This window comes from Macaca mulatta, chromosome 1 (assembly GCF_049350105.2).
Source record: "Macaca mulatta isolate MMU2019108-1 chromosome 1, T2T-MMU8v2.0, whole genome shotgun sequence".
Taxonomy (NCBI): domain Eukaryota; kingdom Metazoa; phylum Chordata; class Mammalia; order Primates; family Cercopithecidae; genus Macaca; species Macaca mulatta.
Genome location: NC_133406.1, coordinates 220,334,619 through 220,405,756, shown reverse-complemented (window position 1 = coordinate 220,405,756; position 71,138 = coordinate 220,334,619). Strand labels below are relative to the sequence as shown.

At 47.2% G+C, this 71,138-nt stretch overlaps 1 protein-coding gene, 1 long non-coding RNA gene and 1 pseudogene across 3 annotated transcripts; 2 read left to right on the top strand and 1 right to left on the bottom strand.

Annotated features, from left to right (window-relative positions):
• The first annotated feature begins 20,815 nt into the window (after nt 1–20,815).
• On the top strand, nt 20,816–21,736 carry LOC100424798 (eukaryotic translation initiation factor 4E type 3-like; annotated as a pseudogene).
• A 10,806-nt stretch (nt 21,737–32,542) lies between these two features.
• CDA (cytidine deaminase) lies at nt 32,543–62,148 on the top strand. Of its 2 annotated transcripts, none has more exons than XM_001096632.5 (4): nt 32,543–32,889; nt 48,623–48,734; nt 55,866–55,923; nt 61,696–62,148. In XM_001096632.5, the coding sequence occupies exons 1-4, from the start codon at nt 32,736–32,738 to the stop codon at nt 61,810–61,812; spliced, it is 441 nt and encodes a 146-aa protein (XP_001096632.2). In that variant the 5' UTR covers nt 32,543–32,735; the 3' UTR covers nt 61,813–62,148. The 2 variants fall into 2 exon arrangements, with proteins under 2 accessions (XP_001096632.2, XP_028694378.2); XM_028838545.2 differs by lacking the exon at nt 61,696–62,148 and adding an exon at nt 61,530–61,619.
• LOC144335705 (uncharacterized) lies at nt 32,679–40,285 on the bottom strand. Its single transcript, XR_013406807.1, has 2 exons — nt 40,173–40,285; nt 32,679–34,024 (listed from the first exon to the last, which is right to left on the bottom strand). It is a non-coding gene; the product is annotated as an uncharacterized LOC144335705 (long non-coding RNA).
• Nucleotides 62,149–71,138: the final 8,990 nt, after the last annotated feature.

Sequence of the window (71,138 nt, the reverse complement as noted above, 5' to 3'; positions counted from 1 at the left end):
GCAGAGGTTGTAGCGAGCTGAGATCATGCCCCTGCACTCCAGCCTGAGCGACAGAGTGAGACTCCATCTCAAAAATAAAAAATGAATAACCTTCCCTTATCCCCTCTCCACTCCCCATTCCTCATTCCCCACACCTGTAGCACACACACACTCCTAGGTTACTCCTCTTACAGCCTGGAGTTTATCCTCCTCCACTTTTCCCCATATTCGTGAATATGTTGCCCAGGCTGGAGTGCAATGGTGTGATCTCGGCTCACTGCAACCTCCGCCTCCCAGGTTCAAGCGATTCTCCTGCCTCAGCCTCCCAAGTAGCTGGGATTACAGGCACCCACCACCACACCCACCTAATTTATTTTGTATTTTTAGTAGAGATGGGGTTTCACCATGTTGGCCAGGGTGGTCTCAAATTCCTGACCTCAGGTGATCCACCCACCTCAGCCTCCCAAAGTGCTGGGAGTACAGGCGTGAGCCACCGCGCCCAGCTCATTCTTCTTTGACTAGCTAGCTGCACAATGTATTAGACTATTCCCTGTTAATGTATGTTTTGATTGCCTCCTGTTCACAAAAATGTCTACTATGTGACTATTGCATGCACGCTTCCTGCAAGAAGGAGCAGAACATATCAAGCTGAAAATAAATGGGATCAAGAAGAGTTTACATGAATTCCTGGTGCCCCGTGTCTCAGCCAGAAGAGCCCTTAGAACCTGTGATCCAATCCCCTGGTTTACAGATAAGAAAAGGGACTTGTCCAAAGTCATATAACTCGCTACTGAAAAAGCTGCGGCCAGAATTTAAGCTAGCTGACTCCTTGACGAATGTCCTGTTCCCTTTACAAAAACTGTTAAAATAAAAGTAGAAATTGATCCAAGAAAGGTTTTTTGTGGCCGGGCGCGGTGGCTCAAGCCTGTAATCCCAGCACTTTGGGAGGCTGAGACAGGCGGATCACAAGGTCAGGAGATCGAGACCATCCTGGCTAACACGGTGAAACCCCGTCTCTACTAAAAAATACAAAAAACTAGCCGGGTGAGGTGGCGGGCGCCTGTAGTCCCAGCTACTCAGGAGGCTGAGGCAGGAGAATGGCGTAAACCCGGGAGGCGGAGCTTGCAGTGAGCTGAGATCCGGCCACTGCACTCCAGCCTGGGCGACAGAGCCAGACTCAGTCTCAAAAAAAAAAAAAAAAAAAAAAAAAAGAAAGGTTTTTTGTTTGTTTGTTTGTTTGTTTTGAGACAGGGTTACTCTGTCACACAGAGTGTCACTGTGTTACTCTGTCACACAGACTCAAGTATCATGGTGTGATCATAATTCGCTGTGGCCTTGACCTCCTAAGCTCAGGTGATCCTCCCACCTCAGCCTCCCAGAGAAAGGTTTATTTAATCTCACAGATGCCCAGACCTTAGGGGCCAAGTTAGGAAGTGGGTTGTACTCAAACCTCAAGGGAGTTAACGGCAAAAGAATAAGGCCTCACTTGAAGTTCTTCCTCCCACCGCCCTCACCCAGCATTTTTCTCCCAACACTCCAAGCTTATTTCTGCCTCAGAGCCTTAGCACTTGCCATTCCTCCACCAGGACTACTCAGCCTTCAACTTCTGTATGGCTGCCTCTTTCCCACGCACGGATCTCAGCTCTAATGTCACTCCTCGGGGAGGCCCTCCTTGTTTCCAGCCTCTGCTTCCACTTGAAGCAGTCCTGACGCATCCGGCCCCTTCTGTCCCCTTCCTGTGCTTATTGTCTTCACCGCACTGTCACCATCTGAAATGATCTTGATCATGTCTTTGCTTCCTTGTTCATCAGCAGACTCCCCCATTGGAATAGAAGGCCTGTGAGTTACACATCCAGGCTTGGGAGGACAGTGCCTGGCACGCAGTAGGTGCTTAGTCAAGATTTGAAATAATGGAGCCTGGGTGTCCTGACTGCTGGTCCAGGGGTGCCTGCTCCCTCCATGCCTATTAGTGTCTTTGCTACATCAGGCCTGCAGAGGCGGGTGGGCCCAGCTCCTGGTGAGAGCTCCTTCTGTGGAGGTTGGGGAAGAAGTAGGGCCCCTATAAGGATTCAAAAGCCTCAGGTGTGACAAGTCAGGGTAATGTTCTTTCTTTTCTTTTCTTTCATTTTTTCTTTTCTTTTTTTTTTTTTTTTTTTTTTTTTTCGAGATGGAGTCTCACTCTATTGCCCAGGCTGGAGTCAGTGGCGCAATCTCAATCTCAGCTCACCGCAACCTCCACCTCCCAGGAGGTTCAAGTGATTGTCCGGCCTCAGCCTCCCGAGTAGCTGAGATTACAGGCACGTGCCACCATGCCCAGCTAATTTTTGTATTTTTAGTAGAGAAGAGGTTTCACCATGTTGACCAGGCTGACCTTGAACTCCTGACCTCATGATCCCCCTGCCTCAACCTCTCAAAGTGCTGGGATTACAGGCATGAGACACCGTACCCGGCCCAGGACGATATTCTTTCTCCACCTGCCAAGCCGAGGCCAGAGTCTAGAGTCATGGCCCTAGGGTGTCTCTGAATCCTCTCCTAGACACTCTGGGGCCACCACCTCTGTCTGCTGCCTCCACCTTGGTCCCCAAACCCCATAGGTATGCTTCAAGCCGGAGTTGACAGTGGTCTCATGGCATCTCCTCTCCCTGCCTCAAGCCGCTTCTTCTTTCCTTGTCCCCCAGCTGCCCCTTCTTCTGCCCACAGGCATCCCTGGTGCTTGATCCAAGGAGGGGAGCAAGTGGGGATGGGGACCTAGAGGCCTTCTCCTCTGGGAATGTGATGTGCACCGCTGGCTTGGCGTTCTCCGTTACCAGTGCACAGGGCAGTCTTAGCCGAGCCCCTTCACCTCTCAGAACTTTGTCTCCTCTTGAAAATGAGGGACAGGGCTGGGTGCAATAGCTCACGCCTGTAATCCCAGAACTTTGGGAGGCTGAGGTAGGAGAATCACTTGGCCCCAGGAGTTCACGACCAACCTGGGCAACATAGTGAGACCTCATCTCTACCAAAAATTTTAAAAAATTAGCCAGATGTGGTGGTGCATGCCTGTGTCCCAGCTACTCAGGAGGCTGAAGTGGGAGGTCAAGGCTATAGTGTGGTATGATTTCACCACTGCATTCCAGCCTGAGTGGCAGAACAACACCCTGTCTCAAAAAAAAAAAAAAAGAAAAAAGAAAAAGGAAATGTCCGTTGGATGACTCTAAAGCTTGGACACTCAAAAGTTGCTACCTGATAATTGCATTTATCCTTCAAAACTGGAAAAGAGGAACGAGGCTCCTTTCTGTGTCTTTTTTTTCTTTCTTTCTTTTTCTTTTTGTTTCTTTTGTTTTGTTTTGTTTTGAGACAGAGTCTTACTCTGTCTCCCAGGCTGAAGTGCAGTGGCACGATCTCGGCTCACTGCAACCTCTGCCTCCCGGGTTCAAGCGATTCTCATGCCTCAGTCTCCCGGGTAGTTGGGATTACAGGTCCACATCACAACACCTGGCTAATATTTTGTATTTTTAGTAGAGACAGGGTTTCACCATGTTGGCCAGGCTGGTCTCGAACTCTTGACCTCAGATGATCCACCCACCTCGGCCTCCCAAAGTGTTGGGATTACAGGCGTGAGCCACCGTGCCCAGCCTCCTTTCCGTGTCTTACATGAAAAGCAATCAGGTCCTGGGTGGAAAAGAGACTGGAAGAATAGGCTGCCCTGTGGAAGAGGATAGCATGTAAGTGACACGGCACCATGACCTCTTGTCCAGAGGAAGCTTCTCGGCACTAATGGAGTCTGGGGCCTCGTCCAGAAAGATCCGGCATCCTGGGGTGGGGAGTTCCACCCTCCACAGCTTTCCCAGCAGGCAGAGGAGAGACATCTATCTAGGACCTAATGTGCTCTGGAAATTGGACTGCAGGCCAGGGTTCCACATCCCTCATTCATTCAACTTTTTTTCATTATTGAAATTGTTTTTACTGATATGTAATAGATATACATATTTGAGTGGGTACATGTGATCATTTGATACATATAGTAAAGATCAAATTAGGGTAATTGGGATGTCCATTGCCTTAAATATTCACATATTCCTCATGATAGGAATGCTGTAATAATTCTCTTCCGGTATTTTGAAATGTACAATAGATTAATGTTAACTATAGTCACCCTACTAATCTATCAAACACTAGGTCTTATTTTTTCTATCTAACTGTGTATTTGTACCTACCAATCAAGCTCTCTTCATTCCTCCTACCCCCGTGTCCTTCTTGGCCTCTGGTAACCACCAATCTACTCTCCGTCTCCATGAGCTCTACTTTTTTTTCCTTTTTTCTTTTATTTATTTATTTACTTTTTTTTTTTTTTTTTTTTTTTTTTTTTTTGAGACAGAGTCTGCTCTGTCACCCAGGCTGGAGTGCAATGGCGCCATCTCAGCTCACTGCAACCTCCACCTTCCGGGCTCAAGTGATTCTCCTGTCTCAGCCTCCCAAGTAGCTGGGACGACAGGTACATGCCATCACACCTGGTTATTTTTGTATTTTTAGTAGAGATGGGGTTTCACCATGTTGGTCAGGCTGGTCTCAAACTCCTGACCTGAGGTGATCTGCCTGTCTCGGCCTCCCAAAGTGCTGGGATTACAGGCATGAGCCACCGCGCCCAGCCCAGATCTACTTCTTTTAACTCCCACATATGAGTGAGAATATGCAATATTTGTCTTTCAGTGCTTGGCTTATTTCACTTAACATAATGGCCTCCAGTTCCATCCACATTGCTGCAAATGATAGGATTTCATTCTTTTTATGGCTAAATAATATTCCACTGTGTATATAAACCACACTTTCTTTTTTCTTCTTCTTCTTCTTTTCTTTTTTCTTTTTTTTTTTTTTTTTTTTTGAGATGGAGTCTTGCTCTGGCACCCAGGCTGGTATATAGTGATGTGATCTCAGCTCACTGCAACCTCTGCCTCCCAGGTTCAAGTGAGTCTCCTTTTTCAGCCTCCCAGGTATCTAGGATTACAGGCGCCTGCCACCATACGTGACTAATTTTTGTATTTTTAGTAGAGATGGGGTTTCACCATGTTGGCCAGGCTGGTCTCGAACTCCTGAGCTCAAGAATATATCAAAAGCTCAAACAATTCGGTACCAAAAATAATAATAATAATAATTCTATTTAAAAATGGGCAAAAGATCTGAATAGACATTTCTCAAAAGAAGACCTACAAATGGCCAACAGATACATGAAAAGATGCTTAACATCACTGATCATAAGAAATGCAAATCAAAACTGCAATGAGATATCATCTCACCCTAGTTAAAATGGCTTTCATCAAAAAGGCTGAGAATAATGGATGCTGGCAAAGATGGAGAAAGGAGAAGGCTTGCTTGCACACTGTTGGAGGTAACGTAAATTAGTATAGCCACGATGGAAAAGAGAATAGAGATTTCTCAAAAACTAGAAATAGAACTACCATATGATCCAGTAATTCCACTATTGGGTATATATCCAAAAGAACAGGAAATCAGTATATCAAACATATATCTGCACTCCCATGTTTATTGTAGCACTATTCACAATAACCAAGATATGGAATTAACTTTTTTTTGATAAATATCCTATTGAGTGCCTACTACATGCCAGGCACCGTCCCAGTGTGGAGGAGAGAGTGGTGAATAAACCGCAGAAAACTCTTTGCCCTTGGGGAGACACATCCTGGTGAGGAGAGACCAACAATAAACAAGAGGTTTAATAAATGCATAAATCACACTAGAAATGACATGTGCTATTATGGTGAGGGGGGTGAGGAAAAGTAGAGAGGTGTAAGGAAAGTGAGTGCCTCTCCTCTCCCCTGGTCCCATGAAATGGAAAATTCCAAGATTATCAAATCTCTGGGCTAGGAACAGCAGTCATGGCAGAGACTAACTAGATGTTCACCAAACCCATCACCTCTTCTTCCAGAGCCAAAGCAACACATTTCCCAGGTTCCTTTGCAGCTAGCTGCAGCCGTGTGACTAAGTTCTAGCCAATGGGATGTGAGACTCTTTCAAACCTGGCCCATAAATACTTCCCACTCCCTCAGTTTCCCCACCCCCTGAGCAAGACTTGTTCCGTCTTTCCCCATCTTCTAGCTGAATAGAGGGGACACTGAGGACCTAGAGAAGGGCAGAGCCACAGGTAGAAGGGGACTGGGTCCCTGAAGATCACATAGAGAGGTGACCCCCTGGCCCCCACCCGTTAGACTTTATGTGGGGGCATGGCTCATCACTGGACCTGAAGACCGGGGGGGGGTTGCAATCCATTTTAGGCAGCAAAGAGAAGCCAGGGGCTCTTAGGGATTTCTTTAAAGATTTCTCCATGCCACAGGTCTATTTTTTTCCCCCGATTTTCTCCCACCTGCTACTCCAAATCCCTCATTAACCTATTTATTTGTTCATTCAGTAAATATTTACTGAGCACCTAGTATATCCCAGGCACTGTTCTAGGTAATGGGGATACAGCAGTGCCTAGAACTGCTAGGCAACAACCCCAGCCCTTAAGAAGCTAGTAAGCAAGAACAGACAATAAACAAAATGATAAGAAAAGATCAACACCCGTGGGTTTTTTGTTTGTTTGTTGTTTTGAGACACAGTCTCACTCAGTCACCCAGGATGGAGTGAGTGGTGCAATCTCAGCTCACTGCAACCTCCACCTCCCAAGTTCAAGTGATTCTTCTGCCTCAGCCTCTCGAGTAGCTGGGATTACAGGCACATGCCACCATGCCCGGCTAATTTTTGTATTTTTAGTAGAGATGGGGTTTTGACATGTTGGCAGGGCTGGTCTCGAACTCTTGACCTCAAGTGATCTGCCTGCCTTGGCCTCCCAAAGTGCTGGGATTACAGACATGAGCCACCTTGCCCGGCCAAGATCAACACCTGTGAAAAGAAGGGAAGGAAAAATAAGACTGTTGTTACAAACCCACTTTATAGATGAGAAATCTGCAGAACAAATGGGTTAGGTGACTTAAGCTAATATAATTTTGGCTAACTATAATAAAAGAAGTGCAGCTGAGAGCTCAAAGATGAACTTGATATCTTGCCATTTCACAAGGTGGTGTCTTGGTTCTTCCAGGTGAGGACTTAATTGCCTTTGGAAGGCAGTGGAGATACTGAGGCTACGAGCAAAGGATTTCTGTTCCCCTCTGCCTTTAGTAGCTCTGGGTCATAGAGCAGATTTCTTGCCCTTTCCGAAGCTCAGTTTCCTCACCGGTAAAACAGAGATAATAAAGTTCTAACCTCTGGCCAGGCGCAGTGGTTCACGCCTGTAATCCCAGTACTTTGGGAGGCTGAGGCAGGCAGATCATGAGGTCAGGAGATCGAGACCATCCTGGCTAACACAGTGAAAGCCGGTCTCTACTAAAAATACAAAAAATTAGCCAGGCATGGTGGCGGGCGCCTGTAGTCTTAGCTACTCAGGAGGCTGAGGCAGGAGAATAGTGTGAACCTGGGAGGCAGAGCTTGCAGTGAGCCAAGATCTTGCCACTGCACTCCAGCCTGGGCAACGGAGCGAGACTCCATCTCAAAATAAATAAATAAATAAATAAATAAATAAATAAATAAATAAATAAATAAAATAAAGTTCTAACCTCTGTGGTAGATTTCTTGGTAATGGCCCCAATAAACAAGTTTTCCCTTGTGTGGTCTCCTTTCACATTGACTCTGGGCTTGGCTGTGACTTCATTTGGTAATGGGACATCAACAAACACAACTCAAGCAACAGCTTGAAAAATGCCATAAGGCTTGCTATTGTGGAGCTCTGCTATCATGTGAAAGAAGCCCAGGCTGGCCTGCTGGAGACATGCGTCCCAGCTGACAGTCAGCAGCAGCCACTAGACACATGAGTGAGGCCATCTTAACCCCAGTTGTGCCGCTGGATGATTGCACATGAGCAACCCCAGAGAGACCAGTAAATGAACCACCCAGCTGAGCCCAATCCAAATTGCTGGCCTACAGAATTATGGGCCAAAAAAAATAGTTGTTCTTTTAAGCCACTAAGTTTTAAGGTGACTTGGTATGCAGTAACAGATAATTGATTGGACAACTTCAAGGAGCATTTCTGAGGATTGAATGAGGAAATGCACCGAAAGCATATAAAATCTTTTTTGGCACAAAACAATAGCCCCAAAATCTAGCTATTATTGTCACTATATCATTTACAGCCAAGTTTCTTCATTTTTAGAACTCTGTTTACCTCTGTAGTTACTCAAGTATAAAATGATAGATACTGGAGAATTCTGTGGGGTCACCCTAAATCTGTCTATAGTGGCTGTGAGTTTGGGAGGTTAACAGTTGCCTTGGATGGACATTAGTCTGACTACTCTTAAGTATGAAGAAGAAAAGAGTAGGGAGAAGAGAAGAATTTCATATAGTGAATCATCACTCCCACCAGGAGTCATTTAAGATCAAGGAACCAAGATTGGCACCTATAGTATGGGCTTTTTGGTCTCTTATGGAGCCCCAGAGATTGCCCTAAACTACACTTTGGGGGGTTTCCTCTCTCCTTTCTTTCTGTGTATGTTTTTTGAACCTCTATTGTGTGCCAGACACAGATCTAGCTGCCCAGACAAAGCAGGATATAAGATAGACATTCATCTATCATTACAAACAGACAGTAAGCCCATAATTAATGTTACCAGACAGCAATAAGTGCTTGAAGAAAATTGAGCCAGGTAATGGAACAGTGATGAATGATGGAGTATGCAGTCAAGGAGGGCCTCTTGAAGGTGGTATTATTTGAAGACCCCAAGGAAGAGACATCCAGGTAGTGAGAGCAGCTTGTGCAAAGATCCTATAATGAGACTCACCTTGATGTGTCTAAAAACTCCTTGGGACTAGATGTGGTTGGTGGACAGTGGGAAACTGGCAGGGGATGGGACCATGGAGGCGGGCAGGGCCAGGCTATGATGAAGGTTTGGGGTTCCAGTCTAGGCGTCAGAATACCTCTGGGATATTTATGTTTTGAAAAGTGCACTCAGGCCACTCTTTAAAGGATAGGATTGGGAGGAGGATGCCATAGTGGAAAAAGCAGTAGAAGAGGAAGCAGGAGAACCAGTCAGCAAGCCCCTGGGAGGGTCCAGGTGAAAAATGATGGCATCTTGGACCAGGGTTCTAACATTGAAGATGGTGACAAGTGGGCGGATTCAAAACAGGTTTGTTTTTTATTGTTGTTTATTTCAATAGTTTTGGGGAAACAGGTGATGTTTGGTTACATGAATAAGTTCTTTAGTGGTGATTTCTGAGATTTTGGTGCACCCATCATCCAAGCAGTGCACACTGTACCCAATGTGTAGTCTTTTATTCCTCACCCCCTCCCACCCTTCCCCCCAAGTCCCCATTGCATCATGCCTTTGTGTCCTCATAGCTTAGCTCCCACTTTGAAGTGAGAACATAAGATGTTTGGTTTTCCATTCTTTAGTTATTCACTTAGAATAATGGTCTCTGACTTCATCCAGGTTGCTGCAAATGCCATTATTTCATTCCTTTTTATGGCTGAGTAGTATTCCATAGTGTGTGATATATATATATATCACACATCAGATATATATATATCACATTTTCATATATATGTATATATATCACATTTTCATATATATATATATGTATATATATAACCCATTATCTTTATCCACTCGTTGACTGATGGGTCAAAACAGGTTTTGAAGGTAGAGCCAGGGCATGGAGATAGATCGAATGTGGGGGTGAGGGAAACAAGGCATTCAGGGGCACTTCTCGACTTCTAGCCCAAGTAACTTGGTGACTTTAACCTGAAGCATAGACTGGGGTGGGGTGGGAACAGGTTCAGGGTTGAGTGAGAAGAGAAACAGAAGTTGCTTTAGACCTTCCTGCATTGAGAGGCTAATTAGACATCCAAGTGCAGAGGTCAAGTGGACAGTTGGATCCATGCAAGAGCCTCCAAGAGCAAGGCACACAGGTATGGGAATGATTATTCTAAAATGGCATCTCAAGCTATAACTGTGGATTAGATCACCTCGGAGAGAAGGAGCAAATGTAGACAGAAGCCAAGAGACCTTAAGACTGAGCTATGAGATGCTGCCCTGTTTGGTAGATGAGCAGAAAAGAAGGTAGGCAAGGATGGAGAAGGCAGAGAAGTAGGAGGAAAACCAGGAGAACATGGCATCCTAGAAGCCCAGTAAAGAAAATATCAGGAGGCTGAGGCTGGAAGATACTTGAGCCCAGGAGTTTGAAGTAACTTTGAGCTATGATCTTGCCACTGCACTCCAGTCTGGGCAACAGAGCAAGACCCTATCAAAGAAAGAAAGGAAGAAAGCAAGGAGAGGAGGGGAAGGGAGGGAAGGGGAGGAGGAGAAGAGAAGGTAAGGGAAGAAAAGGGAAGGGAAGGGGAGGGGTGAGGGGAGGAGAGGGGAAGGAGGAAGGAAGGAAGAAAGAAAGAAAGGAAGGAAAGAAAGTGAAAAGACAACAAGAAACAAGGAGTTAACACATCAGATAATCTTCAAAGTTGCAAATGATGGTGTCAGATCTTAGCAACAGCCATCTCAGCATCTTGCTGGGGATCAAAGCCTTAGCAGGAGCACATTAAAGAAAGGAAAGGGGGCCGGGCGCGGTGGCTCACGCCTGTAATCCCAGCACTTTGGGAGGCTGAGACGGGCGGATCACAAGGTCAGGAGATCGAGACCATCCTGGCTAACACGGTGAAACCCCGTCTCTACTAAAAGTACAAAAAAAACTAGCCGGGCGAGGTGGCGGGCGCCTGTAGTCCCAGCTACTCGGGAGGCTGAGGTTGGAGAATGGCGTAAACCCAGGAGGCAGAGCTTGTAGTGAGCCGAGTTCGCGCCACTGCACCCCAGCGTGGGCGACAGAGCAAAGACTCCGTCTCAAAAAAAAAAAAAAAAAAAAAGAAAGGAAAGGAAACAGGAAACAGAGACAGAGAGAGGGGATTTCACTGTGAGCAGCTAAAAGAGGTGGAGGCTGGAGGGAGATTGAGGTCAAGGGAACCATCTTTAGTCGTTCTCTCGTCCCTGTTCCAGCACATGGTCTATTAAACACTAGAAAAGGCAGGCACCATGGGAGAAGCTGCAGGCACAGTGGGGCACGTGACTGTCACCTCCCCAGGCCGAAAGGCCTTCTTCATTCTTCCTACCTAAAGTGGAACCCCTGTGCTAGTCCCTGTAATCCCTAAGATGCTCTTCCCAGCATCCTCCTTCACGAGTCCTGGAACAAGACCACATACCTTTGACCATCTTATCTATAGGGTATTTTCTCATTCATAGTTATAGGGAAAGAGAGTTGACAGAACCTCTGAGCCATCGTTCAAGCTGCTCCCTCTTCTTGGCATGCTCTTCTCTGCTCAGCTCCTGCCAAACGACTCATCCTTCAAGATCCAGTTTACGTTTATGAAGTTGGAGAGGCCTCTCTGGGGAGACTGACTCTGAATTACTTGTTACCTCCTTCATTTGTAATTGAAGTCATGACTTGGCCTTAAAGGAAAAAACCCGAGTGCCCAAAGAACAACCTATGGGGGCCCTGACCCAACCTGGGTGGTCAGAGAAGGCCTCCTGAGGAGCTGACATTTGACGTGAGCCCTGAAGGAAAGTGTTTCAGGGAAGAGCCTCCCTGGCTCCAGGAACAGCAAGCACAAGGGCCTGAGGCAGCAAGGCTTTCAGCGGATCTGGAGAAGTGATCTGGATAGTGATGGTTTGGGAGCCACAGCTTGTGCAGGGACATTTGAAAGAAATGGGGTGTGGAACGTCGAGGGAAGAAGACTGGGGGAGGGAACAGGGGTCCGGATGAGAGAGCCCTGTCCCCGCAGTCTGCACGGTCTCAAAGCCAACACCCGGCAGCAAGCCTAGCTCCTTTCCGCAGCTCACACCCCCCATCCCTGAGCAGCCCCGGGGTCCAGTAGGGGGCGCACCCACCCTATCTGGGTGAATGTGGTTTACAAAGACCAATGGGGAGGAAGTGACCGGGGACCGCTCAGCTGGGCGGGAGTGGGTAGAAGAAGAGAAGAGGGACCAGGCCTTTCTCTCAGGGAGGCGAGGGCACAGCAGGCCTGCTGTGTACGGGTCTTGGTCCTATTCATTGGCACCCTCTGGACACTTTTCAATCTCCTCATTCTCCATTCCAGGGGAGATTCTCATCCATGGATGGGCTTCATTTCGGGCAGAACCTGGTCCGTGTAGGCACTCATTTTTGAATCCTTGCTGGCAGGAGGGGCCCCTAACAGATCGCTGTTCCTCACCCTGGGATGAGCCCCTACCCAGGGGTCCTCTTAAAGTTTGCCTCTCCCATTCACTGTTCTCCCCCCGGCAAGTCCCTGAGCATGGAGGCTGGGAAAGGAGGGCATGTCATGTCCTGGGCCCTACAAGGGCGTGGCCTGCCTGCCTGTCCCCACAGCTGGTGTGGCAAAGGGACTCTCTGCACACATCCCCAACCCATGCCCCACAACCTCACCCCACACGGAGTAGGAAGCCCCTGTCTTTAAAGGACAAGGGCTTGGCCTGGCACGGTGGCTCATGCCTGTAATCCCAGCACTTTGGGAGGCCGAGGTGGGGGAATCACCTGAGGTCAGGAGTTCGAGACCAGCCTGGCCAACACGGTGAAACCCCGTCTCTGTTAAAAATACAAAAATTAGTCGGGTGTGGTAGTGCACGACTGTAATCCCAGCTACTTGGGAGGCTGAGGCAGGAGAACTGCTTGAACCCAGGAGGCAGAGGTGGTAGTGAGACAAGATTGTGCCATTGCACTCCGGGTTGGGGGACAGAGTGAGACTCTGTCTCAAAAAATAATAATGATAATAATAAAGGATAAGGGTTTGCTACAGGAATGGCCCAGTTTCTTTCTTTCTTTTTTTTTTTTTTCTGAGACGGAGTCTCGCTCTGTCGCCCAGGCTGGAGTGCAGTGGCACCATGTCGGCTCACTGCAAGCTCCGCCTCCCAGGTTCGCCATTCTCCTGCCTCAGCCTCCCGAGTAGCTGGGACTACAGGCACCCAGGAGTGGCCCAGTTTCTACTGAGTTGCTCATGCTTAGGAGGAAAGTGCAGCTGCCTATTTTTGTCTTATGTTTTGGGGTCCCTAAAGGAGACCCCAAATGAAGATATATTTTCTGGTTGATATGGTTTGGCTGTGTCCCCACCCAAATCTTATCTTGAATTGTAGCTCCCATAATTCCCACGTGTTGTAGGAGGGACCCATTTGGAGATTATTGAATCATGGGGGTGGTTCTCCCCGTACTGTTCTCGTGGTAGTGAATACGTCTCCTGAGAGCTGATGGTTTTATAAGGGGAAACCCCTTTCACTGGGTTCTTATTCTCTCTCTTGCCTGTTGCCATGTAAACATGCCTTTCACCTTCTGCCATGATTGTGAGGTCTCCCCAGCCACGTGGAACTGTGAGTTCATTAAACCTCTTTTTCTTTATAAATTACCCAGTCTTGGGTATGTCTTTATCAGCAGCGTGCAAATGGACTAATACACTGTTGAACCTTCTGTGCTCTCCCTTATTGGTAGTTAGGGTCACAGAATCTAGAGTCAAATCTTGCCACTCTCTTGCTTTCTGAGGGAACATGTGCAAGAGATTTCACCTCTCAGAACCTTGGTTTCTTCATCTATGCGATGAGCAGCACACCTACCTTGCAAGGTGGCTGCAAGGTGGCAGATGTGTCATAGTGCCCAGCTCATGGGCACATGGTGGGCACCTGTATGAAACTCTGTTGTTCCCCCTCTCATAGCTTCCCAATTCAGGCAATCACTTGGGATGCTTTTCCCTGGGACTTGTCATAGCCTGGGACTCTCCCCAGCATCCTCCTCTGCAGGTTCCAGAACAAGACAACATACTTTTGACATTTTAAAGATTCCATCATTAATATCTGTGGGGAAATAGGGTGGGCAGTGCCTTGAGCCATTGTTCAAGCTGTTTCCTCTTCTTACCATGCCCTTCCCTACTCAACTCCTGGGGAACTAGTCATCCTTCAGGATCCAGCTGCAATTGCACCTCCTCTATGGGGCTTTTCCTGCTGCCCCCTCCCCAGGCAGACAGAATCCTCCTCCTCCTTCTCTCCTGTCTCCTCCTTGTAGCCATGGCCTATGAGGGGAGGGGCACTGAAGAGACAACTCCTGGCTCAAGTTGGTCTGAAGTGCACAGAGGGTAACCACAGGGGGTGCACCTTTGTCTTCTGCTTCCCTGTGGCCTCCTCCAGAGGCCGGACTTTACTCCCTCCAGGGACCCCTGGGAGGGAATAGGATCCCATTCCCAGACTCTCAAGGCTGGAGTTCATACCTTTAGACTCCATGAGCCATTTTAACAATAAATCTGCAAGTGCTTGATGATGCCCAGGGCAGGTCACACTGCAGAGAGTTCCAGAAGAAATTGTCAGTGACCCCCCCAACCCCCATTCTCCCTCCATTACCAGCTCTGCCCTACTCCTCTGTGCCTGAGAAGGAGAGGGACTAACTTAGAAGCTTTGAGTCTGGGGGATGTTTGAAGCAGTGGGGCTGGGCCCTGGGGCTAGGAAGAAGTGGATGGGACAGGAAGACATGGCCCAGCCAAGCAGGTACCCAAAATCCCACGGTTCATAATTATCATAATATCATCATCACCACCAACAACAATAATAGTAGCTAACCCTTATGCTAAGCACCCCACATGCTTGATCTCCTATAACCTTCACAACAACCCTGCAAAAGAGGTGCTGTGAGGTCACCCCCACTTTGCAGATGAGAAAAATGAGGCTCAGAGGGAAGGTAGGTAATGTCCAAGACCATGCAGTCGTGCAGCCAGTCCACTGGTCCCCATGTGCTTTTTTATGAGACAGAGTTTCACTTTTGTTCCCCAGGCTGAAGTGCAATGAAACAATCTCGGCTCACTGTAACCTCCGCCTCCTGTTTCCAAGCAATTCTCTTGCCTCAGCCTCCCAAGTAGCTGGGATTACAAGCATACGCTACCATGCCCAGCTAATTTTTTGTACTTAGTAGAGACGGGTTTTCACCATGTTGGTCCAGCTGGTCTTGAACTCCTGACCTCAGGTGATCCATCCACCTTGGCCTCCCAAAATGCTGGGATTATAGGTGTGAGCCACTGTGCCCGGCCCCACATGCTTTAACAATGAACACTTTTTTCATGACCGGGGGTGGTGGCTCATGCCTGTAATCCCAGTACTTTGGAAGGCCAAGGTCAGGAGTTCAAGACCAGCCAGGCCAATATGGCGAAACCCTGCCTCTACTAAAAATACAAAAATTAACCAGCGGTGATGCTGGGTGCCTATAATCCCAGATACTCAGGAGGCTGAGGCAAGGGAATTGCTTGAACCCGGAAGGTGGAGGCTGCAATGAGCCGAGACAGCAACACTGCAATCCAGCCTGGGTGACAGAGTGAGACTCCATCACAAAAAAAAAAATTAGGACTGTGGCTCCCAGCCTTTTTTAAAAACTTAGAATACTTGAACATATAAAGATGAATGTAAAGGGATAATAAAGAAATGTAAATAATAGCAAGGGAAAAGAAACTTGTGATATTACATTGAGTTTTACTCTTGTAAATAACGCAAAACATTACAGGAACAATAACTCAAAAGATGTTTGACTTATTGATAAAGGTTTGAACACTCTCCTTTGTAATGTGCAGTCATAACTTCTAAGCTAAAAGCCAAAGGTGAAAAAATATTCCCAAGAAAAACATTCCAAAGAAATAAAAAGTTCACTTACATTCCAAGTAGATATAGAATAAAACTATTCAAGAAGTATCTCTTGGCTGGACGTGGTGGCTCACACCTGTAATCCCAACACTTTGGGAGGCTGAGGCGGGCAGATCACCTGAGGTCAGGAGTTTGAGACCAGCCTGACCAACATAGAGAAATTCTGTCTCTACTAAAAATACAAAATTATTCGGGCCTGGTGGCACATGCCTGTAATCCCAGCTACTCGGGAGGCTGAGGCAGAAGAATCACTTGAGCCAAGGTGGCAGAGGTTGCGGTGACTTGAGATCATGCCACTGCACTCTAGACTGGGCTTGAAAGTCCATCCCCCCCGGAAAAAAAAAGAAAAAAAAAGAACACTTTTTTCAAATAAAATTAAAATTATGGGTAATCCCAATATATAAAACAGAAAAGAGCAATATGTTATTAATGCACATGTCTTTTTGGTTAAATTTTATAAACGTATTTATTCTAAAGTCAGTCATTGAGAATAATGAGGCTGAGTGCTTTTTTTTTTATTTGGAGGTCACAGAGGCTACTTCAATGTTATTGCCACTTCAAGCATCCATTTGATGCCTGTGTTTTGTATAAATGGCTGGTATCAAGGAAATCCTCATTCTCATAGAAAAGCATCTACTAAAGTTATTATTTGTGAACAGTTTGCTTGCTTTTTGAGGATATTCTCTATTTTTTCTGATTCAGAAATTTAAAAGAAGTTGTCTAAGTCTGTTTTGTATTGCTGTAACAAAATATCACAAACTGGATAATTTATAAAGAAAAGAGGCTGGCTCACACCTGTAGTCCTAGCACTTCGGGAGGCAGAAGCCAAAGGATGTCTTGAAGCCAGGAGTTTGAGACCAGCTTAGGTAACATAGATGCAGCCTATTAAAAAAAGAAAAAGAAAAATAACCAGGCGTAGTGGCACATGCTGTAATCCCAGCTACTCTGGAGGCTGAGGTGGAAGGATGACTCAAGCCCAGGCATTCGAGGCTGCAGTGAGCCCCGTGATTGCACCACTGCACTCCAGCCTGGATGGCAGAGCAAGACCCCATCTCTTAAAAAAAAAAAAAAAAAAAAGAAAAGAAGCAGCAGCAGCTTACCAGCTATCGTTATCAAAGGAGATAGCCTCAGTCTCATGTGAAGCTTCCATATATCATGTGAGTGAGTCTCATTGGCAAGAACTACATCTCTTCCAGACCCTAGCAGCAAGGGAGTCCAGAAAAGGCAGTTTTTAGTCATTTAGCCTCTGCAATAGAGGTCAGACCATAGGAGGGGTCAGAATGAAGGTCAGGTGCCAACGGATAGTATCTAGCCCATTAGTGCTAGAAACATACTTTAAAATGTAATGGCCAACACTTGCTTGGTGTTTAATTAAGCCTAGTAACCAGTGTATAATATGTAATATGTACTTGCTTGTATAGTTTTGAAAAACAGATTTTTTTTTTTTTTTTTTTTTTTTTTGAGACGGAAGCTTGGTCTGTCACCCAGGCTGGAATGCAGTGGTGCAGTTTCGGCTTACTGCAACCTCTGCCTCTCAGGTTCAAGCAATTCTCCTGTCTCAGCCTCCTGAGTAGCTGGGATTACAGGCGCACACTACCACACCCAACTAATTTTTGTATTTTTAGTAGAGACGGAGTTTCACCATGTTGGCCAGGCTGGTCTTGACCTCCTCACCTCAAATGATCTACCTGCCTCGACCTCCCAAAGTGCTGGGATTATAGGCGTGAGTCACTGCGCCCGGCCAGAAGCAGAAATTTGAGGTCCTGGATTCCAGACAAGAAAAGAGAGAGTGCTTCTCAATAGCATATTTAAAATAAGATAAAATGCACCAGGCTTGCTCCAGGATGTAAGGCTTGGAGCCTTGCTGTGGCTGTCCCCTCTGCTGGGAACACCTTTCCCTAGATATCTGCTCGGCTCACCCCCTCACCTGCTTCAAGTGTTTTCTTCTCAATGAGGCCCACACTGACTACTTGACTGAATACCATGATCTGCTCCTCTCCGCCAGCATTACCTGTCCCCCAACCCTGCCTACTTCTCCCTTTTTTCCATGGAACTTATCACCTCCTTACACACTCTATAACGTACGTATTTATTATGCTCATTTTATGACCTTTCTCCCCCGTTAGAAAGTAAGCTTGGCTGGGTGCGGTAGCTCAAGCCTGTAATCCCAGCACTTTGGGAGGCCGAGGCAGGTGGATCACTTGAGGTCAGGAGTTCAAGACCAGCCTGGCCAACATGGTGAAACCCCACCTCTACAAAAATACAAAAATTAGCCAGGTGTAGTGGCATGTGCCTGTAATCCCAGTTACTTGGGAGGCTGAGGCAGGAGAATAGCTTGAACCCAGGAGGTGGAGGCTGCAGTGAGCTAAGATCTCGCCACTACATTCCAGCCTGGGTGACAGAGTGAGACTCCTTCTCAAAAATAAAAAATAAAAAATAAAAGATGGTAAGCTTGATGGCAGGAATGTTTGCCTGCTTTGATCACTGATGCATCCTAAAAGCATACAACAGTGTTTGGCACAGAGTAGTTACTCAATAAATATGTGTTGAATTGTTGAATGTATACACAGAAAAGGCAGTAGAAATTTGATTCCAAGGTCTTTGGAAAAGTAACTGAACCAAGCCCCATTAAATAAGCATTGGCTTTCCAGTTTGCTAATATTCTTTCATGGTACCTATGGAGATATGTTGTTCTTCAGCACACTTTTATTTATTTATTTACTTATTTTTTGAGACAAGGTCTCACTCTGTCACCCAGGCTGGAGTGCAGTGGCACAATCAAGGCTCACTGCAGCCTCAGCCTCTCAGGTTCAAGCAATCCTCCTGCCTCAGCCTCCTGAGTAGCTGGGACTTCAGGTGCACACCACCACACCAGCTAGTTTTTAAATTTTTTGTAGAGACAGGATCTCCCTGTGTTGCCCAGGCCAGTCTTGAACTCTTGCACTCAAGTGATTCTCCTGCCTTGGCCTCCCAGAGTGCTAGGATTATAGGCATGAGCCACCATGCCTGACCAGCACAATTTTTTAAAGAGGTAAAAGTATGAGTTAGGAATGATACACTTCCAGTTCTTGACAATATCACAACCAGCAAGGTTGCTGCCTCCCTCCCTCCCCCACTCCTCAGCCCTTTCCCTGGCAGCACCACAGAAAACCTATTTGGTAGTAGAGTGGCAATGGCCAGAGGAAGTGAGAATATGCTAAGGTGCTGTCTTGTTGAAAAGGAAGTTACGTATGTCAATAAACTTCAGAAATTGACAGGGGAAATTAACATAAATACAAACAATAATTATGGCTAACCATTAAAGAAAGAAAAAGGAAAGGAATAATTTTCAAATGAGTAGAAGGAAAAGTGTCAATGTAATAAAAGGCAGAAAAAGAGGGAGTGAGGGAGAAACAAAAATAAAACATAGTGATTGGTCAGGGTTCCATTGCAGACAGCAGTGTCCACCCAGCAGGCCTAACCAGAATGGGCTGATGAGGGTGATCTGGTTGGTTTCAGACACGCTGGAAGGGTTGAGAGGCCAACTCTAGGCTGAACTTCCAGGAATATCCCCTGAATCTCACTGTAAAATGAGCCTAGCTGGAGAGCTTCTGCCACTGCTGCTGACTCAAGACCCTCGCTACCCATGTTGCGGTACAGGAGGCTCCAAGTCACAAAGCTGCTGACACCTGCTTAGCACCCTGAAGCCAGGAGTTGATCTGGAACTAGGGCCTCTGCTGCAGCCACCTCAGAAGAACCGAAATGCTTCCACCACGATGCAGCCAGAAGAGCTGTGTGGCCACTTCCTCCCAGTGCCTTCCCTTTCTGGTTTGTTTGCATTTTCCTGGCAGAAGCCAGGTGACCTGTGGAAATCCCAGCTGCATGAGAGTCTGGAAATGTCCTCTCTAACCGTCCCGGCTCTAAAGTTCAAGAAGTCATGATGGAAAGAAAGAAGTTTGGAGAGGGGCTGAGTGGGGTCGGTCTTCGGACCTTGCCGCAGTCCACTCACTCTTGGTCACTCAACTTCCATTTCCAACCTGCATTCCCTTCTTAAACTTCCATGAAACAACCACAACATGTTACCTCCCACAGTAATGCAAACGTACCTCAATCAAACAAGAAACACTCGTATTCTTTGCTCAGACAGGGACATCCAAAGCCCCAGCAGTTACTGCTTCCATCTCCCACTGCCGGGAACTTGGGTGATGTTCACTTCTTCTCTGGTTTAGTCACAATCCCATCTTGATATCCTATAATCTGTACATTAAATTGTAAACTTTACTACCAACAAATCACATTATTCAAAATGGTAGAGGAAGAAAGGGAATAATTATAAACGTCAATAAATATATGCATGACAGGCCAGGCAATGATGACTCATGCCTATAATCCCAGCAATTTGGGAGGCCAAGGCGGGTGGACCACTTGAGGCCAGGAGTTCAAGACCAGCCTGGCCAACATGGCAAAACCTCATCTCTACTAAAAATGCAAAAATTACCCGGGCATGGTGGCAAATCCCTGTAATCCCAGCTACTCAGGAGGCTGAGGCACAAGAATCGCTTGAATGCAGGAGGCAGAGGTTGCAGTGGGCCAAGATCACACCACTGCACTTCAGTCTGGGCAACAAAGCAAGACTCTGTCTCAAAAAATAAAAAAATTAAAAAAAATAAGTACATGCAATATAATATCACAAATATTTTAACTATTCTGATAGCTATTTCAATACAATTGTTTTGCTTTATAATTATGTGCATTTAAAACTGTTATTTTGGCTGGGTGCGGTGGCTCATGCCTGTAATCCCAGTACTTTGGGAGGCGAGGCAGGCAGATCACAAGGTCAGGAGTTCCAGAACAGCTTGACCAATATGGTGAAACACTGTCTCTACTAAAAATACAAAAATTAGCCGGGCATGGTGTCAGGCGCCTATAATCTCAGCTACTTGGGAGGCTGAGGCAGGAGAATCACTTGAACTCAGGAGGCAGAGGTTGCAGTGAGCCGAGATTACACCATTGTACTCCAGCCTGGGCAACAGAGTGAGATTCCGTGTTAAAAAAAAAAAAAAAAAAAAAAAAAAAAAGATGGCCGCCGCCCCCGAGCCGCCTCTGGGCCTGCAGTAGCTGTCAGCGCTGCACCCCAAACCGGGCGTGGTCCCGCTGCACTCGCCCTGGACCTTCTGGCTCGACAGATCCCTCCCTGGTGCCACAGCAGCTGAGTGCGCATGAAATCTGAAGAAAATCTACACAGTCCAGACAGTACAGATATTCTGGAGTGTGTACAATAATATCCCTCCTGTGACTAGCCTGCCTTTGAGATGCAGTTATCATTTAATGAGAGGAGAGAGGCGACCACTTTGGGAAGAGGAGAGTAATGCAAAGGGCGGCGTATGGACGATGAAAGTCCCCAAGGACAGCACGTCCACAGTTTGGAAAGTGTTGCCGTTAGCAACCATCGAGAAACAGTTCACAGACTGTGCTGCAGCAGATGACGAAGTAATAGGAGTTAGTGTCAGTGTTCGGGACCGAGAAGACGTCGTCCAACTCTGGAATGTAAATGCCTCTTAAGTGGGTGAAGCGACTGTTTTAGAAAAGATCTATGAACTTCTGCCCCACATAACTTTTTTTTTTCTTTTTTTTTTTTTTTTTTTTTGAGACGGAGTCTCGCTCTGTCGCCCAGGCTGGAGTGCAGTGGCCGGATCTCAGCTCACTGCAAGCTCCGCTTCCCGGGTTTACGCCATTCTCCTGCCTCAGCCTCCCGAGTAGCTGGGACTACAGGCTCCCGCCACCTCGCCCAGCTAGTTTTTTGTATTTTTTAGTAGAGACAGGGTTTCACTGTGTTAGCCATGATGGTCTCGATCTCCTGACCTCGTGATCCGCCCGTCTCGGCCTCCGAAAGTGCTGGGCCCACATAACTTTTAAAGCAGTATTTTATAAACCCCATGAAGAGCATTATGCTTTTGAAGGTGGACGTGGAAAACACTAATTGCACTCTGTAAAGAATTCTTTGTCCTTTGCTGATTGGTTTTGGAATAGGTCGTAAAAGGAGGGAGAGTGAAGAGAAGACTTGCAGAAGCCGATGCTGGTCAATTTAGAGTGGGTTTCTGTCCTTGCAGATGGGCAATTAGGACTCAAAGTGGCAGGTGGGGTTGAGGGAGATTGTGTGGGTTTCTACCGTCACATTACTTGCTTTTTTAAAAACAAAAAAACAAAAAATAAACAATTTTTTTTGGCTTTCTAAATTCTCTGTTCTTTTCACTCTGAATTTTTTTTGTGCCCTTTAAAATTCCTTATTCAGCCTAATTATTGTTTTCTACACTCCCCTTTCATTGAGGCATGAGAAATCGGTTTCCCTTTAAGTAGCTCTGCTGTACCTAGTTAATGAGAATATGCATAATCGTGACAATACTGCTTTTGAATACCACACTGTACAAGGAGGAATACTAGCTTGGAGAAACCTGTCTTCTGATTATTTGTTGTGACATATTCCTATATACTGTGAGCTGGGCATTGTTTTTTTCTGTCCCAGGGAAAAGAAAAACCATACTTAATCTGATTTTACACTGATTGCACTCAAATCTTTAATTTTCCTTTTTAAAACTTTTTTTTAGCGATAAAAGGAAAATAATAGTTGGATAAAAGGAAAATAATAGTTGGATTGCCTAACATGAAAACTATAATCACAATTCAATATCAGGATGTAAATCAAGCTCTAAGTCTTTGGACCCTTTGTAAAAACATTTCTAATCCGAATTTTAATTTGGCCTTTTCAACCAAAGGCTTAGAGTAGTAGCAAGGGATTTCTCCCAATAGGAAACCTGATGTTTCTGATTTAAAGAGAAGGTGATATTTTAATTGTTTGGATTAAGCTCCTTGCAAAGTTCGGGTGTGTTTATCCACTCAGGGCTTTCCCAGTCAACGCTAACACATTTTGTTAAATGATCGCTTTCCCTGCTCACGTTGTGTGTCATTTCTCATCATCAGCAGTCCTCCAGCCTGGGCAGCTGTCCCCACCCTTTTTCATGTAGGTGCAGGAAGTTACATCTCATTTCCAGGATGCATGTGAACATTTACAAAGTTGAACTTTGAGTGCATTCTGCTCATATTAGTTATTGGGATTGTTGATATACATTGTATTATGCTACCAAAGAAATATTGGTTTTATTAGAAGGAAATGGTCATCCTCTGGACCATGGAGACTTGCTCAGAATACGTCTATTTCCCTCTCCTGACTTTGCCAAGCCTTTTGCTGCTTTTGCCTGATAAAGGGCAGGGCCATTCAGAGACACTTCCCCTAGTTGGCTTGTTTTTGGAGTCACGGGAGCTAGTGTCTGCTCACACATTTTTCAAAAGGGCGGTGCACTCAGAACTTCACTGTACCTGGGATTTTTAATTCCTCTTGCAGTGTTGACCAGCAGAGAGACTCAAGGCTACTTTAAGCCTTCACTATGTGCTCGTAGATAAAAATCTCCATTCAAACATTTTAAAGGACTTTGAACATTATCTGTTTATAGACGTCGTGCCCTTCACTTGGTTAGTAACCACCTCAGCCAGAATCCTTATCGTCATAGGTTTTTTTTTTTTTTTTTTTGAGGCGGAGTCTTCACTTTGTCGCACAGGCTGGAGTGCAGTGGCACCATCTGGGCTCACTGCAAGCTCCGCCTCCCGGGTTCGCGCCATTCTCCTGCCTCAGCCTCCCGAGTAGCTGGGACTACAGGCGCCAGCAAACGCGCCCGGCTAATTTTTTGTATTTTAGTAGAGACGGGGTTTCACCGTGTTAGCCAGGATGGTCTCGATCTCCTGACCTCGTGATCCGCCCGCCTCAGCCTCCCAAAGTGCAGGGATTACAGGCGTGAGCCACCGCGCCCGGCCGTCATAGGTTTTTTAAAATGCTTTTTTTTCCCCCTAAACTTGAGTTTCCTTAGTGATTTCAAAATGAAGTATGAGAATATCAGATCCCATTAGCAAGAGCCTGGGACTTGTTTCTCCAAACATTGTGCTAACATTCAACTTGTTTTAAAATTATGACTCAAGAATTTTAAAAAATTATTCTGGACACGAAATAAAACTCTTTTTTATAACATAAATATTTTTCTGATAGATTAGAAAAAAGGATATCAGGCCGGGCGCGGTGGCTCAAGCCTGTAATCCCAGCACTTTGGGAGGCCGAGACGGGCGGATCACGAGGTCAGGAGATCGAGTCGAGACCATCCTGGCTAACACGGTGAAACCCCGTCTCTACTAAAATACAAAAAAAAAAAAAAATTAGCCGGGCGAGGTGGCGGGCGCCTGTACTCCCAGCTACTCGGGAGGCTGAGGCAGGAGAATGGCATGAACCCGGGGGGCGGGGCTTGCAGTGAGCTGAGATCTGGCTACTGCACTCCAGCCTGGGCGACAGAGCCAGACTCCGTCTCAAAAAAAAAAAAAAAAAAGAAAAAAAAGAAAAAAGGATATCATTGACTTCACTATAATTGTCATATATATTTCCATAAATAAATGGATTTTGAAGTATTTTTATTTGTTGAACTTTATTTAAAGCATGTGTGATGACATGTTCAACTTTTGCATGTATGTAGCCTTTGAAGTAAAAATAAAATAAATAGGAATGTTAAAAAAAATAAAATAAAAGACAAAAACAAACAAACAAAAAAACTGTTATTTTGGCTAGGTGCGATGGCTCACACCTGTAATTCCAACACTTTGGGAGGCCAAGGCGGGTGGATCACCTGAGGTCAGGAGTTTGAGACTAGCCTGGCCAACATAGTGAAACCCTGTCTCTACTAAAAATGCAAAAATTACCCGGGCGTGGTGGCGCGTGCCTATAATTCCAGCTACTCAGTAGGCTGAGGCAGGAGAATCACTTGAACCCGGGAGGCGGAGGTTACAGTGAGCAGAGATCGTGCCTCTGCACTACGGCCTGGGTGACAGAGTGAGACTCCATCTCAAAAAAGTGAAATAAAATGAAATAAAACCATTATTTTAAAAAGAGACTCATAGGGCCAGGTGCTGTGGCTCACTCCTCCCAAAGTGCTGTAATCCCAGCACTTTGAGAGGCCAAGGTGGACAGATCACAAGATCAGGAGGTCAAGAGCAGCCTGGCCAACGTGGTGAAATCCCGCTCTCTACTAAAAATACAAAAATTGGCCAGGCATGGTGTCACGCGCCTTTAGTCCCAGCTATTCAGAAGGCTGAGGCAGGAGAATCACATGAACCGGGGAGGCAGAGGTTGCAGTGAGCCAAGATCATGCCACTGCACTCCTTCCAGCCTGAGCAACAGAGCGAAAGTCTGTCTCAAAAAAAAACAAAAACAAAACAAAAAAAACACCGGGACTCTTAGGCCTCACCAGGTTGCCAACACAGTCTATAGTAAAATATATAGGTTAAGAACTCTTAAAGGGATTCCTAAACTATTAACATTAACATCAGAAAGAAAAGGATATAAGATTTTAGTAAAAAGCATGAGAAATAGAGAGGGACATTATATACAAATAAAAGAGACAATCAAGAAGATATAATGTTAACAAATACATATATATATATATGTACCTAACAATATAGCTTCAAAAGATATAAAGCAGCAACTGATAGGAATACATGGAAAATATATATAAATGAACAGTTGTAGTTGCAGATTTTAACAAACCTCTTCCAGAAACTGATAAATCAGTTAGATGGAAATAAGAGATAATCGTTTTTTGAAGAGCATGGTTAATAAGGTCTAAGGCCTCAAGGGATCCTCCCACCTCCCACCTCAGCCTCCCAAAAAGCTGAGATTACGGGTGTGAGTCGTTGCACCCAGCCAATAGTTTAGCTTTTTTTTCTTAAACGAAAACACCAGACTCAGATGGTTTTACAGAAAGATCATACCAAAATGTCAAGGAATGAACTATTCCAGCAAACTCCTCCAGAGGCAAGATAAGATCGTTTTCAAAGGAAATTGAAAAATCGATTCCAAAATTTATATAGAAGAGCAAAAGCCCAACGGGGAGATAAATCTCCAGAAATCAAGACTTATTGTTAAACTGTAATAATAAAGATAGGTATGGCATACGTGTAGGAATGAACAAATTCACCAGTGGAACAGAATGGAGAGTCCAAAATCATTCTCACTCAAATAGAATTTCAAATAGAAATTTGAAACTTAACACAGCTGGCATTGTAGATCTCTGGGGAAAGGAGGGAGTATTCAATTAATAGTGCTGAGATAATTGGATATCCATATGGAAAAAATTAAATTGGATCCCTGCCTTATACCGGAATTAATAAAAATTAATTCCAGATGAATGAAAGACTTAAAAGTGAAAAGTAAAACTTTAAAACTTTTGATAGCGGTGGCTCACGCCTCTAATCCCAGCACTTTGGGAGGCCGAGGTGGGTGGATCACCTGAAGTCAGGAGTTTGAGACCAGCTTGGCCAATATGGCAAAACCCTGTCTCTACCAAAAATGCAAAAAATCAGCCGGGCATGGTGGCACGTGCCTGTAGTCCCAGCTACTTGGGAGGCTGAGGCAGGAGAATCGCCTGAGCCGGAGAGGCAGAGGTTGAAGTGAGTTGAGACTGCACCACAGCACTCCAGCCTGGACAACAGAGTAAGTGAGACTTTGTCTCAAAAATAATAATAATAATAATAAATAAAACTTTTCAAAATATATCTGCATTCCAATCTTCCTATGGATACAGGTAAGAGTGTCTCTGTTGACCTAGGGCTGGAATCACTGAATCTCAAGGTAAGCGCATACCTAATTTTACTGAGCCCTGCTAAGTTACTCTCCAGAAGGTTGCACCAGTTGAAAATCCCAGCAGCAGTGCAGGAGGACTCAAGTCTCTCCTCATCTTTGCCAACCCTTATCATTATCCAACTTTTTTTTTTTTTTTTTTTGCCATTCTGATGAGTGTAAAGTGACATCTCACTGTCTTAATTTCATCTCTGTGAATACTTTAAAATGTTGTACAAATACTTCCCTTTCTGTAAATTGCCCATCCATATCTTTTGCCCATCTCCCTATAGAGTTCCTTGTCTTTTTCTTGTTGGTTTGTCATGTGTCCCTTACATAGTCACTATATTAATTATTCGCAATCATTTCAGCCATCGAAAAGAGTTTTTGTTTTTTTGTTTTGTTTTGTTTGGTTTGACGGAGTCTCAACTCTGTCACCCAGGTTAGAGTGCGGTGGCTCAGTCATGGCTCACTGCAACCTCAGCCTCCCTGGGCTCAAACCATCCTCTCACCTCAGCTTCCTGAGTAGCTGGGACTACTACTCAGTAGAGATGGGGTTTCGGCATGTTGCCCAGGCTGGTCTGGAACTCCTGGCCTCTAGTGATCCTCCCACCTCGGACTCCCAAAGTGCTGGGATTACAGGTGTAAGCCCCTGAGCCCAGCCGAAAAGATCTTTGTTTCCTGTTTTTTTCAACTTTCTACTGACTTTGTCCATGAAGTCCTTCATCGAATAAAACTCCTTAATTTTTATGTAGCCAAGTTTGAAGACTTGAAAGTTTGTAGAGAAGTTTTTTCCATCACCATCTCTTCTGTAAAATATCTGTTCAAGTCTTTTGCTTACTTTTCTATTGGGATGTTTGTCTTTTTCTTACTGGTTTTAAGAATTCTTGATATATTGCCAGGGGCAGTGGCTCATGCCTGTAATCCCAGCACTTTGGGAGGCCAAGGCGGGTGGATCACGAGGTCAGGAAATCAAGACCACCCTGGCTAACATGGTGAAACCCCGTCTCTACTAAAAATACAAAAAAATTAGCTGGGCATGGTGGCAGGCACCTGTAGTCCCAGCTACTCAGGAGGCTGAGGCAGGAGACTGGCAAGAATCCAGGAGGCGGAGCTTGCAGGAAGCGGAGATCACGCCACTGCATTTCAGCCTGGGCGACAAAGCAAGACTCTGTCTCAAAAACAAAAAAAAGATTTATTGATATATTATGGATCATAATCCTTCCAGGGAGTGTTAACTCCCTGGCATTTCTGGCCTACCCTATGCATGGGCTGAGCAGACTCATATGCCCAGGGAATGCTTAAGGTAAGAAGCCGTGGGTATGTTTAGGAACTATCCATTAAAGCTGGAGGTGACATCTGGGATGGCTAAGGAGGTGTGGGTGAGGCTCCGACAGTATTTGCTATACCCACATTGTCCAATATGAACAGCCACCCATCATTTAACACTCCTTTTGGGCTGGGTGCAATGGCTCACAACTGTAATCCCAGCACTTTGGGAGGCTGAGGCGGGGGGCGGATCACAAGGTTAGGAGATTGAGACCATCCTGGTAACATGGTGAAACCTTGTCTCTACTAAAAAAAAATACAAAAAATTAGTGAGGCGTGGTGGCACCCACCTGTAATCCCAACTGTTTGGGAGGCTGAGGCAGGAAAATTGCTTGAACCCAGGAGGCGGTGGTTGCAGTGAGCCAAGATGGTGCCACTGCACTCCGGCCTGGGTGACAGAGCAAGACTCCATCTCAAAAAATAAATAAATAAATAAATAGATAAAATAAAAAAGACTCCTTTTATCCTCTTGTTACCTGGGAAGCTTTCCCTAACCTACCTACCCCACCACTCCTTCCAAACAATAGTTTTTCTGTATTGCTATGAGACCCAGTACCTAATCTTGTTTTATAGTGTTTTATACCTGTCTATTGGCTTATCTGTCTCCTTCACTAGTGTGAGATCCTCAAGACAGGTACCAAGTCTCATCCACCTCTGATTCTCTAGTACCGAACACAGGGCCTGGCACACAGTATTTGCTATACCATGTGTTAACACTTTTTGAGCACTTACCACATGCCATTCGCCATGCTAAAATCTTTATGTATATTATCTCACTTGATTTTTACAAACATCCTAGGAAGTATTATGTTCCACTAGATGTCACAGGATTGACAGAAACAAAACTCAAACAAGTTTAAGATAGAAGTGAATTGCATTGGCTCAATTAAAGGAAAATCTAGAAGCATGCCTTCAGGCATGGCTGGATCCAGACAATCAGCAAGCAATTGGGGTTCTTTTCCTCCATCTCTCAGCTCTGTTTCTCTCCATCAGGCTTCATTCTGGAAGGAAGCTCTCTCTACCAAGAGGGGGAAGCTAGCTGCCAGCAACCGTTGCATCTTCCTAGCTTAGCAGCCACGATGGGAAAAACCAACATTCCCACCGACTCAGCAGAAAAGCGAAGTCTCTGATTGGCGTATCCTGTGTCAACTGCTTGTACCTGCTCACGGAGTGGAAGCACAATGATTGGCAGCCCACCAAGAGGTCTCACCTAAAAGAATCAAAATAAAACAAAAGAGATGGGAAGCCTTCCTGAGCAGGATAAAACTATGATCCACCAGAGATGGGTCCTTATGTTGTCCCATTGTATAAATGAGGAAAGAGGCACAGATCACTTGCCTGGGGATACCACTGGTGATATTTAAACGGATGGGTCTGATGCCAAGTCCTGCACCCCTTGTCGGTCCATTATACTGGCTCCTCCCATGAATTCTGGGATGGATGAGAGCCCAGGATTCTGAAGGCAGACAAACTCAGGTTTAAGATCTATTATTATTATTAGACAGGATCTTGCTCTGTCACCCAGGAATGAATGGCAATATCATAGTTCACTGTAGCCTGAAACTCCTGGGTTCAAGCCACCCTCCCACCTCAGCCTCATGAGTAGCTGAGACTAAAGGCATGTGCCACCATACCTGGCTAATTTTTTTTTTTTTTTTTGTAGAGATGGGGTCTTAGTATGTTTCACAGGGTGGTCTCAAACTCCTGGCCTCAAGCGATCCTCCTCCAGCCTCAGCCTCCCAAAGCACTGGGATTACAGGTGTGAGCCACCGCACCCAGCCTGAGATCCATTTTTGAGGCTGTGATCTCTATGAGTTCAAGTGTCCTCATCAGTCGAAGAAGGGCAATAATAGTATCTTTATCTTGTGGTGAGGATTAAATGAAATCATTCAAATAATGTATTTAGCATAGGGCCTGGCACATAAAAAGAGCTAAATTAATGTTTGCTCCTATTATCAATAACTGCTCATTGAATGAGTAAGTGAATGCATGGTACCTAGACTCTAACATGAAGACTCTGGTAGTTCATCTCACAGTGTGAAGGCCTGGGAGCAGGGTTTAGGGAGGACCTTGGACCCTTGAAAATCTCCACTACGACTCAAAACACTCTCCATGGATTTTCTATTCTTTGAGCTGGGCAATTAACTTTTCTTCATTTTTCTTTCTCTCTTTTTTTTTCTTTTGAGACAGGGTCTCATAACATAATGTTACTCAAGCTGGGGTACAGTGATGCAATCATAGCTCGCTGCAGCCTCAAACACCTAGGCTCAGGTGATCCTCCTGCCCCAGTTTCCTGAGTAGTTAGGATTACAGGTGCACACCAGCATGCCCAGCAGATTTCTTTTGTTGTTAAGATAGGGTCTTTCTATGTTGTCCAGGCTGGTCTCAAACTCCTGACCTCAAGTGATCCTCCCACCCTGGCATCCCAAAGCACTGGGATTACATGTGTGAGCCACTGCAACCAGCCAACTTTTCTTAATTTTACATAAAGTGAAAAGAAAAGCGTGTTAGAAAGTACTGTTCATATTATTGATCTGTGACTTAGCTCTAAGCAAATTTCCAAGCCCACTTTCTCCCTCCAACCGGATGACCACCCCAAGCCCCTTCCATTAGGAATTCTAGGCCAGGTGCAGTGGCTCATGCCTGTTATCCCAGGACTTTGGAAGGCTGAAGCGGGCAGATCACATGAGGCCAGGAGTTTGAGCCCAGCCTGGCCAACACAGCAAAACCCCATCTCTAGTAAAACTACAAAAAATTACCTGGGCATGGTGGCACACACCTGTAATCCCAGCTCCTTGGGAGGCTGAGGCACAAGAATTGCTTGAACCCAGGAGGCGGAGGTTGAAGTGAGCTGAGATCGTGCCACTGCACTCCAGCCTGGGCAACAGAGTGAGACTCTGTCTCAAAAAAGAAAAAGGAATTCTAGAGCCACCACTGGCACCCACGCTCCATACAGCTGGGTTTGGAATGAGCGCTGTCCTCACGTACGACCACGTGCAGGTAAAGAGCTTTGAAGGTGCCAAGGGCTATAATTAGCTCGGGAGGTCATCTAGGTTCTCCTAGCACTGTGGAGTCAAGGAGTCCTGAAGTCCAGTCCCAGGCCTGGGCAGGGCTGGGTGGGGTAAACTGAGACAGGGCAGGGGACAGAAACGGGACGACTTATTGAGGTCTCTGACAGGCCTGTCAGGCCAGCAGGGCACTACAATTCTTTTCCCAGTTGTAATTATACTTAACCCCAAAAAGCCTTAGAATTATTCCCACGTCGAGTGGGCACACGGTGTCCTGAGACATCTGTGGCCGTCTGAGATCCAGGAAACTGCTCTAGATGCCAAAGGTATAGAGACAGGAGAAAAGTGCATGGGTGGAGGGGCCCTCAGCCCCAGCAGGAGGGAATAGGCTGCCTCTCTGAGGGCTGGATGCAGTGGGAGGGGAGGGGATCTGAAGGGAGGGGAGGCAAGGAGGAAAGGAAGCAAATTTTACCCAACTCTTCAGCGGCCCACCTGGGCGTCTGCAGTGTCCACATACAGTTGAGAGTTCCAAGTCTGGGACACAGATATGCCAGCATGCAGGACACGAGATGCTGCCTTGTATTCTCCTCCTTTCCCCTGCCTTTCCCCCTGCCCCTTCCCCATTCCCCATCCAAACTCTCCTGCTAGGCAGGGGTGTGGAAACAGTTGGATGTCTTTGGCCACTCAAGCTGGAGTTCTGCCCCATGTGATCTTGGCTGTGTCACTTAATGACAATAACTCAGTTTGTGTGGAGTCATAAAGGGTGTTCACATTATGATGTCACCAGACTCTCCAGCCACACCCATTGTACACGCATTATCTCATTCAATCCTCATGACAACTCTGGAAGTGAAATCATGTTAGTGTGCCCATTTTGCAGATGAGGACACCGAGGCTTAGAGAGATTGTGTGTGACCCTCCCAACATCATATGGCTAATAAATGGCAGGAATGGAATTCAAATCATGGTTTACTAAACTCCAAAGCTGGAGCTCTTCTATAGTCTCAGGATCTAGAACAGGGATTATTACTATCCCTGCTGTTGACATGAAACTGTGGCTCAGGGAGGTCAAGTGACCTGCCAAAGCTTGTACACATGGAAAGGAGTAGAACCAGGATGCAAACACATTTGTTTACCACCAACACCAATATCTATTTTGCAACAAAACAATGAGGGGGCCCAAGTAAATAATCTCAATGGTTCCCTCCATTCTCCAATTTTTTTTTTTTTTTTTTTTTTTGAGACAGGATCTGGCTCTCTGTCACCCAGGCTGAAATGCAGTGGTGCAATCTGAGCTCACTGCAGCCTTTGCCTCCTAGGTTCAAGCCATCCTCCCACCTCAGCTTCCCAAGCAGCTAGGACTACAGGCACATGCCACCATGCCCAGTTAATTTTTGTATTTTTTGTAGAGACAGGGTTTTGCCATATTGCCAACACTGTTCTCAAACTCCTGGGCTCAAGCAATCCTCCTGCCTCAGCCTCCCAAAGTGAGCCACTGCACCCAGAAGCTGAGATACTTTTTAATTCTGGGCTGGGGCAAAGAGAAGTCAGAAGGAAAATGGGTGAAAATAAAGAAGCTCTCAGTCGTACTGCAGCTTGTTCATGCCTCCCGTCTCGGGGATGCCACACTGGCTGCCCCAGCCCTGCCCTTTCAGCCTCAGTCCTTCCCTCAGTGGAGGAGAGAAAAAGTGATTTAACAAACTGAGGGCTGTCAGCCCTTGGAGCTTGGACCTCTGAGATCCCACACTGACCCACCCAGTAGCTTCCCCTTCTAGTAGCGTGGCACCACCTTCTGACCCACCCCTCAGTGTGTCCGATAGTGAGAGTGGTTCCCAAGGGAGAGTGTGAAGCACACGCAGGCACCTTCTTACACCACACCTGCTGCATCCAAACCATGGGACGCTCCTCTCCTAGACTCTGCATCCTGAAAGCCGCGTACCTAACAGCCTGCCATCTGGTTGCAGGGACACACCCCCGGGGGAGGAGCTGCAATCGTGTCTGGGGCCCCAGCCCAGGCTGGCCGGAGCTCCTGTTTCCACAGCTCTGCTGCCTGCCTGGGGTACCAACATGGCCCAGAAGCCTCCCGCCTGCACCCTGCAGCCCGAGTGTGTCCAGCAGCTGCTGGTTTGCTCCCAGGAGGCCAAGAAGTCAGCCTACTGCCCCTACAGTCACTTTCCCGTGGGGGCCGCCCTGCTCACCCAGGAGGGGAGAATCTTCAAAGGTAAAGGCGGGCACCCCAGGGTCCCCCAGCCCAGCAGCCTGGGTGGCGGGTCAGAGGAGGATGTACAGGAAGAGGCGCAGAGGCACAGGCAGTGGCAAGAGCGCGACTCTGTCCGTTTTTCCCCCAGCCTATGCTGAAATGTTCCTACCCTGCCGACTGCCCCAGACCGCGCTCAAATGTGGCTTAAATCCATGGGCTGTCAGTGCTTGGAGGACTGGGATGAGGAAGGAAGTTGGAAAGGAGGCAGGAAGGGGAGGCCATAAATCAAAAACATCAACAGTCCTGGGGTGCTGGCGGGGAGAGGGTTTGTGCTTTCCCAGCCTCAGACGTGTCTGGCACCTTGGACCTAGGTGTTAATGCTCGTCTTTAGATGAAACTACCGAGGTCCCGAGAGGTGACATGACTTGCCCAAGGTCACGTGGGGCGCTGGTAGTGAAATCCTGGGCGGGAGGTTCCCCAAAGCCCTGCTCTCTTCCTTCCACCCACTGTGCTCTGTGCTGGCCAGGGTGGTGACGTGTTTGTCGGGTGTGGTCCTTGGAGAATCTTGGAGGTGAAAAGCCAGCTGGATTTCTGAGTCCAGCAGCCAGCAGCGCCCTGCGGGGCGGGGGCGGGTAAGGGAAACTGAGCCCATCTGAGTCTGCTCTAATCTGTTCCTAAACTTTTTTCTTTGATTTATTGCTTTTGTAGAAAAGTTCATGTGAACAAAAATTCAAACTTGTTTTTGCTAAGCTTAGAGGCGTTCTCCTTCAGGGCAGTGGGGGACATGATGTGGAGGTGCCCCTTGATGTTATTCCTTTTCTGTTGAGATTCTGTGACTTGCCTGGGTCTTAAACATCTTTGAGCGGGAGAAGCAGGTTTGATTGAGTGCTAACAGCCTGTGAAAGGAAGGTGATTAATGCTATCCGTTTAAGCCCTGCAACCCTGAAAGGCAGAGAAGGAAACAGGTTCGGAAAAGTTTCAGTGCTCAAAATCACAGAGCTGGGACTGGAACCCAGAGTTCCCCTGATTCCAAAAGCTGTTGCTCTGTGGGGAGTGAAGGATCTCTGAGTACCGTGTTGAAATTCAGACCTGTTTTGGTGGCTGAGATGAATATTAAACATTAACCACCACCACAAACAACAAACATTAACCACCACTGCAAACACCGTTGCAACTCGCAACATTACAGAGTCTTGAATGTGGAATCAGCCCTTGATTCTTAGGAAAACCTCCATATCCTTTCCAAATGGCACAGAAAGGGCCCTCCTACAATCCCCCTGCACCCGCACTGACCCCTCCTGCCATGGTTATCACTGTCCACTTACGTATCTGCCTCTCTCTTGGGACTTTGTGCTGCAGAGGGCAGGGGCTGTGTCTTGAATCTTTGTACCATTGACTTTCTCGTGCTGTGACCTAGCACCTGCCTGGCCCAGAACAGGCACTCGATAACTGTTGAGCGACTGACTGGATGAAGGAATGAGATGAGTACGTTTGGAGAAGCAGAAGGAAGAGGGATGGCAGGGCAGGTGGTGGTGATGGGGACTCAGCATGTTGGGCCATGGCATTTCCTGGCCTGTGGGGCCAGCGTGGCTGCCTTCCATCCATGCTTTCCAGCTCTGGGACTGGTGTTCTGCTTGGACCAGCAAGAGGTCAGACAGCCTCATCGTGCCTCCAGAGCCAGGGGGCCCCCATGCCAGAATGCTCTGGTCCTTTCTTGTTTTAAAACCCACAATAAAGGAGGCACACTTTCACTCGTAAGTGACACCTGGGAGCTACTTCCAGTGAAGTCCATGCCTTTGTCACCCCTCATAGTGATCATTCAACAGGTATTTGCTGAAGATCAGTTCTGTGCCAGGTAAGGTGTCAGGTGCTGGGGATATCACAGTGAACAGGATGACATAGTCCCTGCCCCCATGGCAGTCCCCTCATCTTGCACAGGTGATGACTGAAGGTGGAAGCCTCATCCAATGGTTGTGGAAGGAATGAATGGAGGAGATAAACAGGACTGTGGCCCACGTGCGTTGCAGGGAAAGACCTGGTGTCACTGGAGAAAGGGTTGTGTAAGGGGGACTTAGAGAGTGAAATGGAGGCTTTGGAGTCAGAAGGTCCTGGGTTGGAAGGCTGGTGTTTATCAACTGTGTGACTCTGGGTGAGGCCCTTCACCCTTCTGAGTGTCAGCTCACACATTTTATTTATCTTTTTTTTTTTTTTTTTTGAGTCAGAGTCTTACTCTGTCGCCCAGGCTGGAGTGCAGTGGCGCAATCTCAGCTCACTGCAATCTCTGCCACCCAGGTTCAAGCGATTCTCCTGCCTCAGTCTCATAGTAGCTGGGATTACAGGCACCCGCTACACACCGGCTAATTTTTGTATTTTTAGCAGAGATGGGGTTTCGTCATGTTGGCTAATCTGATCTTGAACTCTGAGGTGATTCACCTGCCTCAGTCTCCCAAAGTGCTGGGATTACAGGCGTGAGCCACCGCGCCCGGCCAGCTCACACATTTTAAGCCAGGGATCATAAAACCCACCTTTCAGGATGACTGTGAACAGAACCAGATTCAGCTGGTATGCCTGGCATGGCACAACATGGCAGGCAGCATCCACTCTGATCGGTTGGTGCCTGTGCTGAATATGTTGAATTTCACCCCTGGTTGTGAGGCTTTAAATGAGTAAATGCCTATAAAGCATTCAGCACATTTTCTGCCTCTTAATAAGAATGTCACAAATGATAGCTGCTTCTGCTACCACTATTAATGCTATCATTATTCTTATTATCTGGAGGCAGATTGTGGAGGACTTTTGGAGGCCAAACAGAGACACTAAGATTTGAAGAGGTAGGAAGTAGGGAGCCAGGGAATGTTATTAAGAAGAAGAGTAACATAAAAGTGGTGTGTGATGACATTTAGTGTGACAGGTGCTCAGCAAGGGCAGGGACAGAGGAACAGTGTCAGGGGACAGTATCTGCTCTGCTCACTGACCTGTCCGCAGTGTCAGCACATTTCCTGGCCTATCACTGGGACTCTGTAAGGTTTGTCGAACACATGAATGAAAGGCTTTTACTAGGAGTGGGACAGGTAGAATGAAGAGAAAGGAATGATCCGAGAGATGTTGTGTGGGACACATGGATCGGGCCTGGCATGGGCAGTGTTACAAATAAAGGCTGGGTGCGGTGGCTCACACCAGTAATCCCAATCCTTTGGGAGGACGAGGCTGAAGGATCCCTTGAGTCCAGGAGTTCGAGACCAGCCTAGACAACATGGTAAGACTTCGTGTCTACAAAAAGTACAAAAATGAGCTGGATGTGGTGGCATGCACCTGTGGTCCCAGATACTTTGGGAAACTGAGGTGGAGGGATCACTTGAGCCCTAGGAGTTCGAGGCTGCAGTGAGCTGTAATCACACCGCTGGGTGACAGAATGAGACCGTGTCTCAAAAAATAAAAAATAAAATACTAAATAAAGTAAAGGCACATAGCTTTAGGATTTCCAGCCAGGTGGCCCAGGTGAATGATGAAGCACTGACTGAGGTGAGGCACTGAAGGCATGGCTGGACTGTGTGCTGGGGATGTGCTGGGCAGGGACCAGCAGCAGTATTCGAAGCTACAATGGAGTGAGCTCACTAAAGACTTCATTTAGATGACCTTCCGTAATCTCACAGCCAACTCATGATGGGGGACAATGAGTTTCACACGCATTAAGCAGAGTACTTCCTATGGTCAATGTCAGAAAGCAACCAGAACCAGAGCGGGCAAGGGTAGCGCTTGTCTCAGGGCAGCTGGACCCAGGAATGCAGACATCACCATGTCCTTCTTTATCCTTCTGGGGGCTGGTCTCTTTCTCTTGTCCTGCAGGTAGACTTTTTCTGGGCATCAGGGAACATGAGTGCAAGCAGTCTCTGGTTTGCATTCTTTTGTTTTTGATTTTGTTTTAGAGGCAGGGTCTCTCTCTGCCGCCCAGACTGGAAGTGCAGTGGCACAAGCCTAGCTCACTGCAGTCTCAAACCCCTGAGTTCAAGCGATCCTTCTGTCTTAGCCTCCCAAGTAGCTGGGACTACAGGTAGGTACCATCATGCCCAGCTAATTTTTTATGGAGATGAGATCTTGCTACATTGCCCAGGTTGGTCTTGAACTCCTGGCCTCAAATGATCCTCCCACCTTGACCTCCCAAAGTACTGGGATTACAGGCATGAGCCACTGCACCTGGCCTGTTTATCATTCATATAGCCTCAAAACCAGAGAGGACAGAACTCTTCCCCACCAATTCTACGTGGAAAAATTCCAAAAAAGAAGTCCAATTGGTCCATCTCCAATTGCAGGCACATCCCTGGGCCAATCACTGTGGTCATGTAGTGTGATTGGCCAGTTAACTCAAAATATCCCCTCCGTGGGGAATGGGTGGGTCTGTTACCACAAGAAGGGGTGGGGAGAGCTGAGCAGACCAAACCAATAACCAATGCACTCACATTTTATCAAAGCCTGGGGATACCTGAGGCTGTTTTATCTGATTCGTGCTCTTTCTGCCACCCCTTGCTGCAGGGTGGAGATAGGGAAGGGAGCAGAGAGATTTGTGCTGAAAAGGAAGGGGGACAAATGGAAGGTGTTTATCAGAATCCCTGGATCTCCTTACTGAAGTAGGAAGTGAAGCCAGGTGCAGAATAGGGGGTGGATGCTGTAAGTTGGGGCTTGGAGCAGGGGGCACCTGGACACCCAGAGGAAGCCTGGTGTGGCATCATGGGGTGAAACAGAGCTGATCAGGAGGCAGAAACAGCACAGCTGAGTTTAGACATTGTGAGTTTACAACTTATGGCAGAACAGGTCTGCCCAGGTCTGTGACTTCCTCCAGCTGAACACAAGACCAGCACCAATGAAGGCTTCCCCCTCCAAGGCAGCTGGTGTCCCACCCAATTCAAAAGCAGGCCTGGCTGCAAAGACAGCCTTGCTATCACGACTTCATAATAATCATCATTTTCTCTCTGTTACTCCCAACCCTGGCCAGGACCTTGTGCCCCTCACAGATGGGCCACCCGGGATGGTGATTAGGTTTTCATGATGCACCTCGGGCTGGTGACATTAGTGACTGCTTGCGGGGAGAGCCGAGGGAGAGGTACAGAAAGAGGAGCTCACTGGTGAGAAAAGAGCTGCACAAAGAGGACACAAAGAGGAGAGTGGAGATGGCACAGAAGAAGGATTGAGAAAGCAAAGAAAATGGGCCAGGCGCGGTGGCTCAGGTCTGTAATCCCAGCGCTTTGGGAGGCCGAGCTGGGCAGATCACCTAAGGTCAGGAGTTCGAGACCAGCCTGGCCAACATGGTGAAACCCCGTCTCTACTAAAAATACAAAAAAATTAGCCAGGCATGGTGGCGGGTACCTGTAATTCCAGCTACTCAGGAGGCTGAAGCAGGAGAATCGCTTGAACCTAGGAGGTGGAGGTTGCCGTGAGCCGAGATCACACCACTGCACTCCAGCCTGGGTGACAGAGCTAGACGCCATCTCAAAAACAAAAGAAAAAGAAAAAAAGAAAAGAAAGCAAAGAAAATGGGCCAGGGAAACAGAGTCAACTCTGGGCCTTGCACATGGCGGAGGCTCAGCCAGTGTTCGTGCAGTGCCTGGTGGGTGATGGGCAGGGAAGAGAAGGAGCACCTGTAACCCTACGGGCACTGCGCGAGGTGTCCCTGGGCTCATGGGGAGTAGGCACCTGGCGATGAGACCGCGAGAGGGCCAGAAAGGGTCCCAGGATGGTGCCGACACAAGACCTCTTGGCTGTAGTTTCTGCCAACTTTGCTGGCACAACCCAAGGGATGGGAGGGTTTATCTTCTGCAGCTCATGATCTTGGGACAGTGGTCTCGCTCCCTCTTTCCTCCTCCTTCCCTCTGTGTCTGCCATTTAGAGAAAAAGCCACTTTACTGGGCCAGCTGGGGTGAATTCTGAGAAAAACACACCACATTTTAGAAGACACTTGAGGACGTCTTGGTTAAACAACCCCTGAATCCAGCTTACCTTGGCTTAACTCTTAAATCTGAGTCTTCTATTTTCCCTCAAACCAGTCCCCGCTCTTCTGATTCTGTCCCTCGGCTCCCTTCCTCTGCCTGGATGCATTTTCCTGGAAGCATTTCTTGGTGCCTGACACCAGCCCCTCTCTTCAGCAGCTGATGGACCCCAGGCCCCATCCCCCCAACACCACAGCACCTCCGGTCTAGGTAAGAGCAAGCTTCCCTAACCTGGGTCTTCAGCTTACAACCCAGCTCCACTCACGCCCTGTTTCCTGCTGTTTCCCCCTGCCAAGGAACTTCAGTTAGTCCTCTCCACTGTCACTCAAAAGTGGCTCATTTTGTGGCCAGCCTGGGCAACAGGGTGAAACCCCATCTCTACAAAAAATACAGAAATTAGCCGGGTGTGGTGGCACATGCCTAGAGTCCCAGCTACTCTGGAGGCTGAGGCAGAAGGATGGCTTGAGCCCTGGTGGTGGAGGTTGCAGTGAGTCGTGATCATGCCACTGCACTCCAGCCCAGCCCGGGCAACAGAGCAAGACTCTCTCTCAAAAAAAAAAGGCCAGGCATGGTGGCTCATACCTGTAATCTCACTCAGCACTTTGGGAGGCTGAGGTGGATGGATCACCTGAGGTCAGGAGTTCAAGACCAGCCTGGCTAATATGATGAAACCCCATCTCTATTAAAAATACAAAAATTATCCAGGCGTGGTGGTGGGCGCCTGTAATCCCAGCTGTTAAGGAGGCTGAGGCAGGAGAATCACTTGAACCCGGGAGGCGGAGGTTGCAGCGAGCCGAGATCACACCATTGCACTCCAGCCTGGGTAACAAGAGTGAAACTCCATCTCAAAAAAAAAAAAAGCGGCTCATTACAAAGGCGAACTTTACTACAGTCCCTCGACTCTATGGATGAGTTCAAACATAATTAATACCAGAAATGGTGCATTTGCAGTGGGAGGAGGTTAGGAACATGGAGAGAGTATCGTATTTCTTCCAGTATATGGACAGAACATTCCTCATGTGATTCTCCTTTTTTTTTTTTTTTTTTTTTTGAGATGGAGTCTCACTCTGTCACCCAGGCTGGAGAGCAGTGGCACGATCTCGGCTCACTGCAACTTCTGCCTCCCTGGTTCAAGCGGTTCTCCTGCCTCAGCCTCCTGAGTAGCTGGGACTACAGGCGTGTGTCACCACGCCCGACTAAGTTTTGTACTTTTAGTAGAAACGGGGTTTCATCATGTTGGTCAGGCCAATCTCAAACTCCTGACCTCATGATACGCCCGCCTCGGCCTCCCAAAGTGCTGGGATTACAGGCGTGAGCCACCACGCCCGGCCCCTCATGTGATTCTCAAACGTGGTCCCAGACCTGCAGCCTCAGCAGCTCCTGGGAACTTGTGAAAATTTCAAATTTTTGAGCTCCAACCCAGCCCAGACCTATTGAATCAGAAACTCCAGGAAAGAGGCTTAGAAGTGTGTTTTAAGAAGCCCTCTACTCAGGAGGCTAAGGCAGGAGGATTGCTTGAGTCTAGGGTTCAAATTCCAGCTGGGCAACATAACAAGACCTTGTCTCTAAAAAATATGTAAATAAATAAATGTAAAAATTTAAAAAGAGAAGCCCTCCAAAACATTCTGATGCCCACTTTCTTGAGTGTGAGAAATACTGCTTTAATCCTTCGAATTAAAGAGAGTGTTGTTCAAGATCCCTCAGAAAAGAGAGCGGGTGTAGTGCTCTCTGGCATTATTGTTTTCTCTGGGTGGCTGGGCCCAAATTGCCTCATTGTGAGCTTCTTTCCTTGTTGATGTTTTGTTTTGTTTTGTTTTGTCTTGTTGAGACAGGATCTCACTCTGTTGCCCAGTCTGGAGTTCAGTGGCACAATCTCAGCTCACTGCAGCCTCGACCTCCCCGGCTCAGGTGATCCTCCCACCTTATCCTCCTAAGTAGCTGGGATCACAGGTGTGCACCACCATGCCTAGCTAATTTTTAAAATTTTTTGTAGAAACGGGGTTTTGACATGTTGCCCAGGCTAGTCTCGAACTCCTGGACTCAAACGATCCACCCACCTCAGCCTCCAAAAGTACTGGGATTACAGGCATGAGCCACCACACCCAGTCTTGCTGATGCCTTAATAACATCTGACCCCAGCCCTGCCTTAACCACCAAACCACCTCAAAACATGGCCTTCCTTCCTGCAAGGCCATAGAGAATAAGAAGAGTCCATCGTATCTCAGAGGCCAGGATACATGTTTTGGCCTCCTGCCACCAGCCTCCACTTTTACTTTCTGTAAAATGGTGTCCTAATAGTATTTACCTTACCCCACAGTTAAAAGGGTTAACTGACATTATGCAGATAAAGCGCTCCACAGAGTGCCTGGTAGGTGAGTACCCAGTAAAAGAAAGCAATTAGTAATACTGGCACTATGATCGTAGTGTTATTTCGTCCAATCTTATCATCATGGATTTCTAACTTAGCACCATCCCAATCTCTCTCATGTGTGTTTTGAAGTAAGCAAAGGCAATAGCAGAAGCAGCATTGGTTTGCCTGGTCAGATGACGCCAGCTTTCTGGGCTTAGAGAAGCAAAATAAAATTGCACAGCATTTCAGGATGCAGTACGTGGACAAAGTCTTCCTTCCTTTTTTTTTTTTTAGCTAGAAAATTCAAGGAAATTACGTGAATTTGTTAGAGGCTCCAAATACAGTTATTCCTCTGCATCTTAAGCAGCTGGCACTGAAGTGGAAAATTCCACTCTTTCAATAATGGTTAGCCATCTCAGCTCAGACCATGCTGTGGTTTGAAGGTTTGCCTATCCAAAATGCATAAGCATACTTTGGAGGGCTTCTCTTTTCAAATTTATTTATTTATATACATTTTTCGAGACAGGGTCTCACTATGTTTAATTGCCAATGCCACAGTGTTGGGAGGTGGGGCCTAATAAGAGGTATTTAGATCATGAAGGCTCTGTCCCCATGAATGGATTAATACCACTATAAAAACGGCTTACAGGGTGGCTTCTCTCTCTTTCACTCTCCTGCCACATGAGGAATAGTGCTCCTCCCCTCCAGAGGATGCAATGTTCAAGGCGCCATCTTGGAAGCACGGACTAGCTCCTCACTAGACACCAACCTGCCAGCAGCTTGACCTTGGACTCTCAAGCCTTCAGAATCATGACAAATACATTTCTGTCCTTTATAAATTACCCAGTCTGGGATATTACGTTACAGCAGCACAAAACAGACTAAAACAGGCTGCTATAACAAAATACCACAGAGTAGTGATTTAAACAGCAGACATTTATTTCTCACAGGAGGCCGGGAAGTCCAAGATTCAGTTCTTGGTGAGGGCCCTCTTTCCGACTTGGCCATTTTCTCACTATGCCCTGACATGATGGAGTGAGAGAGTTCAAGAGTCTCTTCCTCTTCTTATAATAGCACTAATCCTATCATGGGGGCTGCCCCCTCACCACCTCATCTAAACCCAGTTATCTCCCAAATGCCCCGCCTCCTAATAGTATCACATCGAGGGTTAGGGCTTCAACAGAAGAATTTTAGGAAAACACAAACATTTAATCCGTAAGGAAAACTGAGAGCCCCCTGGCTTCACTGTTCCAGGCCCAGGACATACCACAAAGCATGCTAGAGACAAAATCTCTGCCCTCAGAAAGTTTGTAATATAATAGGAGGAATTAGATAATGAAGACATTCATTTCAGGAGAGTCTTAAGTGCTATGAAGAAAATTAAAGCAGGAGAAATGGATAGAGAGGGTTGGAGGCAGTGGTGAAGCCATTTTAGATAGGTGATCGGAGAAAGCGTCTCGGAGAAAATGACATGTGAGCAGAGCCCTGAGCAGGGTGAATAGTGCACAAAAGGGAAAGAGAGTTCCAGGCAGTAGGAACAACCAGTGCAAAGACCCTGTGGCAGCAGCATACTTGGTACCCTGGGGGAGCACCTGGAAGGACAGCAGGTCTAGAGAACAAAAGGAGATGAGGGCCAAGAGGTAGCACCAGATCATTTGTGACCTCGGTACCAGATCACATATGACCTTGGCACCAGATCACGTATGACCTTGTAGTCACAGAAAGGATTTCAGGCCAGGCACGGTGGCTCACGCCTGTAATCCCAGCAGTTTGGGAGACTGAGGCGGGTGGATCACAAGGTCAGGAGTTCGAGACCAACCTGACCAATATGGTGAAACCCCATCTCTACCAAAAATACAAAAATTAGCCAGGCGTGGTAGCACACTCCTGTAGTCCTAGCTACTCGGGAGGCTGAGGCAGGAGAATCACTTGAACCTAGGAGGAGGAGGTTGCAGTGAGCCGAGATTGTGCTACTGCACTCCAGCCTGGGTGACAGAGCAAGACTTTATCTCAAAAATAAAATATAAAATAAAATATAAAATAAAATAAAATAAAAATAAAGAATTCCAAAGTGCCTGAAAGACAAGGACAGGACCACTGTCATACCTTGTCGAGAAGGCGCAGAGGGTCACATAGCCCTACCATCACCAAAGCCTTTATTTTTATGCAGTTGATAACAGCAGCAGCTAACAGCTGCTGACCATTTCCTCTGTGCCAGGCTTTGTGTTAAGTGCTTTACATGAGGGATCTCAATTTATTCTCACAAGAGGACTATGAGAGAGGTTCTATCATTAGCATTTTACAAATGAGCCAGTGAGTCTCAAAGAGGTTCGGTCCCTTTCCCCAGCTCTCAGAGCCAGTAGGGCAAAGAGTCCCAGGGCAGAATGAAACCTCATGGAACCTCTTTCTACAGGGCGCTGTTTGAGTAGTGGGGCGTGTGAGTGTGCCCCCTGCCACGATCATCTTTCTCTGTCATTAACTGGCCTATTGACATGTTTTACACACAGTAAAGGAAGATTTATCTCTCTGAGGCCTTTCTGAACTTCCAATGCAGACACATGTGACTGCCCTGAGAGACTGGGTCTTCTACAAGTATGGAAATGTGCTTTAATGGCACATCAGCAAAACCCAAGATCCGCGTACATCACTTTTGCTGGGAAAAGTGTTAGGCTTTAGTCAGGGATGGGGCAGGGAAGCTGGAAGGGCGGGACTGGGAGAGTCACTAGACTTGGAGTGAGGCTGGCAGGGACCATAATCTGGGAGAGAGGCAGAAACCAAGTGCAGGGATGTCAGTGAAGGTGGGAGTGGTGAGCAGATACAGTAGATGAGAGTGGTGTTTAAAGAAAGTCATTTTCAGGGGCTGGGCATCATGGTTCACACCTGTAATCCCAGCATTTTGGGAGGCCGAGCTGGGCAGATCACTTGAGGCCAGGAGTTCAAGACCAGCCTGGCCAACATGGTGAAACCCTGTCTTCACTAAAAATTAAAAAATTAGGCAGACATGGTGATACACGCCTCTAATCCCAGCTACTAGGGAGGCTGAGATGAGAATCACTTGAACCCGGGAGGTAGAGATTGCAGTGAGCTGAGATCGTGCCACTACACTCCAGCCTGGGCGACAGATAAATAAATAAATTAATTAAATTAAATAAAAAGAAAAGAAAAAGAAAGTCATTTCAGGTGAGGATCAGGAACCTGGCTGGGGAGACAAGGCGGGGAGCAAGAGACACTCATTCATTTATTCATTCAACTTTCATTGACTCAGCAGACAGACTGAGCAATAAGGGGCCAGTTATCTCAGCTATAATAACTACCATTTAAAAAAACAAAAGCTCTCAGGGTTGCAACTTCCTGATTGTTCCCTGCCCCATATTCCAACTGTATTAACTGATCTCTGTACAGTTTCAAATGATAAAAATACACATGAACTATTTTAGACAAAAGGAGGATGTATTGGTTCCTATAACTAAACCATGGGAAGAGCTGGAGTGTAGTCAGACCTCAGGGCTAACTGGCACCGGCCAGACTCCTTTCTTTCCATCTGTCATCTCTCATCCATTCTTCTGAGTGTCCATTTCAGCCTCCCTCATTGGTCTCTTCCATAATGAATGGAAACATGGCGGCCCACACTCAGCGTCTCAGAGAGAAACTGAAGTTCCCATGCCGAGATGAACTCTGATTGGCCAGTTTGAGTCAGCTGCTCATCTTTAAGCCCATAGCAAGGTCATAGGAGACAAGATGGCAGCTTCCATTTGAACTACATGCTGAGGAATAAAGTAAGGGTCATTCCTCAGGGGAAAAAAAGTAAGAGGTGCTAAGCTGTCAAAACAGTAGATGCTCACTATAGTCTACCCTTTGGTGCTCAGTATACACGCCTGTTTTCTTCCCCAAAGTAGAACTCCGAACCAGCCCCCACCTAACACCATATAGCCATCCCATGCACCACTGTGACCACATTCACCCTCACCCCGACAAGGGACCTGCAGCTGTGGCACCCAGTGGTGTCTAATGACATCCGTCAACTCTGGACATGAATGCCTGTGATCCTGAGAACAATGAGCTAAATGACTAATCACTCCTAACATGCCAATGTAAATAATGAAGGGACCAGAAAATATGTGAGGAAAAATATACAAGAAGATAATGACCAAATAATTCCCAAATGTGATCAACACAGAACAAAATACTGCATAATCACAATGAAGACTTGGACTTAGAAAAGGAGGCGTAAGCTGGGCACCGTGGCTCACACCTATAATCCCAGCACCTTGAGAGGCCAAGGTAGGTGGATCACTTGAGCCCAAGAGTTTGAGACTGGCCTGGGCAACCCCATCTCTACAAAAAATACAAAAAATTAGCCGAGTGTGGTGGTGTATACCTGTGGTCCCAACTACTCGGGAGGTTAGGATGAAAGGGTCAGTGGAGCCCAGGAGTTTGAGGTTACGATCGTGCCACTGCACACCAGCCTAGACAACAGAGTAAGATCCTGTCAAAAATAAAGGACGGTGGGGGGGAAGGGGAGGGAAGGGAAGGGGAGGGGAGGGGAGGCTAAGTTGATGAAATAAATAATAATATAGTGACTCAAACAAGATGGTGGCTTATGATCGTGCCACTGCACACCAGCCTAGACAACAGAGTAAGATCCTGTCAAAAATAAAGGATGGTGGGGGGGAAGGGGAGGGAAGGGAAGGGGAGGGGAGGGGAGGCTAAGTTGATGAAATAAATAATAATATAGTGACTCAAACAAGATGGTGGCTTATTTCCCTCATCTAACAGACCAGGCGTGGGCTGGAGTCCACAGCATAGGAGATGCTTTTCTCTGTCCTGCAAAGTTGTCCTGGAAATCAGATTCCTTCTGACTATGTGTCCCACCATCCCTAGAGTTGTGTCCTCATCTGCATGTTCAAACTGACACACATCATCACACCCACATCATGGTTTTATTTGTTGTTGTGCTTTGAGATGGAGTCTCATTCTGTTGCCCAGGCTGGAGTGCAGCTGTGGCATGATCTCGGCTCACTGCAACCTCTGCCTCTCAGGTTCAAGAGATTCTTCTGCCTCAGGCTCCTGAGTAGCTGGGACTACAGGCGCCTGCCACCATGCCAGGCTAATTTTTGTATTTTCAGTAGACAGGGTTTCACCATATTGGCCAGGCTAGTCTCAAACTCCTGACCTTGTGATCCATCTGCCTCGGCCTCCCAAAGTGCTGGGATTACAGGCATGAGCCACCGCGCCCAGCCTCATCATGGGTTTTTATAGGCCAGACTTGTGACTTCTTTGGCGATCCAATTCTATCAAAAAGTTAGAAACATCCTGATCTATTTGCTTCCAATTATTTCCATACAGAAATGCCACACCCAAAGATCCCTTCTGGACATGGTTCTGAAGCCTGCCAACTCTCACATTTTCCTAAGTAGCTCCCATGCCTGGCCCATCCCTGCTGCCCCATCTTCATGCTGGCTATTGTGGTGACTGAAACAACAGGCTGGGTGGGCAGATGACACATCACATGTTTGCCACAGAGCTGATTCCCATTGCCAGGAAGAGAAATTTCAGTGGTAGGTACAACGGCCTGCCTTCCCGGTAATTGCAGGTGGAGCTTTACCAAATAACAGACTAGGAGGAGTCACCATCTGGCCATCGTCCCTCATCTGTGTTTTCTCCTTTGCGTTGCTCAGCCACTAAGCCAATGTCACATATTTAGATTTTTTTTGTTCAAGTTGCATCTCACCTTCAGCACAAATGTCTGCATTAGCTATAGGTTACGCTACTATAGCAAACAGATTCCAAGATGCAGTGACGCAAACATGATAGAATTCTGTTTTTCTCTCACACAACAATTCCGAGTAGGCCCCAGGCAAACAGGCAACTCTGCCCCATGAGTTGACCAGGTTTCCAAATTCCTTCTCTCTCCTTGCTGCTCCTCCATTCCCATGGCCACAAGGTCAAAAGTGTCCCACTCCATCACCTCCACCTTCCAGCCTGTGGAAGGAGAAAAGGATGGAAGTAATAGGCAAGCAACCTCCTTACCAAAAGTATGATCCAGAAATTTCCCACATCACTTTGGGCCACATCCCATTGGCCAGAACTGCATCATGTGGCCACACTGTGCTGCAAGGGAGTCTGGGAATTACAGTCCCTAGCTGAGTGGCCATGCTGGAATGGGAGGCACTTGTATTACTTAAAGGAAGAAATAGGAAATGAATACTGGGGAACAATTCCTATCTCTGCCTCAGGGAAAAAGGCAATTTACAAACAGTGGTACAGACCAAATACCACATCTTGCTGGTCAAGGGAAAACCCAGGTTCCATGGTGATTTGTTCGTAGACTCACTTCCCTGAATATGGGGACTTTCTTAGCCAATCTGGTTATGCAAACATCTTGTCTCCTGGGAGCAGCCCTGGCTTATTGTACCCCAGGAACTACCCTGAGAGAGCCAATAGGAAGGACTCCCTTACTGAGAGCTAGGCCATCTTAGAAGCCCACATCCCATTGGAGGCCTGAAGATTGTTTTAAGGCTTGTGCAATCATAGGCAACTTGCACAAAGCTCGGGGTTTTTTTTGTTTGTTGGTTGGTTGATTTCTTATTAGTTAGTTTTGACAGTTTGTTTTGCAACACAGCTGAAATAGAACCCTGGCTGAACTCTGACAGCCAGTACCTAACCCCCAAAATTTTGTCCAGGCTCAAACTTGGAATCAGGATCTGTCTTAGTCCATTCAGGCTGCTATAACAGAATACCATAGACTGGGTAGCTTGTAAACAACAGAAGTGTATTGCTCACAGTTCTGGAAACCAGAAAGTCCAAGGTCAAGGCACTGGCAGATTCAGTGAGGGCCTGCTTACTCATAGACGGTGACTCCTCACTATGTCCTCATGCTGCAGAAGGGGCAAGGCAGTTCTCTGGTTTTATAAGTGCATGACTCCCATTCCTAGGCTTAGTCCCTTTCATTCTGTTCTCATTATCTAATCGTTCCTCCAAAGGCCCCACTTCCTAATACCGTCAGCTTGGGGGCTAGGATTTCAACATATGAATTTGATGGGAACACATTCATACCGTGGGGCTCTCAGATGCAGGTATGGGGGCTCTACTTGTTTTTGTAAGCCTCAGCATCTCCCCTGGCCTTGACCTCTGCAGGGGTGATGCGGCTGCCTAATCTGCCTGTTGTGCTGCCCTGCTCCCAAGCTGTGCTTCATCATGGAGGCACTGGGTAAATTAAGACAGTGCCAGGTTCTTGGGAAGGGCCACTACCATGGACCAAAGAGTCTACTGGTGCCCCAAGTCGAATTGCCCTTTCCTTCTCCCCATCTTGTTTGGAGTAACCAGTTCCTTCCTGCTTTGGAATGGGGCAAGCCTCTTACTCAACACACGCAGCAGGAAGTGTTTCTGCCAGACTTACCACTGGACTCTGCTCTCTTCTCAGGGTGCAACATAGAAAATGCCTGCTACCCTCTGGGCATCTGTGCTGAACGGACCGCTATCCAGAAGGCCGTCTCAGAAGGGTACAAGGATTTCAAGGCAATTGCTATCGCCAGGTGAGTGGGAAAGCCCAGGTTGCAACAATATTCATTCATCTGTTTAGCCAACATCTTCCTTACACGTATTATTCATTCATTCATTCATCTGTCATATGTTAGTTGTGGACTTCCTATGTGCCAGGCGCTGTATAGGGCCCTGGGATGAGTGCTGAGGATAAGGAGACAAATAAGAAATGGAGTCTGCCCTCAGTGAGCCTGCAAGGCAGGTAAATAAGCAAGGCAACTCTCATACAAGGGCCGGTATGCCCCTGTTCCAGCAACACAAAGTGATACAGACTCCTTTCCTACAAGATACCACAGAAAGGCAGCCTTGAAACACAAAGTGGGGAGGACCCAAAAATCACCTGCTACAGACTCCCTTGCCACCACCCCCATTTTATAGCTGATGAAACTGAGGCCCAGATAAGTTGAGCCACTTTCCTGGGAGTTAGTGCCAGTGCTGGGATAAAACCCAGGTTCCGGAGTCTCATTGCAGGGCTCATTCCACTGTGTCATGCTGTGCTAGGAGATGAACACTTTTCCCTGCTCTCTGCAAACTGATGCTAGGATCCTGAATGAGCCACTCAGCACTGCTAACTCATTTGGCGACACTCGCCTCAAGGTTCAAGAACCAGGATACAAAATCAGCCAGGTAAACACTAGTTATGGTTCCAACTAATCAGAGTCCGGCCCAGGTTCTGGCTGCACAAGAGCCCCAATCAATGCTCCTATATGTCCCAAACATAAATATCCTAGTTGTCATGGCTTCCTCTCCATGGGAGCATATTGAATTCTTGTTGGCTCTGGCCCTAGACTCAGTGGTTTCAGGATCCAAGCGTGTAAATTAGCCCTTTTACTGGACTCCATTATTTAATGACTTAATGGTGAATCGCTCCAGTGTGCACCTTTGCATTGTGTATGACAGTTTTCTTAACAAGTTATTGATGCAAGAAAAATGACATGGGAAATGTTTATCCCACCCAGAAGGAGGCTGCATGCTTGTTGGTCTTTAGGAACATCTGGGTGCATAGGTCACATTCTATGAGGGAATTACCTCTTCACTCAGAGTGGAATTAATTCCTGTGGCAGAGCTACAGCACTTTTCTGGCTAAAATGCAGAAATGCAGGGGTTTAGTGCAAGGTCAGTGGGGACTGTACAGAAGCAAGCCCACATGCCTTTTGTAAGATCCTCAACTTTACCTCAGTCTGGCCCCGAGGTGACCCGGCTTATTCAAGGTTTGTTTCTGAGTAAGTAAAGCCCAAGGTGCACTTAAGGAGAAGGGCCCCAGTATCCGAGAGCCTTCCCTGTGACCGAGGTGTGTCCTGGCTTCCTTAGGCTTCCAAAGGAATAAATGATGTCGTGCTGAGAACATTTTGTGCAGATAGGCCGAGATCAGGATGTGAATTGCACTTTATGGAAAAAAAAAAAAAAGGAGGGAAATAACTCAATTTCAAAGCTGATCCAAGAAAATAATGATATTCTAGGGAAAAAGAGGCCAAAGTCAACCAAAGGATAATGATGCCTTGCTCTGTTTAGAATTTTCCAAATGAGAGGCTTTTTCTCTTGGTCATTATCTACTTTCAAACACAACGAACTGTCACTAGCAGTGATTAGCAAATGTCGTTATTTACACAAAACCTGCCATTTTTCCAGCCCCCAACTGCCGTACTCTGGGTATTCAGCCTGCATCAGTGTCCCTGAGCCCAAAATACACTCATTATCACACTCATGATTTGTTAAATTGAGAGCGTTTGTGGATTTAGAGGATGAATGAGAAGTACCAACTCCCTCATTAACATCAGATGGGTCTGAGCAGCCTCAGAGAGAACGCCTCTGAGGTCTCTAAGGATGGAGACCGCACTCAGGAAAGGTCCGTGTGTCTTACTGCTCATTGACAGATGAGCTTGCCCCACTGGGTCCCAGCTCTAATGATCAGAGTCAGTAGGTTTCCAGCCCATCGAGTCTGATAACCATGGCCTCAGTGTGTGACCAAGGTGAGCACAAACCACAGAAAACTGTAAATAGCCAGCAAAAGGCGGGACAGAGTGAAGGGCAGGGGAGAGGGAGAAAGGGGGAAGCGGTGAAGTGGTAAAGAAACATCCTGAGGCAGCCAGCAAGTGCTCACTCAGTCTTGAGTCTCTCTCTTGGCAGGAACGTTGAGTAAGTTAGAAGCCAGGCTTCAGCGCCAATGAAACCTGTTTCCAAATCCAACTGCATTATGGACCTTAGGCATGCTGCTTAGACCCTGAGCCTGGCTTCTCATCTGTGAAATGGAGGAGACTGGTTTGTTACAGGGTCTCATGAAACGATTTCTATACAGTTCCTGACACAGGGTATGTAATACATTCACACTATTATATAGTTGCTTTTTTTTTTTTTTTTTTTTTGGTTTTTGGTTTTGTTGTTTTTCTTTGAGAACAAGTCTCACTGTGCCGCCCAGGCTGGAGTGCCGTGGCAAGATCTCGGCTCACTGCAACCTCCACCTCCCAGGTTCAAGCGGTTCTCATGCTTCAGCCTCCTGAGTAGCTGAGACTACAGGTGCCTGCTACCATGCCTGGCTAATTTTTTTTTTTTTTTTTTTTTTTTTTTTTTTGAGATGGAGTCTCGCTCTGTCGCCCAGGCTGGAGTGCAGTGGCCGGATCTCAGCTCACTGCAAGCTCCGCCTCCCGGGTTCACGCCATTCTCCTGCCTCAGCCTCCCGAGTAGCTGGGGCTATAGGCACCCGCCACCTCGTCCGGCTAGTTTTTTTTTTGTATTTTTTAGTAGAGACGGGGTTTCACCATGTTAGCCAGGATGGTCTCGATCTCCTGACCTCTTGATCCACCTGTCTCGGCCTCCCAAAGTGCTGGGATTACAGGCTTGAGCCACCGCGCCCGGCCAACCTGGCTAATTTTTGAGTTTTTAGTAGAGATGGGGTTTTACCATGTTGACCAAGCTGGTCTCGAACTTCTGGCCTCAAGTGATCCGCCCACCTTGGCCTCCCAAAGTGCTGGGATTATAGGTGTGAGTGACCACATTCAGCCTCAAACTATTACATTGTTTTAAAGTTATCGTTATTTATTCTGCAAGCCGCAAAACTACCAAAGGCAGAGTGTGTAGATTTGGGGTTCAAATCCTGATTCTGCCACTTTACTAACTTTGTGTCCTTGGGCAAGCCGTTTCGTCTTTCGTGATCTACAGCATGCAGGTGATAAGAGGGCCTGTATACCCCCGCCCCTTACAGGGTTGTTGGGGGATTAACTGAACTAATTCACTTAAGGTCCTTAGCACAGAGGCGGGCACACAGAACCACCATGTACGGGTAAGCCATTAATGTTAACAGGCTGTCTCTACATCCTCAGTGCTAGGCTGCCTGGAAACACCATCCTGTGACTTGGTTGTTGAAGCCTACACCAAATCTACCTTCCCAGTGGAATGCGTGCTTACCTTGAAATCCCTGATGCAGATCACCTTGTCCAGGGAGCTAGCCATTGGGTAGTGGGCCACAGATGCCACAAGATTCAGAAAGGAGGCCGGACGCGGTGGCTCACTCCTGTAATCCCAGCACTTTGGAAGGCCGAGGTGGGTGGATCATGAGGTCAGGAGATCGAGACCATCCTGCCTAACACGGTGAAACCTCGTCTCTACTAAAAATACAAAAAAAAAAATTAGCCGGGCATGGTGGCGGGCGCCTGTTGTCCCAGCTACTCGGGAGGCTGAGGCAGGAGAATGGCATGAACCTGGGAGGCGGAGGTTGCAGTGAGCCGAGATTACGCCACTGCACTCCAGCCTGGGTGACAGAGAGAGACTCCGTCTCAAAAAAAAGATTCGGAAAGGAAGCGGTGAGCTCAGCAGGGGTCAGATTACATAGGGCCTTATAGGCCACGGAAGGAAGGCTGAATTTCATTCAGAGCAACTCTCCCATGGCCCTAACCCATGGCCCTAACCATGCCTTTGTTACCGCATTTCTGTGAAATTGTATCTACCCCTCCGGAGGGTAAGCTCCAGGGATTGTCTAATTGGTCTTTGTCGCTCCTTTCCCATGCCTGCCTGGCATAGAGAAGGGTTTTGGTCGACATGTGTGGAATGAAGTGAAAAATAACCCCCAAAAAGCTTAAGGGGGGCCCTGGCTGCAACAGCTGTTATCCAGAAATTGCAAGAGTTCACTCAGCGTCCTGGGCAGGAGTCGCCACCCTCTCATGTACCCATGGGTTTTTCTTCTGAAGCTGGAAGCGTGCTCAGAGAGAACCCCATCTTCCCACGGAACAGAACCTTTCATTGACTGGACCCCCACATATAAAAGGTAGTTATGGTGAGAATTAAAGAAAATAGCACCTCAGCTGCTTTATTTTAATCATAGTATCTATCCCTGTCTCCACATGGTTGGTTGGTTAATCAGTTACCTAGCTCCCCTCACTAGTCTGTAAACTCCTGAGCATAGTGAATTTTGTCTGTTTTGTTCACTGCTGCACTCCTAGCACCAACGACAGTGCCCAGCACATAGTAGGTGCTCAGTAAATATTTGTTGGTTGAAATGAGACGATGCATATAAAATGCTTTGCAGAATGCCTGGCACATTCTAGGCACACATTATCTTTTTTTTTTCTTTTTTTTTTTTTGAGACGGAGTCTTGCTCTGTTGCCCAGACTGGAGTGCAGTGGCATGATCTCGGCTCACCGCAACCTCTGCCTCCCAGGTTCAAGCAATTCTCTGCCTCAGCCTCCCGAGTAGCTGGGATTACAGGCATCTGCCACCACGCCTGGCTAATTTTTGTATTTTTAGTGGAGACGGGATTTCACCATGTTGGCCAGGCTGGTCTTGAACTCCTGACTTTGTGATCCACCCACCTCAGCCTCCCAAAATGCTGGGATTACAGGCATAGGCACACACTATCTTAATAACAATTGCTGTTAAGATATAATTAGATGAATTATTAAATAGTACATAAAACACATAGCGTATAATAAAACTGTATATGATAAAGTACTAAAATTATGACAAAGCTTACATAGTAAGGAAATTAAATATCCAGCACTTAGAACAGGCAGTAACAATATGTATATAACATTCTAAAGTTTACAAAGTCTTCCATATACCTTATCTCATTTTATCTTCTAGCATTCTTACAAAGCAGACTCTTACAAAGCATCCACATTTTACAGCAAATAAATGAGCCTTGGATGAGCTAAAATGACTTAGTCAAAGTCACCCATAGCAAAAGGAAGAGCCAACTAAGAACCAAAATTTAAATCCTGTGTTCTGCCAGGCACAGTGGCTCATGTCTGTAATCCCAGTACTTTGGGAGGCCAAGGTACCAAGATCTCTTGAGCCCAGGAGTTCAAGACCAGCCTGGGCAATATAGTGAGACCCTATTTCTACAACAAATCAAAAAATGATCTGAGTGTGGTGGTGTGTGCCTGCAGTCCCAGCTACTCAGGAGGCTAAGGTAAGAGGATCCTTTGAGGCCAGGAGGCAGAGGCTGCAGTGAACCATGATTGTGCCACCGCACTGTAGCCTAGACAACAGAACAAGACCCTGTCTCAAATAAATAAATAAATAAATAAATAAATAAATAAATAAATAAATAAAAATCTTATGTTCTTCCAGAGATATCACAAAGCTGTGTGTCCAGAAGAATAAGGAGGATGGTGGCTGCTGACTTCACCTGTGGTGCTCCAGCAGGCTTGGAATTTTCCACCATCAAAGGCACTTGTTTGTTTTGTTTTGTTTTGTTTTATTTTGAGGCAGAGTCTCGCTCTGTCGCCCAGGCTGGAGTGCAGTGGCGCCATCTCGGCTCCCTGCAACCTCCACCTCCCGGGTTCAAGCGATTCTCCTGCCTCAGCCTCCCGAGTAGCTGGGACTACAGGCGTGCACCACCATGCCCAGCTAATTTTTATATTTTTAGTAGCAATGGGGTCTCACCATGTTGGCCAGGATGGTCTCGGTCTCTTGACCTCATGAGCCACCCGTCTCGGCCTCCAAAAGTGCTGGGATTATAGGCATGAGCCACCGCGCCTGGCCAAAGCCACCTGTGTTAGGGACCAATCCTTGTCCTGCTCAGAGCTAGAGGTCTGCCTGTAGGAGCCTAAACTCTTACAGGCAATCCCTGGCTGGTGAGCTTCTCTTCTCCAGGCTTTCTCCAGTGCAAGCAACCCATTTTTCTCTCTGAGTCACATGCACTTTATTCTTTCATGCCTCAGGGCCTTTGTACATGCCGTGTTTTTGTTTGTTTGTTTGTTATTTATTGAGACAGGGTCTCTGTCAGCTAGATGGCAGTTCACTGCAGCCTCCGCCTCCCAGGCTCAAGTGATCCTCCCGGTTCAGCCTCCCGAGTAGCTGGGACTACAGGCCTGCACCACCACACCTGGCTAATTTTTTGTATTTTTAGGAGAGCTGTGGTTTCACCATGTTGGCCAGGCTGGTCTCAAACTCCTGACCTCAGGTGATCCACCCACGTCGGCCTCTCAAAGTGCTGGGATTACAGGTGTGAGCCACCGCACCCAGCTGCATTTTGTTTAAAATGATAACTCAGCTGGTTTTTCGCATCACCCACTGGGCTGAACAATCTCCTGAAGACCAGAGACAGATTCTCTTTGACCTTTGTATTCCCTGGGTGTGTGTGGGATTACAGGTGTGAGCCACCGCGCCCAGCTGCATTTTGTTTAAAATGATAACTCAGCTGGTTTTTCGCATCACCCACTGGGCTGAACAATCTCCTGAAGACCAGAGACAGATTCTCTTTGACCTTTGTATTCCCTGGGTGTGTGCTGGGATTACAGGTGTGAGCCACCGCACCCAGCTGCATTTTGTTTAAAATGATAACTCAGCTGGTTTTTTACATCACCCACTGGGCTGAACAATCTCCCGAAGACCAGAGACAGATTCTCTTTGACCTTTGTATCCCCTGGGTGTGGGTGACGGTAAGTGCTCACTAAACGTTTATGGACAGCACTAACGAAAGTCCTGCTCGTGGCCCTGCCTTGTGGCAGTGTGGAAAGCCACCACGTGGCCATCTCAGCCTTCAGGACACAGCGGATCTGTGAATCAGGAGCTGCCTGATGGGGTATGACCCAAATCAGGAACGAGGCGGAGACTCAGGGCCTAAATCTTAGCAATTGTCCTCAGGCCTTGGGAGAGACTAATTTGAGTTTGGTTCTTTGCTTCCCCAGTGACATGCAAGACGATTTTATCTCTCCATGTGGGGCCTGCAGGCAAGTCATGAGAGAGGTAAGCAGCTTCTCTTGCTTTCTGGAATGCAAATCTCTTCCCTGTCGCAGGCTATGGGAGCCACGCCAAGCTGCAGGCGTGGCAGGCGTGGAGACACATCTATTGGCCCGTTTGCTCGGTTGGCTGACTTCTAAGGCCTCCCTACACTTGCATGAGTCACTGGAAAATATTCCTTCATTTAACAAATACTTACTGAGCGAGTGTCTGCTCTGTGCCAGGCACTGAGGTAGCTCTGGGGAGGCAGCAGGGAAAAGACGGGCCAGGCCCTGCCCTCACAGAGCTCATAGGCTAATGCAGAAGACAGATGATGAACAAGGAGCAAAATAAATAAACAAACAGTGGCGTTTCTGAGAGTCAGAGGGCTATAGAGGAAAAAAAAAATGCAGGAAAAAAAAGGAGTCCAATGACAAAGGGGCAAGCAGGGGACACTGCAGACTGGGGTCAGCGAACAACAGCCCATGGGCCAAATCCAGCCTGCTGCTTATATTTGTAAATAAAGTTTTATTGGTACACAGCCATGGCCATTCATTCACCTATTGTCCATAGCCACTTTGCCCTGACAACAGCAGAAGTGAGCCATTACGACAAAGGCCACATGGCCTCTAAACCTAAGATATTTACTGTCTGGTCCTTGACAGAAAAAGGTTTGCCAACCCCTGCTTTAGATGTCCAGGAAGGGCCTCTTTTGGAGCATGATATTTGAGCAGAAATATAAATAATGAGAAAAAAATGAGAGGAACAAAGGTCTAGAAAAGGAGATTCTGAGACAGCATAAGCAGCAAGTTTTGTGCTCAGACTCTTGGTGAATTTGAGTAGAGGCAAGAAGGCACCAAGAGGGCCAGGGTCTGGTAAGTGGAAGGAAAGCAATGGGATTGAAGTCAGAAGGGTAGGCAGGGGCCAGATCACATGGGGCCTGGCCATGGGATAAAGGGTACATTTTATTCCAAGAATAAAGGAAACTGAAGTGTACACTTTTTTTTTTTTTTTTTTTGAGACGGAGTCTCGCTCTGTCGCCCAGGCTGGAGTGCAGTGGCCGGATCTCAGCTCACTGCAAGCTCCGCCTCCCGGGTTTATGCCATTCTCCTGCCTCAGCCTCCTGAGTAGCCAGGACTACAGGCGTCCGCCACCTCGCCCAGCTAGTTTTTTGTATTTTTTATTAGAGATGGGGTTTCACTGTGTTTGTCAGGATGGTCTCGATCTCCTGACCTCGTGATCCGCCCGTCTCGGCCTCCCAAAGTGCTGGGATTACAGGCCTGAGCCACTGCGCCCGGCCTTTTTTTTTTTTTTTTTTTTTTGAGACAGAGTCTGACTCTGTCGCCCAGGCTGGAGTGCAGTGGCACAGTCTCGGCTCACTGCAACCTCCGCCTCCTGGGTTCAAGCGATTCTCCTGCCTCAGCCTCCCGAGTAACTGGGACTACAGGCACGTGCCACCATGCCCGGCTAATTTTCGTATTTTTAGTAGAGACTGGGTTTCACCATGTTGGCCAGGCTGGTCTCAAACCCCTGACCTTATGATCCGCCCACCTTGGCCTCCCAAAGTGCTGGGATTACAGGCGTGAGCCACCGCGCCCAGCCTGAAGTGTACACTTAAACATGGTTAAAATGGCAAATCTTATGTTATATATATTTTATCACATTAAATACATTGGGAAAAAAGAGAATAAAGGTAAGCCAGTGGGTATTTTCAAGAAGAGACTTGAGGGATCTGAAGTAGTTTTTATAAAAGTCCTCTCGATGGAAGGCTGCAATTTCTTCAACTCTAAAAACAAAAGGGTAGGCCAGGTGTGGTGGCTCAGCCTATAATGCCAGCACTTTGGGAGGATGAGACAGGCGGATCACGAGGTCAGGAGATCGAGACCATCCTGACAAACACAGTGAAATCCCGTCTCTACTAAAAATACAAAAAAATTAGCTGGGTGTGGTGGCGGGTGCCTGTAGTCCCAGCTACTCGGGAGGCTGAGGCAGGAGAATGGTGTAAATCCAGGAGGTGGAGCTTGCAATGAGTCGAGATCGCGCCACTGCACTCCAGCCTGGGCGACAGAGCAAGACTCCATCTCCAAAACAAACAAACAAACAAACAAACCCAAAAGGGTAGGCCAGGTGTGGTGGCTCAGCCTGTAATCCCAGCAGTTAGGGAGGCAGAGGCAGGAGGATTGCTTGAGCCCAGGAGTTCGAGACCTGCCTGGGCAACATAGCAAGACCTTGTTCTCCAAAAAAAAAAAAAAAAGAATAAAACAAAACAAAAAAATGAAAATGAAGGGATAGTTTAGATCATGGGTTCTTAATCCAGGCTCAAGGGGAGGTTTTCATGTTTATGTGTACATTTGGGGAATGGGGAATGTTAGTAACTATTGTGGATTATGAAAGAGATGTGTGTCCTCTAGAGTCCCAAAAGATTAGAGAATCCCACAGGCCCTGAGCTCCAGCATAGTACCATCAGCCCCTGGAAACACAGCATCTTGTGGGCATGGTGGCTCACACCTGTAAGCCCTGCACTTTGGGAGACCGAGGCAGGAGGATCACTTTAGCCCAGGAATTCAAAACCAGCCTGAGCCACATAGTAAAACCCGGTCCCTTCAAACAATTTAAAAATTAGCAAGGCATGGTGGTACATGCCTGTGGTCCTAGCTGCTCCAGAGGCTGAGGTAGGAGTATCACTAGAGCCTGGGAGGTCAAGGCTGCAGTGAGCCGTGATCAAGCCACTGTACTCCTGCCTGGGCGACAGAGCGAGATCCTGTCTCAAAAATAAATACATACCTACAGCATCTTGTTTAATCCCCTCCCCAAGACTGAGGGAAGTGCATGTCATTATTCCCATTGCCCAGTGACTACTCTGAGGCTCAGAGGAGTAAAATGACTTACTGAAGGGCCCCCCGCCAGGCGGTGACACACGGGTATCCATGGCCCATCAGGCTGACTCTGAAGCCCATGCTCCTCACGGCTGCCTCTCTGTCTTTGTGATTCTGTAAGTTGGACAAAATTATTTTCAGCCATGGAGGAAACATAATGTTACTTTGGCATGTGAATGCTGCTTGTACCGTGGGAGTTTCTGCTTTTGGAATTGTGTTTTGGGAGAAAGGGGGTTGTTTTAGCTTTGTTTTTGTGCTGTGGGGTTTCAAAGCATCCGGGGATGCAGACGTTTCCATCTTCCTCCTGTTTCCTGCCAGGAGTGCAAATCAGACACATTTCCCAAATCCAAAAACATACCACCGGGAAAGCAGTGAATTTACACTGCGGAATTTATCTCACTTAAGAGGGTCAGAAATAGCTGGCCTGCACAGTGAAAATGTCGAAGGTCATATAAGGAAACCACGACAGACAGGGCGCCAAGTCCCTGGCTCCCAAGGCCCCGACGTGATCCAATTGCTCGGTGCTGTTTTCTCCAAACAGATTGGATGTTGGCAAACGACAGAAGGCAAATGAAAAAGCTGAAGGAGGCAGGGGCGAAACTGAAACCAAAATGCAAATAATAAGAGATGAGGCGTTGGGGCCAGGGACCTGGCACGTAAACTCGCCCTCCGCTCAACTTTCGTCCATACCTACCCTCAGGCAGAGCCAGTTAAGCAGAAAAATTTCCTTCCTTAAAACATTAATTCTAAGAAAGCCAGAAGATTGAGTGTGCCTGGCAATAACTTGGTGATTCAGAGAGAAGTGTGGAAGAACAGAAGGCTGCAGACCTAAGTAGTCACTGGTTACCAACATAATCCATAAGAATGACATCTATTAATTGAGCACCTACCATGTGCGTAGAGACGCTTTACATGAATCATCTCTGCATCTCACAATACCTGGCTAGAGGGCTCTTGTCATGATGCCACTGCTGATTAACCTCTTGCCTACTACCCTGCATTTGCCCATCCCTAAAACCATTCTATGGACCAAGACACTGAGTGAGCCCCAGAAAGTTATCATTTTCCCAAGGTCACACAGCGAACAAACAGTGCTCCTCATAGCATAGGAGAAAACTCAAGAGACAAATTTTTCTTTGCTGACTTTACCCTGCTAAGCCTCCGTTTCCCCATCAGTAAAATGGGCATCATAATAGCACCTACCTCACAGGGTAGATAATGAAACCATGCATGTGCAGTATCTATGTGGTATGGTGTTGGCTGTGTCCCCACCCAAATCTCATCTTGAATTGTAGCTCCCATAATTCCCACATGTCATGGGAGGGACCTGGTGGGAGGCAATTGAATCGTGGGGGCAGGTCTTTCCCATGCTGTTCTCGTGATAGTGAATAAGTCTTATGAGGGAACGGGAGTTCCCTCACACAAGTCCTCTCTTGCCTGCTGCCAGGTAAGACATCCCTTTGCTCTTCCTTCGTCTTCTGCCATGGTTGTGAGGCTTCCCCAGCCATGTGGAACTGTGAGTCCATTAAACCTCTTTTCTTGTCTTTTTTTTTTTTTTTTTTGAGATGAAGTCTTGCTCTGTCGCCCAGGCTGGAGTGCAGTGGCACCATCTCGGCTCACTATAAGCTCCGCCTCCTGGGTTCAAGCGATTCTCCTGCCTCGGCCTCCTGAGTAGCTGGGACTACAGGCGCCTGCCACCGCGCGTGGCTAATTTTTTTGTATTTTTAGTAGAGATGGGGTTTCACCATGTTCACCCAGGATGGTCTCGATTTCCTATCCTCGTGATCCGCCCACCTCGGCCTCCCAAAGTGCTGGGAGTACAGGCGTGAGCCACTGCACCCAGGCTTTTTTTTTTTTTTTTTTTTTGAGACAGAGTCTTGCTCTATGGCCCAGGCTGGAGTGCAGTGGCGTGATCTTGGCACACTGCAACCTCTGCCTCACATGTTCCAGAGATTCTCCTGCCTCAGCCTTCTGAGTAGCTGGGATTACAGGTGCCCACCACCATGCCTGGCTAATTTTTGTATTTTTAGTAGAGATGGGGTTCACCATGTTGGCCAGGCTGGTCTCAAACTCCTGACCTCAGGAGATCCTCCTGCCTCGGCCTCCCAAAGTGCTGGGAGTACAGGCATGAGCCACCATGCCTGGCCTAAACCTCTTTTCTTTATAAATTACCCAGTCTTGGGTATGTCTTTATTAGCAGCTTGAGAACAAACTAATACACTGAGTGTATGTGGCAGGCGACTTCTCCCGGTGTGAGGTGTAAAGGGGATACTGTAAGGGAAGCAGGTGTTAGTTGTCATTTGTCATAGCAGAAGGAAGTCTGGTTCCAGGGGTTAGCTGTCGCCTTTTTTTTTTTTTTTTTTTTTTCAGACGGAGTCTTGCTCTGTCACCCAGGCTGGAGTGCAGTGGCGTGATCTCAGTTCACTGCAAGCTCCGCCTCCCAGGTTCATGCCATTCTCCTGCCTTAGCCTCCCAAGTAGCTGGGACTACAGGCACCCGCCACCACACCCGGCTAATTTTTTTGTATTTTTTAGTAGAGACGGGGTTTCACTGTGTTAGCCAGGATGGTCTCGATCTCCTGACTTTGTGATCCGCCAGCCTCAGCCTCCCAAAGTGCTGGGATTACAGGCGTGAGCCACTGCGCCCAGCCAGCTGTTGCTCTTACGAAGCCCTGGGTGAGTCCTGAATGGTGCCTGTTCACCATGTGCCATGCACTGTTCAGTTTCACAGCATTCTTTCATTTTCTCCTCCCTACAGCGCCATGATCCAGGAACAATTATGGTCATTCCCATTTTACAGATGAGAAAATCAAGGCAAAGAGAGGAACATTAGCCAGTGAGTGGCAGAGTCAGACTCAAACCCAGTCTGTCTCAGGACCCTCAGCCACGCTGCATCTCTCACGCCAGCTTTGCCTCTTTTCCAGTTTGGCACCAACTGGCCCGTGTACATGACCAAGCCGGATGGTACCTATGTTGTCATGACGGTCCAGGAGCTGCTGCCCTCCTCCTTTGGGCCTGAGGACCTGCAGAAGACCCAGTGACAGCCAGAGAACGCCCACCGCCTGTGACAGCCACCTGGAGAACTTCATAAAGATGTCTCACAGCCCTGGGGACACCTGCCCAGTGGGCCCCAGCCCTACAGAGGCTGGCAAAGATGATGTTTCCAAGTTACACTCCAGCCCAGGCCAGCACCCCTCCTAGCAACCTACCTTGGGACTTAGAACCCCACCCCGCACCCCCAGCCACCTTTCCTTTCCTTCCTGTGGGTCCTCTTTCAAAGTCCAGCCTAGTCTGGACTGCTTCCCCATCAGCCTCCCCAAGGTTCTGTCCTGTTCCGAGCAACTTTTCTAATTATAAACATCACAGAACATCCTGAATCAAAGCGTATGTCTTGCTCTGTCTCTATCCTTGCTTGCAGCTCTTACGAGGGACGGCATGATTTGTCTTTATAGGAAGACCTGGACTCTTTCTGCTGGGAAAGGAAATGGGTACCTTGGAACCGTGGACCTTGTGATGTGGAGAGCTGAGGTTTTTGGCAACTTGCCCCCGTGTTCTCTAAATGGGAAGCTCCCCTGGGCTGGACCTAACTGTCAATAACTATCCTAGAGTGTGTTTTTGTCTCGTTATAGACCTGAGCACTGGGAGATTCCAGAGTATAAAGGGTCAGGCACGGTTTGTCTAGACGATGTAACAAAGGTTTCTTTCAGTAGCTACTGTGTGTCAGGTACTTTCCTGTGTATCATTTTAAGTTGAAAGTGCTCCACAGTTCTGTGAAGTGGGTGTGGAGATGCCCCCTTCTCACAGATGAGAGCACTGGGCTTTGGAGAAGTTGAATACCCTGTTCCAGGACAAAGGCAAAGCTCAGAACAGAATCCAGGCCCCTTAACCCCCACTGTGGTCCAGAAACATTGCATGCTTTTTGCCAGGCACTATGCTGAGGTGTGTGACATACCTGGACCCGTTCGGTCATCATTTATCAAACTCAAAGGTTGATTATAGTGTTCTCAATTTAGCAATAAGCAACTCGAAGCTCAGAGTGATTGAGTTGCTCACCCAAAGTCACACAGCAGCTAATGTGGCAGAACTGGAATCAGAACTAGGTCTGTCTGGGCCAGGGGTGGTGGCTCACGCCTGTAATCCCAGCACTTTGGGAGGCCGAGGAGGGCAGATCAGGAGTTCGAGACCAGCCTGGCCAACATAATGAAACCCCGTCTCTACTAAAAAATACAAAAATTAGCCGAGCGTGGTGGCAGGTGCCTGTAATCCCCACTACTCAGGAGGCTGAGGCAGGAGAATCATTTGAACCCAGGAGGTAGAGGTTGCAGTGAGCTGAGATCGCGCCACTGCCCTCCAGCCTGGGTGACAGAGTGAGACTCCGTCTCAAAACAACAACAACAAACTACGTCTGTCTTATTCCAAGCATTTTTTTTCCATTCCCCCATAGCTGATGTCTCAATTTACTGATTATCTTTTATATGTCAAATATGCCAAATAGTGCAGAAAAAAACAGCCTCTGCCCTTGAGGAGCTCCCAGCCCAACAGATTGAGAGAGTGAGGTGTATACGGGTCTAACACACAGGAGTGCACACTGTGATCCAGGCAGAGCCAAGTGTCAGGTGCGTGTGTCGGGGAGCCCGCTGCTGTCTGGAGTGTGAGGACAGGAAGGGACTGTTTCTTTCATGGGCTCATTGGTTCTCACACACACAACATACACACACGCACATTAGGAAGGTCAGGACTGAATAAGGAAGGAGCCAGGGTGGGTCCTCTGGAGGCGGATGACAGCTTCGGGAGCCCTCCCAGGAGGAGTTGGCCTTGGGGCTGGCTCATTGGGTGGGGTAAGAATACAGCTTAGGTTTCCTGTTCCCAGGGCAAGCAAGTACCTAGAGGCAACCAAGTATCATCACCCGTTCCCTGGAAACCCTTTCCACCCTGATCCAGTGTTGCCACCTGATGAGAATGGCTTTGCCACAACATACTCAGACTTATCTGCTGGCATCTTGGGAGCATCCCAGCCATTCCAGCATGGCCGTTTGACACACAACTCCATTCTGCTGTTTTTGTTTTTTTTTTTTTTTTGAGACGGAGTCTCACTCTGTCACCCAGGCTGAAGTGTAGTGGTGCGATCTCGGCTCACTGCAACCTCTGCTGCCCAGGTTCAAGTGATTCTCCTGCCTGAGCCTCCCGAGTAGCTGGGATTACAGGTGCCTGCAATTTTTGTAGTTTTAGTAGAGACAGGGTTTTACCAGGCTGGTAAAAGGCTGGTCTTGAACGCCTGACCTCGTGATCTACCCGCCTCGGCCTCCCAAAGTGCTAGGATTACAGGCGTGAGCCACCATGCCTGCCCTGACTCTTTAGAAATGGCTTTGGTGGCCGAGAACGTTGGCTCACACCTGTAATCCCAACACTGTGGGAGGCTGAGGTAGGAGGACCTCTTGAGGTCAGAATTCAAGACCAGCCAAGTAAATATAGTGAGACTCTGTCTCTAAAATAAACGAATAATTAATAAATAAATAAAATTAATTAAATAATAAAATAACTTAAATAAATTAAATTAGCTTGGCCTTATGGTGCTCGCCTGTGGTCCCAGCTACTCAGGAGGCTGAAGCAGACGGATCTCTTGAGACCAGGAATTCAAGGCCACAGTGAGCAATGATTGCATCACTGCACTCCAGCCTGGGCAACAGAGTGAGATCCTGTCTCTAAAACAACAACAGGTCAGGCGCAGTGGCTCACACCTATAATCCTAGCACTCTGGGGGGCCGAGGCAGGTAGATCACTCCTGACTTGAGGTCAGGAATTCGAGACCAGCCTCTCTAACACAGCAAAACCCTATCTCTGCTAAAAATACAAAAAATCAGCTGGGCGTGGTGGTGTGTGCCTGTAATCCCAGCTACTCAGGAGGCTGAGGCAGGAAAATCACTTGAACCCGGAGACAGAGGTTGCAGTGAGCCAAGATCGCACCACTGTACGCCAGCCTGGGTGACAGAGTGAGACTCCGTCTCAGAATAAACAAATAGATAAATAAAACAAAAAGAAATGGCTTTGGGGGCCTTCAGCACACTCCTCTGAATGTTCTCAGCAAAGGCGGGTGGAGAAATTTTTAAACAGAGGAAGCTGGAGGAAAATCTGGCCATCATTAGGGCCGGGCGCGGTGGCTCAAGCCTGTAATCCCAGCACTTTGGGAGGCCGAGACGGGTGGATCACGAGGTCAGGAGATCGAGACCATCCTGGCTAACACGGTGAAACCCCGTCTCTACTAAAAAAATACAAAAAACTAGCCGGGCGAGGTGGCGGGCGCCTGTAGTCCCAGCTACTCGGGAGGCTGAGGCAGGAGAATGGCGTGAACCCGGGAGGCGGAGCTTGCAGTGAGCTGAGATCCGGCCACTGCACTCCAGCCTGGGCGACAGAGCAAGACTGCGTCTCAAAAAAAAAAAAAAAAGAAAATCTGGCCATCAGTTATTAATCTGCTTGTTGGAAATATGAATGATTGACATTTTCTTCTTTGTATACATCTGTTTTTTAATTTCCAAAACATTAAAAAAATTAATAACAACAATATATAAAGAAAGAAAAAAGGGTATAACATAATGGTTAACGGTTTGCACTTTGGGGTTGAATAGCCTCCAAACTTTGTGACTTTGGGCAAGTTATTTCATTATTCTGAGACTCAATTTCCTCATCTGCAGAATGGGGATGATAGTATCCAGCGCCTAGGATTGTGGCAAAGATTGACTGAAATAATGCAATTTTAGGCCTGGCGCGGTGGCTCAAGCCTGTAATCCCAGCACTTTGGGAGGCCGAGAGGGGCAGATCACTAGGTCAGGAGATCGAGACCATCCTGGCTAACACAGTGAAACCCCTTCTCTACTAAAAAATACAAAAAACTAGCCGGGCGAGGTGACAGGCACCTGTAGTCCCAGCTACTCGGGAGGCTGAGGCAGGAGAATGGCCTGAACCCGGGAGGTGGAGCTTGCAGTGAGCTGAGATCTGGCCACTGCACACCAGCCTGGGCGACAGAGCCAGACTCTGTCTAAAAAAAAAAAAAAAAAAAATGCAATTTTAAAGGCCCAGTGTTGGCTAGACATGGATGCTCACGCCTGTAATCCCAGCACTTTGGGAGGCCAAGGCAGGTGGATGACCTGAGGTCAAGCGTTCAAGACCAGCCTGACCAACATGGCGAAACCCTGTCTCTACTAAAAATACAAAAAATTAGCTGGGAATGGTGGCGGGTGCCTGTAATCCCAGCTACTTGGGAGGGTGAGGCAGGAGAATCGCTTGAACCCAGGAGGCAGAAGTTTCAGTGAGCTGAGATTACGTCACTGCACTACAGCCTGGGCAACAAAAGTGAAGCTCCATCACAAAAAAATAAAATAAAATAAAACAAAGGCCCAGTGTTTGACCCTTGGTAAATTCTCTGTAAATCTTGACGGTTAACCCTTATCAAGGGTGACAAATTTTATTTTTTTTTAAGGATGGATTTGATTTTTGCAAACAAGCAGCAGTGTTTTACAGCACTTTTTTTTTTTTAGATAGAGTCTCCCTCTGTTGCCCAGCGGGGAGTGCAATGGCGTGATCTCGGCTCACTGCAGCCTCTGCTTCCAGGGTTCAAACGATTCTCCTGCCTCAGCCTCCCGAGTAGCTAGGATTACAAACACCTGCCACCACGCCTGTCTAATTTTTGTATTTTAGTAGAGACAAGGTTTCACCATGTTGGTCAGGCTGGTCTGGAACTCCTGACCTCAAGTGATCCGCCTGCCTCGGCCTGCCGAAGTACTGGGATTACAGGCATGACCCACTGCATCCAGCCTATATGTTCTTTTCAAAATTAGTATTATTTTCATTTTTTATTTATTTATTTTTTGAGACGGAATCTCTCTCTGTCGCCCAGGCTGGAGTGCAGTGGCACGATACCCGCTCACTGCAAACTCCGCCGCCTCCCGGGTTCACGCCATTCTCCTGCCTCAGCCTCCCTAGAAGCTGGGACTACAGGCGCCTGCCACCACACCTGGCTAATTTTTTTGTATTTTTAGTAGAGACAGGGTTTCACCGTGTTCGCCAGGATGGTCTCGGTCTCCTGACCGAGGACACATGGTTTACGTGAGCAATTAGCAGCAGCTGGCCAGAGCAGCAGAAATATACATGCTTCTGTTAATTTCCATGGGAAACTGGGACTGTGCTCTAGGGTCCTAAAAAACACAGACAGCACTGGACAATAGAACACACGCTTGACTGGGCGCAGTGGCTCATGCCTGTAATCCCAGCACTTTGGGAGGCCGAGGTGGGCATGAGCCACCATGCCCGGCCTCTTTTCACAATTATTTGTCGGTGCTTACTGCTGAGACCAGTTCCGAGGGACACAGCAGTAAGCGAGGCAAAGTCCTTGCCCTCACAGAGCTCCTAGTTTATCAGCGGGAAAATGAGATCTACGTGATTATAGTACTTCATGACAAGTGGCCCCGAAGATGAATAAAGCCCTGGCAGCAAGCCTCAGAAAGAGTAGAACTTGGCAGGGCGCAGTGGCTCATACCTGTAATTCCAGCACTTTAGGAGGCTGAAGCAGGTAGATCTCTTGAGTCCAAGAGTTCAAGACTAGCCTGGGCAACATGGTGAAACCCCATCTTTACAAAAAATGTTAAAAATTAGGCCGGCCATGGTGGCTCACGCCTGTAATCCCAGAACTTTGGGAGGCCGAGGCGGGTGAGTCACAAGGTCAGGAGTTCGAGACCATCCTGACCAACATGGTGAAACGCATCTCTACTAAAACTACAAAAATTAGCCGGGCGTGGTGGCGCTTGCCTTGTAATCCCAGCTACTCATGAGGCTGAGGCAGAAGAATCGTTTGAACCCAGGAGACTGAGGTTGCAGTGAGCCGAGATCATGCCACTGTAGTCCAGCCTGAGCGACAGGGCAAGACTCTGTCTCCAAAAAAAAATTAGAAAAATTAGCAGGGTGTGGTGGCAGGCAGGTGTAATCCCAGCTTCTCAGGAGACTGATATGGGACGATCGCTTGAGCCCGTGAGGTGAAGGTTGCAGTGACCCGAGATCGCACCACTATACTCCAGTCTGGATGACAGAGCCAGACTCTTTCTCAAACAAAAAAAAAAGAAAGAAAGAAAGAAAAAACAAAAAGTAAAACTTGCCTTCATGCAAGACCACCTGGAGGACAGGATGTTTTAGACAGAGCAGAGAAGTGTCATCCAGTAAGGGAATGGGGTTTGGAGAAGGGTAAAATATGAGACTGACCAAAGAACTAAGCCCAGCGCCCTTATACTTTGTGGAAACAGTCTATGGAAGGCGATTCTCAAAGAATTCTAGAGATTCTTCAACAATGGCCTCTTGGAAGAACAATACTCATTTGCCTGTAGAAAGGCAATAAAAGCATTTTCACTTTGCAGTTCCATTGTGCAGAGGGCAGTGCTGAGGACATGTGTTTTCAGAGCACATGTGTTTTGTTTGTTTGTTTGTTTGTTTTTTGAGACAGAGTTTTGCTCTTGTTGCCCAGGCTGGGGTGCAATGGCTGATCTTGGCTCACCGCAACCTCCGCCTCCCAGGTTCAAGAGATTCTCCTGCCTCAGCCTCTCTAGTAGCTGGGATTACAGGCATGTGCCACCACGCCCGGCTAATTTTGTACTTTTAGTAGAGATGGGGTTTCTCCATGTTGGTCAGGCTGGTCTCAAACTCCGAACCTCAGGTGATCTGCCCACCTCAGCCTCCCAAAGTGCTGGGATTACAGGCATGAGCCACCGCACCCAGCCAAGCGTGTGTTCTATTGTCCAGCGCTGTCTGTGTTTTTTAGGACCCTAAAGCACAGTCCCAGATTCCCATGGAAATTAATAGAAGCATGTATATTTCTGCTGCTCTGGCCAGCTGCTGCTAATTGCTCATGTAAACCATGTGACCCTTCAGGGTTTCCTTTCAGCAGGGAGGAGAGCATAGCTATAATTGACAGACATTCGGGGTACTTTGGATCTCTGTGTCTGAAATCAAGCCAGAGAACACTGTTCAAGAATAAATAATGGAAAAATAAATAGATAAATAAATAATGGAATGGCCTAATAAGTCTCTCATGTTTTTTTTTTTTTTTTTTTTTTTTTTTTTTTTTTTTTTTTTTTTTTTTTTTTTTTGAGACGGAGTCTCGCTCTGTCACCCAGGCTGGAGTGCAGTGGCGCAATCTCGGCTTACTGCAGGCTCCTCCTTCTGGGTTCACACCATTCTCCTGCCTCAGCCTCCCAAGTAGCTGGGACTACAGGTGCCCACCACCATGCCTGGCTAATTGTTTATATTTTTTAGTAGAGACAGGGTTTCACCATGTTAACCAGCATGATCTGGATCTCCTGACCTCATGATCCACCTGACTCGGCCTCCCAAAGTCCTGGGATTACAGGCGTGAGCCACCATGCCTGGCCTGTGTTTAATATTTTGTATATGGTGATATCAGCACAGGAACAGATGTGGAAGGAATGCCCAATCTGTAAACACAGTTTTTTATGGGTACAGGAAAAAGGCATTAAGAAGATTAAATTTTTAGGCTGGGCATGGTGGCTCATGCCTGTAATACCAATACTCCAGGAGGCTGAGGCAGACGGATCACCTGAAGTCAGGAGTCCAAGACCAGCCTGGCCAACATGGCAAAACCCCGTCTCTACTAAAAAGTACAAAAATTAGCCGGGTGTGGTGGCACACGCCTGTAATCCCAGCTACTCAGGAGGCTGAGACTGGAGAATCACTTGAACCTGGGAGGCGGAAGTTGCAGTGAACCGAGATCGCACCGCTGCACTCCAGTCTGGGTGACAGAGTGAGACTCCATCTCAAAAAAAAAAAAAAAAAAAAGGAATACTCTATGACTGAATAGAAAACTATATGGCATAATAGTGACATTAGTTATCTATTGCTGTATAGCAAATTACTCCATTTAGTGGCTGAGGACAACAAATATTTATCATCTCACAGTCTCTGTGGGGCAGGAATCTGGGCTGAGCCAGGTGCTGTGGCTCAAGGTCTCTTACAAAGTGGCAATGAACGTGTCAGGAAGGGCTGCAGTCTTATCCAAAGATTTGACTGGGGGTGGATCTACTTCAAAGCTCACTCACAGTTTCTGGCAGGATTCAGTTCACTATGGGCTGTTGCTGTTACTATTCAATTCCTTGCTATGTGGGCCTCTCCACAGGGCAATTTACAACCTGGCAACTCACTTCTCTTAGAACAAGCAAGCAAGACAGAAACCAGAGTCTTTGGAATGTCATGAAAGTGACATTCCATCACTTTTGACAAATCTAGTCCATAGAAGCAAGTCATTCACATCCAGCCGCAATCCAGAGGAGGGGATAATATATATGGCACACATGCCAGGAGGTGGGTGTTCTAAAGATGTAAAAATTCACAACGTACATGAACAAGGAAAACAAAATAAAATTAAAAAGTAGATAAGTATGGTGGAAGGGTCATAAGATGCGGGCCTGGTTAGCCCTGTTAAGGAGTCTGACTTTATTCCAAAGGGCAGCCGTCAGTTTCAGGTGGGGGTCACGTGGTCAGCTGTGTACCTTAAATATCTCAGTTTGCTAAATCAAGAAATAGTAGAGGCTGGGCACAATGGCTCATACCTGTAACCCCAGCATTTTGGGAGGCTGAGGCAGGAGGATCGCTTGAGGCCAGGAGTTTGAGATCATCCTGGGCAATGTGGCGAGACCCTGTCTCTACAAAAAATTTAAAAATTGGCTGGATGTGGTGGTGTAACCACCAATGGGTTCTTCCTGCCCACTGCACAAACAAAAATCCTGGCATTGCAGTGAAGAAAGAGTTTAATAGACATGAGGCCAGCCATGCCACTTGGGAGGCAAAGTCATTACTCAAGTCAATCTCATCAAAAGCTCCTGGGTTAGGAGTTTTTCAAAGGCAGTTTGGGGAAAGGGCTGAGGCTGACTAGGTAATGGGTGCTTGCTGCTGATTGGTTGGGTCAGAGATGAAATCACAGGGAGTTGAAGCCTCTTCTTGCACTGGGTTGCTCCTGTGTGGGGTCACAGGAGCAGTGGAGCTATTGACTGGGGGCTCCAGGTGGAGCCATGGGTGTCCGACATGCAAAAAATTTGAAAAGGTATCTCAAAAGGCCAGTCTACAATAGTGATGTTATTCACACGAAGAACTGGGGAAGTTGCATATCTTGAAACCTCCAGAAAAATGGCTGACAATTTTATGTCTATACCTTAGCAGAGTTCACGCTCCTCTTCCCTCAGCCTGGGGGGCCTTTCATTAGCCTTGCAAAGGCAGTTGAGTTTGGGGAAGGGCTATTATCATTTAAACTATAAACTAAATGTCTTTCAGAGTTAGCTCAGCCTAAGCCCAGGAATAATTAAGGCAACTTGAAAGC

Bases quoted from the DNA above. Each gene is read 5' to 3' on its own strand.
- CDA (XM_001096632.5), top strand. From the start codon at position 32,736: ATGGCCCAGAAGCCTCCCGCCTGCACCCTGCAGCCCGAGTGTGTCCAG. The intron at 32,890-48,622 runs GTAAAGGCGGGC...CTCTCTTCTCAG, and splicing joins GGAGGGGAGAATCTTCAAAG to GGTGCAACATAGAAAATGCC. The intron at 48,735-55,865 runs GTGAGTGGGAAA...TTGCTTCCCCAG, and splicing joins AAGGCAATTGCTATCGCCAG to TGACATGCAAGACGATTTTA.